The sequence below is a fragment of the Felis catus genome, chromosome B1 (assembly GCF_018350175.1).
Source record: "Felis catus isolate Fca126 chromosome B1, F.catus_Fca126_mat1.0, whole genome shotgun sequence".
In the NCBI taxonomy this organism is placed as follows: Eukaryota; Metazoa; Chordata; class Mammalia; order Carnivora; family Felidae; genus Felis; species Felis catus.
Window position 1 is genome coordinate 100624972 of NC_058371.1, and position 72089 is coordinate 100697060.

Consider the following 72089-nt stretch of genomic DNA (forward strand, 5'->3'; position numbering starts at 1 on the left):
GTTAGAATTCTTGCATCATTTTAGTTGGCCAGTGCCCGAAAGGACTGATAATCACAGCATTTGTAAAACTGAAAGCAGTTTGTAAAAAACTGAGGCTTTGGAAAGTTAGTTGCTGGTCTTGGAATTTGCTTTCAATCTCCGGCAACTATTTATGGTACCAACAGACAATAAAGCAAAAACTCTAAAACTTTTTTTTTCTCATTTGTCTTAACTAGCAACGTACAATGGATGTAGCCAGATAAGATACAATATAATGTCACTCTTAGCATAGTCTCAGGAGTGAGACAGTCACAAATGAAATAAAACAGGGTATTCTCATAGCAAGTGTGAGCACCCTCCTCCCAAACAACCATATGGATTCAGTGATGCAACTTTACAGTATCTCTTATGAGAAAGCATACATTTTTAAAGCATGAGGGACTCAAATGACAATGGTATTTTAAAACATAACACCAAGGATGCCTGAGTGGTTCAGTTGGTTAAACATCCAACTTCTGTTTCAGTTCAGATCATGATCTCATTGTCTGTGAGTTTGAGCCCCACATCAGGTTCTGCACTGACAGCAAGGAGCCTGCTTGGGATTCTCTCTCTCTCTGCCTCTCTCTGCCCCTCCCCTGCTATCTCTCTCTCTATATTTCTCTCTCTCAAAATAAATAAATAAACTTTAAAAAAATAAATAAATAAAAATGAAAACACAACATCAAACACCCACTAAACTACATCCTCTCAGCCACTAGAAGGCAGAGGCACCATACGCTGTCCCCTATATATAAAATAATCTTGTTTATACCTGAACAGGAAAACATATTTATTGCTCCCAGGCTAGTTGGAATGTTAAATATTTCATTATTTCACAGCTTTCTCTTACAGCTTCTCAAATGATGTTCAAAAACCTCACAAGACAGAAACAGTAGCTAGGTTACATAAGTGAGGAAGCAATGGCCCTTCAGCCAGGAGACCGGAATGAGACATTCAAGTGCTCGGGCCCTGTCCGGGTGAACTTAGTTATAGAATCTAAGGTCACTGGAAAAGGACCATTGTATTTTCAGTGCAAAAGAAATTGATGTGGATTCTGTTTAGTTTGTCCAAGGAAAAAGTGTCTTCCTCAAAAGCAGAAGGGCCCCCCAAATTTATTTTCTCCTAATGAGCATGAAGAATTGTAATTGTACCACAGTTTTGGTGTTTCTTTATAGCGACTCCCTCTACATAGATTATACCTACAGTGTGTTAAGGTAGGTTGTCATCAACTACGAAACTGTTATCCTTGTTTCTCTCCTTTTGGCCTCCCAAATAACTTAGTCCGGCCCAAACCTCCAGGATTACAACAATTTCTCTTTCGGGAATTCCAAAGCCTTTTTAAAACTATAGATTACTTTCCCCCCTCATTAATAGAGGAAATCCTGTCCTTTTGTCAAAGCCACAGAAAGTATTTGCTGAACTATCATAAAACACAAGAAAATATGGCATGACTTATCTTCAGAAATTACTTAGTACTTTGTGGTTCAACACATAGGGGATTATTTGCAGAAGAGAATAAGAACAAGAGGTATATTTTCTCAAGTTAACAGATGGGAGGCAGGGAGGGTACACACTGCTCGTGTGTGTGTGTGTGTGTGTGTGTGTGTGTGTTTAATTTGAAGGAAGTCTCCCTTTCACAGGAAAACCACCCGCAGTAGTAAAGACGATGGCTCTGACCCACCATGTTGGCAGTTGGGTGCAGATTCTTGGGAAACCAGTCTCTGTGGTTCACCTCACTGCCTGATAATGACAGGCCCCTGCCTTACCCTCAACCCTGAGAAAGAAAAAAATCAACACTAAAAATAAGAAGAAAAGGGGAATGATGTCCTTGCCAATGCTAGTAGCCAGGAGGCCTAGAAAGAGGCCACTGGATACCCTGCTATTTATTGCCCATTTCCACCCATAGGAAGCTGGGCTGAGAGCCTGCCAAAGGGAAAGAAAAAATAAAAATGTTCTCCATCCTTCCTGTTTACATTAATAGAACAGAGTCACGTACATCATTCCAGCCCTATTATTTTCCCCTTCTACACAGAGCAGTTTTTTTTAGGTCAAAGTTTTTAAGAGAAAGAATTTTAAATTATATCCTCAAGTTTTATAGCCCTACCTTTCATATGTCTTATGCTTTCTTTTATTACTCAACTGAATTTATAGAAATAAAAGACCATTTTAATCATCTTATCTAAAGGGCCTTGTTTTCTTATTTTAATGGCCATAAGTTAAACAATCAGAAGTTCCTCTAGTCTGATATTCCAGAGTAAACCAGCTATTTGTTGAGACTGAGTTTACACATTAAAAAAAAAAAAGTCACCACTTCTTCCCACAGGGAAAATAAGGTTAAATTCCTAGGATAAGAAACCATAATAAATTTAACTTTACTGCAGAAACCAGTGGTTTGAGGAAAGCTCAAACCCAACCCAACCCCCCCATCCCCTAAATCATTACATCTTAAAAACAAAGAAAGTAAACACTGTTATTGATACACAATTATTTGTGTACTTCTCTGAGAAGGAATTTTAACATATATAAGGGTTTCCCTAGAATCGAAAGAACCTGACTTATAGACTATAAAGCCTGCAAAGGGATGTGGTGCTGTCATAAGGGGCTTTTTTTTTTAAACTTTTGCATACACATTCTAACTAGCTCCCCACGCCGTTTCCTGGCCCCCCACCCCCCACCTCCTATCCCCCCAGTCTCGAGACTCAGCATCACAGCCTTCTCTCAGTTGCTACAAAACTTCCAGATCCCTGCTTCCTGGAGGCTCTCACAAATCTATTCCCTCCTGGTAGCCCTGATAGGCTTTTCCTCCTCCCTCACCCACTGCCTTTGCTTCTCCCACCCCATCGTGTTTTTCTCATCTTGGTGTAAATGTCACTTCCTCGGGAAATTCTTCTCGAACTCCCAGTCCACATTCAATCCCATCCTCTTGCTGCTCTCACCTCCACCATTATTTCCTCTCATGTCCTTATGTTTCATAGCCCTAAAGGCATTTGTGATAAATTAGTTCTCTGTGTAATCATATATTTAATGGCTATGTAATTTTTGTGTAATGCCTGCCTTCTGCACTTAATAAGCTCCAACACAGCAGGGGCCGTATCTTCCTTCGCTGCTGCTTGAGCATAATGTAAATACTCAATGAACTGTTCCAAATGAGTGACTACAGGCTGGCACAAAATAGTCATTATCATTCTATCCATATCATTTTCTATTTTCTGGGAACCCTAGAGAACAGGATTGGGAATATTTCATTAGAAATCATCCTATCTGAAGCAATAGTGTCAAAAAGGCAAAACAGTCCACGAATCTCTGACCTATGAAAATAGAATAGCAAATAAAATAAACCTTGCCTAACAGAGGGCCACTGACTGGCATGGGGGATAAAGATAGAAAGGCAACCAAGTTGGGGGTGCGAGCGCCAGATTTAAATTGAGGCTTTAATATATTATAAACAATCAAAACTATTTCTGTAATAAAGTGACATGATGAAGTTGTGGGATTACTTCAGAGGTGAAATGCAATATTGATTCAAAGGCTAGAAGCTGAAAGAGGTAACCAATCCAAAAACTAAAATAGTCTACTTTTGATGCAAATAAGATCTCAATTATTATGGCAGGAGTAGAAACAGGAAAGGCTAGATCATGAGATCAACAAAGAAGGTTTGAGAAAACTGGGTGTGGGAGGAGGGCTTAAAATGCCTAGAGACATCAAGCCTGGGTGGAATGGAGTGGGGTGCATCATAAAGAGGTCTTCCTTCTGTTCCTAACAGTTTGGGTGACCTTGAACAAACCACGTAACCTCTTCAGCCTCATCTTCTTCATCTACAAAATGGAAAAGACTGGACCAGATGATCAGCAACATTTAGCATTCTCTGAATTTAGCTATTCATGGAAACCAGGGAGTCAGCAAGGGTCATGGGTTGGGGAAACAAAAGAATTGTGTTTCCTGTTGGATATGTTGAGCTGGAGATAAAGTGAGACAACCAGAGAAAGATCTCCGGCAGGCACTGGAAATACAGGACAGTGGAGCCTCTAAGAAAGGCAGGCTGGAGGGGTGCCTGGGTGGCTCAGTCGGTTGAGCGTCCGACTTCGGCTCAGGTCATGATCTCACAGTTTGTGGGTTCAAGCCCTGCGTTGGGCTCTGTGCTGACTGCTTGCTCAGAGCCTGGAGCCTGCTTCAGATTCTGTGTCTCCTTCTCTCTCTGCCCCTCCCCTGCTCACGCTTTGTCTCACTCTGTTTCTCAAAAATAAATTAAAAATGTAAAAAAAAAATTTTTTTTAAATATAAAAAGAAAAGCAGGCTGGAGATGCAGATTTCAGAGTCGGAGAACCTCAAGGTTTAGTTGAAGCGATGGGAGTCAACAAAATAGCAGAAGAGGGAGACTATGAAGAGACAGGAAGGAGTGGCCATCTCAAATACTCTCTAGTCTAGGGAACCTCAACCTCAGGTCACTTGTGGCCATAAATCTCCCCTGAGGATAAAGGGATTCATTTCTGTTCCAGGACAGAGCTTCTGATCCCATTGTGCATTTTGCACCTTCTTTCATTCAGACTGGTAGTAAATTGTAACTGGTAAGCAAGGTGGGAATAGAAGGTGCTAAGAACTTGCATTTCTTATTTGTTCCAGCGGCAAGTGGAGCATCCCTGAAGGCATGCTGCAAATGCAAAAAGACACTATGGCCTCTAGTGGTCTCCACCAAAAAGCCATCTAGCCATTATGCCCTCCCTCCCCTGACACTCCCCTTCCTGGGCCACTGCAGAATTACCCAGAGGCAAAGCTGACTCGGTAGGACCACAGAGTACACAGCAGTTGTGTAATGCTTCAATGGAAGTCCTGGGAAGAGAATCCGGGTTCTCTTCCTTTCAATCCAATTCTCTTTTCCAGCAATCATCCCACCTATTAAAAGCATATGTGCTACACCTTTAAAGTTCCCTTTGCCCTTAACTGAATAGTGTTCCATTGTCCGTTGTCATCCTACCAGAGAGGGAGCTTTGTGCAGTTGGACAAAACTTGCACCCTTGAGCAGCTGAGAGCTCAGTTTCCTCCAGTGATCTGCAGGCAGGGGAGCACTGCCAAGGGCATGATTGTATATCGGCTCTCCTTGAATTGCATATAGGAATATTGTTGCTATGTGGCCTGAGCCAAACAATCCGAGTCACCTGACATCCTCCATCCAACATTTAGGAGTCATCAAACTTAATTTCCCCTTTGTGCAATAAAACACCAAGAGGAAGCTTTAATAGATTGTATTATGTAACGGTTCTATAAAAATAGCAGGCCAGCGCTGGAGCACTTCCTTCCTGGGGCCCAGTAACCTATGCTGAAAGGATACACACTGGTTGCCCAGGCAACCATGAGAGATGACACTAGGGAAAAAAACAGCAACAAAAGGACCATTTTTTGGCTCAGTCAAATGAGGTCTGGCTTCAAGCTTGTGATACAGTGAATACAGACAGCCCAGCAAAAGAGAGAGGAACCAGTTAGCAATTCTACTCAGGCACCAGTGGCCCTGCAAAGCTGCCCCTGCTTTTGGGTTTTTTTTCCCCCTTTTGTTTTTCTAAAGCGGGGGGAAAAAGGCTTTTCCCTCTTAATTTCATTTTTTATTTAAAAAAGCAAAATCTTTGCTGGGAGTTGAACTGTGGCAATCGGTAAACAATGTTTATTCTACTTTTTCTTTCTCTTCCCAGGAGCTCAAAAAATAATTTCAGTTACAAGCAGTTATCTTTTTGTCTTCTCCTAGTATGTTCGGGATCTGATTACACAGGAAGCAACTGGTTTAATGGCAATAACCTTTATAAACAACCTCTAAATAAAAAAATAAATCAGGGGCACTCAAGAAATAATACATTTTAAAAGTGAATAATAACATTTCTGGGATCCCTCCTCACAGCAGACATCAAAGGACTTTGTTTTAATAGACTATAATCTCCTCTCTCCTGCTGCACTGAATGAGAACCCCTACATTTTATTATCATCATTACCATCATCATTATTATTGCCTCACAAAAATAGACTGCCATTTTAATTTCAGAAAACTGGTTTCCCCAATATACTGAGAATAGTGACAGAAGGTTCGTAAGTTCCTGACTTGCACCTAAATGTTTTCCTTCTTAGAAGAGGAAATGGGCCCTCAAGGATTTACAAACATGGTTTGAAACCTCCGGAAAATAAAACCAAGGATGAATCAAATGGGATTAAGTTCAGATCGCTAATATACAGCAACATCAATAGTTCTTTCAAAGTGATTCTTGAAATCAGTGCTCATAAATATGTAATGCACTTTTCATCCAAAAGACTTGTTTAAATCCTCATATAGTAAATGATTTATTTCAAGATTAGGTCCTCTGCACAAAGCAGGCACCCTCTGATCAAGTGGGAATAAAATCTGTGAAAGCAAGTGGTAAAGCATTATGTAAATGTAAACTGTTGTGATTATGATCATCCTGTGAACTGGTATGTTTGAAGAAAGAAAGCCAAAAAAAAAAAAAATTTAACTATGTGTTCTTCAGAAAAATGTCATATCTGTCCCGTCTCTTCTGGCTCTGTTCCTACCTCTTACTTCCCTGCATCAGTTAATTCAAATCCTCACAGCATCTTTTAATCGTGTGTCTGCTTGGCAATTATCTAATATTAAAACTGTCTTCACAGACCAAAGGGAAATGGAGATTTAGAAATTATTCACTTATTTTTTATTAATGTATGTTGCCAAACTCAGGATTCTTGTCTCTGAAGAGTACCATTTAAGGCAAAATTCCAGTCTTTCCCCATAAAGTTGGTCAAATCATCTCTATATCCCACATCTGGGTCTCCTGCAGATGGATTTAGAGATAGATTAATCTTTAAACATCTGATGCTGTTGAAACACAAAAAAATCCTTTATTATCAAAGTTACAAACTTCAGGCTTAAGTCCTTTAAGACCTAGTACCCTGTATCTTTGGAGAAAACATATGCAGAATGCATGTGCCTTAAAGTTGCTCAGCCTTATTTGCCTTTTGTGCTAAGGGTTTTGAAATCAACAGGATTAAGTTGCAGATAGTTGGGTGTTATCCAGATCTTTATTTTGACTCTAAAAAAGGACTGAAGAAGGCTTTGATGAAATGGACATAGTATTAGCATTCAATAGGAGCTCAACTCCAGGGGAGAAGTCTGTCTTCAAGGAAATAGAACAGTGTATCTTGCTTGGGTTTCAGGTCTGTGATTTCAATTTGCTGATGCTTAAGCACATGTCACAAAATAAAGCACACAGGAGTCACAAAGTTTGGTATTTGTCATTAAAGCTATAAATCCTTTTCAGTTATTAAAGAAATACTAAATAAAAATTAAGCTACAATAAATATTTCCCAAGCTTCAAGTTCTCAATTTAGCATCTCCTCGGATTACTTCCTGTGTGGACTATGCCAGCATGAATAATGATGTTAATCATATGGCCATTCTGTTTAGAGGTCACAAAATATATAGTATTGCTACATATATTTCCAAAGGAAGAAAAGTATAATAAAGGATGAGATGATATACCAGTATTCACTGAAGCTTGCTATATGCAAGGCTGTTCTGCCCTGAAGGAACTCACAGTCTCGATTGGGGTTTAACACATACACTTATCCAAAGATAACCACCACTACTAGGGACTCAGTAAGCACTAAAGAAGTACCACAAGTAACAAATGCCAAGGGAGCTTTTCAGATAACAGAGATCTCCGTGGGCTAAACAGCCTAAGGAATGCTTCACAGAGGAGCAAGAACTCAGACTATCCTCAGGAAACAGATAGAATTTAAGCAAATAGAAGAGAGACTGAGAAAGGAGAAAGCAAAACCAAAGGGGTCCAGATGCTAACACCCACAGCATATTCAGAGCACTAGGGGTAAACCAAGTAAAGTTTACAGGTGAAAATAGTGGGCTTGAAGGAGAGAAAGGCTGGAAGAGAGAAAGCAATAAATGGTATTGCATGGATTTATAGGAAAGAAATTATAAATCATTCAGCACGTAATATTGAGCTACAAGGAAACCTAAGCAACATTTTCAAGTGATTTGGGGCAAGACTCAACCTCTGCTTGCCTCAGTTTCCTTGTCTATAAAATGGAGATAGTAATACAATAATAATAATACCAACTTACAATGCACTAAATGAATATAAGTGGTCATGTTATCCAGGGCCCTCAGTTTGCATTTTAATTTCATTTAATATACCATTTCTTTGTGGATTTACTCAGTCTCATGTTGTGACGTCCATTCGGTGAGACTAGATACCCCCAAACCAGCCATGGCCATGTCCTTTTTAAAAGGTCAACTGAAGAGTTGAAGCCAGTAAATTCTCCTCACCTGTCAGGAGGGAAGAGGCCCTGAGAGGGTAGGGCTATCTCCAAATTGAGTCAGTCCCTCAAAGAGATCTCACAGTTTACCCACTGACATTTTTATCCAAGGGTGGCCAAGAGGAGAAAAGGATCATGAAGTCAGATCACAGGGCATGCCTGCTGGAACCTTCTTCTCCCCGTGGCCAGACAGCATTCTGACTTACTGTTTGAGGCTCCTCATCAAATGCATCAAAGGTAGTGAGTGCCTGAAACATGGACTTCAGTTTCGTAGGCTCCTGGAACAGCTCTGACGGCAGCAGAAGTGACTCATTCTCCAACTTTGGCATTCTGTCAAGAGCCCCACAATAGAGAAGAGTTCCCTTGCCCATTTCTTTCAGAGCATCTTGATTTTTAGTAATGCCTCTCTCATCCCTGTTGCACATCAAGCCATAGACTCATGGAACTGCTTACTTGTGACCCACTTCATTTTGTTTACTTAAAGATTGTTTTTGTGACTTTTAGAAAGCCATGCTTGCATCTGGGATTTGTAATTCTAAGTCAGAGAAAGACAGTTGTTATGTATTGTTTACAATTTGTTTAATAAAAAGGAATTTCTTTGAAAACATCAGGCCAAGCTTATGATGTAAATTTACTGTCTGTAAATTTACAGTGTAGTGACAGAAACTATAACACAGTATGTTAATTGATCAATGTTGTAAGAAACATTCACTACAGCAATGAAAGAGTATATGGTGTTTTGTTTAAAAGACATTAATTCAAGATGAGAAATAAGATGTTTTTCATTTGGGTAATTTTCCCTTTTATGGTGTTTTTTTTTCTTTTTTATCCATTTATATTTACTAACTTTACTATAACAAATATGAATGTCTTACATGATAAGAAATGAAAAATTACATACTATAACTTCAGACTATCCAGCAGGTGATTTTCAACTGAAAATGTCATCTCTCAACACCAAAGATGTTTTCTAGCCCTTCCTGCAGATCTAGACAAGTTGATTTCAGGTATGTTCCTGAGGCTGAGCAAGCCCAAGTTCTGATATGATAATACTCACCTCTTTCTGATCCAGGTAACATATTGTTCCTTCAGACTAATCAGAAATTAATTCCAGCCTTTGACTATGGTCCTTTGGAAAGAAAAGGAAAGGTGAAGTTTTAAAGGAGTATTTTTCTTAATGCCACCAAGTTCACAGTTTACATTCCATACAGGCTCAAGTGAAAAGATAGCAGGTCCTTTCAAGACCTCACCTTGGTTTTGTGTTACGTAAATTCTACTTAAGTCTTTCCTTAGTACAAAGCAAATCCTGGGACTTGAAACCTATGTTGGTCCCTAGCATCAGGGGAAAAGCCACTTGGAGTAGTATTCTAATCACCTATTCAGTAAAACGTTACTGAGGGTCTATCCTGATCACTGTGGGACAGAGACAGCAGAGAATACACCCTCAGTCTGGCTCTAACAAGCCTAGGCTGTAGAAGAACAGATAAAACTTCAACTGTACCATAAGAAAATTGTCCAATAACACAAGAAAGTTATGGCTGTCATTAGTGCCATCCCCTGATGTTTCTGGGCTACGATCTTCTGAGCATTTGGTGAGATTATTCTTCCCTGTCCCTTTGAAGTTAGCCGTGGCCATGTGATTTGCTCTGGTGAATGAAATGTGAGGGGAAGTGATGAGCATCGCTTCCAACAAAAGCTTTGAGAATCAACACGCAACTCACTACATCCCCTTCCCCCTGCCACAGTGACCTGTATTATTCCAGTTAGTGAAGGTTCTGGGAACCTTGAATATGAACAGTGTAAAACAGAGTTCTGCCAGGCTGAGAAGGACATGTAGGGTGAGAAAGAAATAAAATGTTGTGGTTCTAAGGCAGTAAGATTTGGGGTTGACTTTTCCTGAAACATAACCTAACTCATCCTAATTAATACACAGTAAATTCTCACTCATTATATTCTATAATAATAGTTACTCTTATTACCTCCATTTTACAACTTAAGGCATTGAATCGTAAGAAGTTCATCCATGATAAGTCGAATGAGGAAATGAGGAAACACCTATATTTAAGGAAACTGAGTCTTAAATATAAAGTGACCTAAGGTCACATAGAGAGTAAGTAAAGGGATCAGTATTCAAACCTGTTCTCTTTTCATAATACCCTGCAGTAAGTGGTTGTGGCCAAACCCTGGGTTTAACAAGGGGTGGCCAAAGTGGGAAAGAGCTAATAGGGGCAGCTTTCAGAGAAGAACTAGGATGTGCTATGGGCTTAGAATGGTCAAGTTTGTTAAGAATGACCGGGCAAGAAAAACATTATGCACAGGTGGAGGTGGAGGAAGACCACTTGGCAACACTGGATCCAGGTCCACATAGAGGAGTAGAGGTAGGGGATTCGGAAAAGGCAGACTGGGGACAGTTTATATATATCCTTGAATGTCACCCTTAGGAGTTTTATCTGCAGGTAACTGGGAGATATTAGATGACTTAACGAAAATGGTGGTTCAGCATATTAATTTAGTCACATCTCTCAGTGTAGACCAGAGTCAACAGGGACAAGTTAACCATTCAAGTGATATGTTTTAAGGACCTGAATAGTATTTTAACCTTTGCAATAGACAGGAAAAGATCAGTGTAATGCATCACCTGAAGGAATAATCCTAGGACTAGATTAGCTGATGGGTAGAAGACAGGCAGATGGTAACGGGTATGCAAATATCTGTATTAGGCAGAATGCTGCTTTATAACTGTGCCCATGGGGAATTTGTGCAAAATATGATACTATAGATTTGGAAAATATTATCTATTTTATTAGCAGCCAAGACCCAGGAATTCTAGAAAAATTGACTACTGGTATAGTCAGAAGGGCATGGGTTTTCATAAAAGATTAGTTTGCACTTACTACCTGACTGACCTTGGGAAATTTGGTTTAACCTTTAAAAGTTTCAGTGACTTCATCTTTAAAATAGAGCTAGTGGTGTGCCTGAGTGGCTCAGTTGGTTGAGCATCCAACTCTTGATTTCAGCTCAGGCTGTGATCTCTTGGGTTCATGAGATCGAGCCCTGCGTCAGGCTCCGTGCTGATAGTGCAGTGTCTGTTTGGGATTCTCTCTCTGCCTCTATTTCTCCCTCTCTCTCTGCCTCTCCCCCACTTTCACATGTAGGTGTGTGTGAGATCTCTCTCTCAAAATAAATAAATAAACACTTAAAAAATTAAAAAAATACTAATAAAATAGAGCTAGTAATATCACCTCAAGGGATCAAATATGCTAGTGTATATAAGAACCTTGCAAGGTATCTAGTTCATAGCAGGTACCCAATAAATATCAGTTTCTTCCATTAGCATTCCAAACCAGATGGAGGCACATATCATTATGCAATGTTGTTTAATATTCCCTGAGAACCCACAATGTGCATTTATAAATCTTGAGTTGGCTAAAATACTTTGGAAATAGCTCTACTCATTTTTTGCAACATATTTTTTTTCTAAAATTGCTTACCACTCACCTACTGTTACTATCAGTACTTTAAAATTAAAAATTTTAGACAACACAGTAAAGTTGCTCCTTGGCAATGGAAAGAGCTGAATTAAGAACGTTGAAAGGTCATTAAGCCTTTCCTCAGTTTAGAAGACATCTCATAACAAATGTTAACCATGACAAGCAGAATGAGGATCAAAGAGAAGAAGCTAGATGTACCACAGCTCTCTTCAGCTACTCATCCAAGATAATAACAATACTCACTTGTGGAAAATAGATATCCTTGTTGCATTTATGATAACCTGTTACTGCTACCTCCTTACTCAACTTGAATACACATAAAGTGGGCGGAGAAGCATTTAAAAGCATGTATATCAAAAATGGCTCACATTCTGATCCAACAGCCATATAATCAACAAAGTCCCTTTCCAAAGAAGTATTATTTGGGGAAAACATTCTTTTTAATAAGAGAAACATATCCATCCTGGCAGATACTGAAGCTCATGTTCTAAAGACTGAGTCCAGGTTTATATATACCAAATACTAAGCAGATACGCACTGTAAATACGTTGTGTTCCTGTGCGTTTTATTATTTCTCACAATGACCTCAATAAATAGCCATAAATGTTTTAGACACTCATTTTAGTCCCTCAAAATAAACTTATTTTGAAATTCTTTGGCATTGTAGGAAGGAATTTCAGAGAGTATGATGATGCTGGAGCTGTATGTTGCTTTGTTGTATCAAGTATAACTTTCTTTTTTTAAAGAACCAATGAGAGAGAGAGACAGCAAAAATGGGGGAGTTGGAGAGAGGAAGAATCTCAAGCAGGATTTGCACTGTCAGTGCACAGCCTGACTTGGGGCTCAAACTCAGGAATTGTAGGATCATGACTTGAGCTGAAATCCAGCATCAGATGCTGAACTGACTGAGCCACCTAGGTGCCCCTCAATATAACTTTATTTCTTTTTTAAGTTTCTTTATTTTTGAGAGAGAGACACAGAGCGAGAGAGAGAGACACAGAGCGAGTGGGGGAGAGGTAGAGAGAGAGGGAGATACAGAATCCGAAGCAGCCTCCAGGCTCTGAGCTGTCAGCACAGAGCCCGATGCAGGGCTCAAACCCATGAACCGTGAGATCATGGCCTGAGCTGAAGTCAGATCCTTAACCAACTGAGCCACCCAGGCGCCCCAAGTATAACTTTCTTAGAGACTTGAGAAGTTTCCAGGGCAATGGCATAAAGTAGCTCCAAAAGTATTACAAGTTTAATTCATTTTTGAACCATCAATTGACATCAGGTAAATAATTTGGTAAATAAATATTATTTTATTAACATAAATTCCCAAGCCAGATAAATCAAATAAATTCCTCAAATAAAGTCCCATGCCAGAAGTGAAAAAAGGCAACCAATGGTTATGGTGCATTTACTTAAGAGATTCATTGTGTGCATTTTACATAGTAGAACTGAGCTATAATCTCATCTTTCCTAAGCAAAACAACCTTTCCTTCACTAGGCCTTGACATGATCCAGAATGGAGAATCAGGTCACCATATCTTCTGAATACCAAAATTTCACAGCCTAACCACTCTTGTTCACTGTGGCCCAAAGCACAGTCAGAAATATGAGGTACATTCTATCAGTGTTTTATTCAGACATTAGTCTCTTTACCACCTAAGAGAATTGAACAGTCCTAACCTGGAATTCAAATGACAAGAAAAACAAAATAGTTCTGAATAGCCAAGCAATTTATCCAATATCCTTATTAAAAAAAAAAAAAGGATATCTAGTAACTGAAGGAAAAGCATGTTCTTTAAATTGTAAGATTCTTTTGAATAAATCAGTTGCAGTTTAATGAGGTTTCCCTGTAATTCTTTTTCACTGAGCTTATTATTATAAAAGAACATCTACAAAACTCTGACTTCCAAGAATGCAACTGTTCTCATCTCTGTCATGTTAGTTGTTTGTTATCACAAGCTTAACATGTGTTTCATTAAAGGTAACTACAATAGAATTGATTATTCTATAATAAGTAAGAAAAGGAATAGGGAAATCCAAATCCTAGGAGGAAAAAAGATTTTATCCAACTAATAGCATTATTATTAATAAAGCATGCAAGAAGGAAACCAGAAAATACCTTGTTAATTAGAATTGCTTCCAAGTAAGAATTTTCCAAAGGATATCATAGGCTTCAGTCATGACTGCTTCTTAAATTATATATGTTTACAAGCACTGTGGTATTTTTTAAAGTTTACCAATAACCTAAAAAGCTCTGGGCACATATACAAAAAAATAATTTTTAAAATGCCACAACTAAATTAGATTCTGTGGTAAAAAGAAAATCTAAACCTTAAACTACCCCATAAAAGAGAAGGAAAGAAAATAACACAGCTGGATAGTCACAGAATGCCAAACCAAAACTATATACTTTTGTCCCGTGCCCTGAATGCCAAAGAATTTGGGATAAAAACAACCACAAGTAACCATCGTGCCACCTTCTACCTTACACACTGTTGGCATACAAACCCGATGCACAGTGTTCCAGCAATAATCATATGTATGAGCCCAGTCAACCACTTTTTCAAACATAGGAATGACCTATAGATTCTATCCCAGTTTTTCTGATGACAGAGTCAAGGTCTAGGTCTGAAACCACACCCTAGCCACTTCCTATCCTCAAACACACTGGCCAGCAAAACCTTTGGGAGATGGGCCAAATGGCTATGGAAACCCTGCAACTTCAATTTCCTCCACTTCAGGTCCAGTCGTTTACCAGAACTGTAACCAAGAAGCAAAATGCACTGGTTTCAATTCCAGCTTTTTTCATTTTCTTTTTTTTTTCCCCTTTCCCTCTCTCTACCCTCTGGTAGAGATGCTAATGAACAGTAAAATCTCCAAGGGGCAGGGAGCCAGATAATAACCGTAAGCCATGCTGGATGATCTCCCTTAGATAATCAAAGATAACTGTAGCTCCTGGATGAAACCAAAAACATAAACCACATAGGATTCTATAAGAACAGCTGAGCTACAGTCACAGCAGGATGTGAAACACTTTTTGGAGATCAGGTAACAGTACTGGATATCAAAGGCAATGACATGAATGCATTCTAAATGCCTAGAGTCCTTTTATTTATGTGGCTTTAAATGCCTACATTCTTTTTAAATATCAGATCATAAAGCATGGTGTGGCACATTTCATCAAAGTACCATGGTGCAGAGGATACAGGAAACTAGAGGGCTACAGAAGTACAACCAAAAAATTTGGTAGTGGACAACTTTCTATATCTACTCTTCCAAAGTATGTGAAGAAAATGGCCACTTGATTTGTTCTTGATTTCTATCATAATAAAAACAATAATGTAAATAAAGCTCTAACAGAGCCCCGAGCTTAGTTAGATGGTCAATAAATGATATCAACTGGATTTATTCATCCACCAGTCTGACTGAGAACCTACTATCTACCAGGCAATCAATTGGATACAGGGATCAAAGAGACTAAAAAAACTATTTCTGGCCTTCAAGGATCTCTTTAGCCCCATGATGATAAAGATATTCCATAGCAAAATCATACCAGAAACATACTAAGAGTATGAAAATGGCCAAACTCCAAGATTGTGTGAAATTTAATACGGAAATGCTTCTGAACAGGACAAAGGAGGCACCATCATAACACCATCTTACATTTGCACATCTTAGCATACACAAGTCATGTTTTTTTAATGTTTATTTATTTATTTATTTTGAGAGAGAGAGAGAGAGAGAGAGACAGAGAGCACAATCAGGGGAAGGGGCAGAGAGAGAGAGAGAGAGAGAGAGAGAGAGAGAGAGGAAGACAGAGAATCCCAAGCAAGCTCCACCTCACGACCATGGGATCATGACTTGAGCCAAAATCAAGAGTCAGCCATTTGACCGAGTGAGCCACCCAGGTGCCTCCAAAAACCATGTTTTTGTTGATTAACACACCCGATGGTTGACTATAAATATTTCCTTGTCATGATACTATACTACTTCAGAACCAGAGGGTACCTAGAAACACTAACTCCTCATTTTAAAAATGAGGCCCGGAGAAGGTAAGTGGCACAGCCAATCTCAAATGCCTATTAATACATCAAGTGCAAAGTAAGGAGAATGACAGAGAGGGAGACAGGAAGGGAAATAAATATTACTTGCTGAGGGCTATTTTGCCATTGTTAGTCTCCAGACATCTAATGTTTACAACAAAATACAGTAAGGTAGGTATTATTATCTCTATTTCACAGATGAGGAAATTGAGGCTTATATAGGTTAAGTGACTTGCCCAAAGCCACACGGCCAATAAAGAGGAAAGCGTGTTTATTCAATGCCTCACAGTGCTATCACAGTCCCCTTTACTGAGGCTGCTCTTTTTACAACCAACTGCCTCTCTGGAATAGAAGTTGGCTCACTGTCCTTGGTAAGCTCTTAATTGCTGCTGACTTTGAGTCTTGAGGACTGGTATGATGTGTAAAGGAAAACACATTCACTAAAAGGTTAGCGATCTTTCCTAATGTAGGAAAGCTGATATTGCTCAAAATACCCCCTTAGGATATTCTTCACAGGGTTTTCTGCATAGGTCTAATTTTTATTTTCACAACAAACCTCAATATTCACCATGTGCTAGTATTTAGCTTCAAAACCTCAAAATAATCGATCTCTATCATATTATTGTCCTTCGGTTGCCAGAAATCTCTTCAGAGGCCTTCTTAGAATTGTGAGTAATCCTTCAAAATGCCGACTAGCATAGTTCTCAAACTGTTCTGTAACATCATCTCTAGCCCTGTCTTCCACGAATACCTCCAGGAGGATTCCAGTCAATACTTGACTGAAAGTCTTCGCTCCTCATGTGAGATTGGCTACAGATGAGTGGCTGTAATAGATGCAAGACCTCACTGTAAATGCAGAAAGGAAATAGCCACATACTCTATTCCCTCAACACAGAGCCTGTTTACAGGAATTATTGATTAAAACCATTAAAACAACTCCTGTATCACTGAGTACCTTCCTTTCAATGATTACAGTCACCAGTAAAAGTTGTGGTTAAAATATATCTTATACATTGACATTTGAAAACACTTTCAGCAGAGCAGGAAATGTTGAATTGTTTCGAGAGGAGTTTTTAGAAATGGCAGTAAAAAAAACTAAATAAAAATAAAAAACATAGCACAGAGAGATTTCTTACCTTAACTGCCATAAATGAGACTGCATCACAAAAATGTTTTTTAATTTACCAAATTGTAGAAGGAATGGAGAAATTAGAACTCAATTATCCAGATTCTTAAACAACCAGTCCTGCAGTCACCAGTTAATTGTTTAAGCCTCCACTTCCTTTTGTCTGTGTGTTGGGTTAGAAGGGAGAAGGAAAAGAGAAAGGGAACACATAGAAAACAGATGTGGAAATAAATATTTATCAACACAGAATCTTGGCAAATCTTGATCTTTATATTGCCCTCCCACTGTATTTTCCATGTTTCCTAGTTTCCCCGATCCCCAAAGAATTAATAACTAGAAAAGAAGATAAAAACCTTTAATAGGTTTTCCACAGAGTTAGGGAAGCTTCTTTGGAGAATTCTGATGCCTCCCCTTTAATCTAATATTAATAAATGTTTTTGACCCACGGAATTTCTGCCAGAGAATGGGAGAAATAAAAGGTTCATTTAGCTGGTTTGTCCTGTCCTTGGACTTCCAGGCAGAATAAACAGCACCTTGTGACAAAGGCGGACCACAGGCTGGCCGAGCTCCAGGCAGACACTGGGGGATGCAGTCTGTTTATCAGACAGCACATTGTCTTAACCAGGATGTGGTCGGCCTTTGTAACAAGAAGTATGCAAATGAGTTTCCCAGAGACCCAACACCCTGCCCCCGCTCCACTGGTTCCTTCAGTAGACACAAGCTAATGGTGGCTGTCCTGAGAACAGAGCAGAGATCTGCAGAAAGACAAGGGCAAAAGGAAGCATCCAGAATTAACCAGATTAGCGCAACAGAACTCTTCAAGGAACACACCACAAAGAAGACAACTCCAAACCACACTGTTTCAAGAGGGAAAAAACAAAAACACACATTTTAAAATAGGATAGCATGTTTCTTAATGTTCAAGAACTAAAAGAATTTTTAATCTGGCTCATTTATTCACAGTACAAGCAAATGCAATGAGGCTTTAAAATGCTTCATTTTGTCAAAAGAATATTGATCAGACTCTTCAGCAAAATGCGGCCAAGAGCATCTCTATCAACTTCAGTTGCCTCATATAAAAAATGGTGCTTAGGCTTAGAAAATGCTAGCAGGTTTTACATTATGCACATTATTCAGTGGTGTATCATAAAAGCACAAAAAAAAAAAAAAAAAAAAGAAAAAGAGAGAGAGAAAAGCACCTAAGGAGAAAAGTAAGTGTGGTAAAGGCAATTATGGAGAAGGAAGAACATACACCACTTGCTAGTTTAAAGAGTTTAATGAATTACTAGTTTGTATAGACTTTGGAGTCAGGCAGTCCTGACCCTATGTAACCTTGGGAAAATTCCATCATCCCAAGTCTCAGTTATTTACCTGTTCAATGAGTACATTTACTTCACAGGGTTATGAGAAGTAAATGAGACCACACATTAAAGTGCCTAGCACAGTGCCAGGCAAATAGAAGCCACTCAATAGTGGCAATTATTTGCTTGTTTTATTTACACAACCCTATAGCTGGGTTCAAATTCACACTTTGTAGCTGTGGGATGTTAAGCAAACTGCTTAACTTTTCTGGGCCTCAATTTTCTTATCAGTAAACCAGAGATAATACCTTCCTCACCAGGTTTGCTGTGAAGATTAAATAAACTGCAACACCCTTAGATTAGCTCCTGGCACTAAAAGTAAACTAGCCATTACTGGTGGTAATCGTAGTCTAATTTATTACTTGATGGGTGCAGTTAATCTCATTTTACTGCTGAATTCAGCGAGGCATGGGATGGCTACTTGGCACACCCGTGATCAAACTGCCATTTCTGGCCATTAGGATTCCACTGGGTATCTTGGCAAACTTTCATATAATCATAAGCACTGACATTAATTATGCCTCATTATTTCAAAATGATTTCATCAAAGCAGGAAAATAATGGTTTTCTCTTGATGGTTGGGTTCACCTCCTTCTAGTCCCCTCACATCACCTTTCATCTGTGAAACAATCTCTTTCTTAGCCAGGATAAAGGAATAGAAAACCAATACCAGAATCATTTCAGAAAAAGAATCCAGCCTTACAGATTTCAGTTCCTCAGTATGTTTCATATCGACAATGTCTCATCTGGCTACCTCCACATTTCTACAAGAACGACTCCAGATAACCTACATAAGCAAAGGTGGATGGCCACCAAACACAGTCATTCCACTTATGTGCAGAGGGATACGTTCCAAAACTCCCAGTGGATGCCTGCAACTACATGTTATACCAAATCCTAGATGTACTATGTTTTTTCCTATACATACATACCTATGACAAAGTTTAATTTGTAAATTAGGCATAGCAAGATAGTAATAATAACTCATGACAAAATAGGACAACTATAACACTATACTGTAATAAAAGTATATGAATGTGGTCTCCATCTCTCTCAAAATATCTTATTGTACTGTACTCACCCTTCTTATGATGATGTGAGATGACGAAATGCCTACATGATGAGATGAAGTGAGGTGAACAATGGAGGTGTTGTGATGCAGTGTGAGGTTACCACTGACCTTTTTTTTGTTTTCAGATTTTATTTTTAAGTAATCTCTGTACCCAGCGTGGGGCTCGGACTTACAACCAAGGGATCAAGAGTTGCACACTCCATCAACTGAGCCAGCCAGACACCCCCTGAATTTCTGATAATAGGTCAGAGAAAGGATCATCTGCTTCTGACCTGGTTGACTGTGGGTAACTGAAACCACAGAAAGAAAACCCCGGGTAAGGTTTTGTTAATGAATATACTATGAATATTAGTGTATATATATATATATATATATATATATATATATATATACACTAATTAAGACATTTCAGGTTTTCCTGATATATTTTAATACAAAAACATTTTTACAATATAAATAAAATGTCTCATCTATATGCTTTCCTAGCTGCCCCCTATTTCTGTAATATAAAACTTCACATGGTTTGTTGTGATTTCTTTTATTCTCTGAAGTTCCTATTGAGAATTTGAGAGGAATGTCCCTGCCTTATTTGAATCTGTACTTCCTGTGACTAGCACATAGCAGTGTAGTGCCAGAAGCCACCTTGCCTGGGTTCAAATCCCGGCTTTACCATTTAATAGCCACGTGACCCTAAACAAGTCACAGAAATTCTCTATGTCTCAGTCCTTACAACTATAAATGAAGGTAATAATAGTATCAACCTCTGGAGATTGTAATGAAGATTAAAGATTTACTGATACGTGGAAAGGGCTTAGAACAGGACCAGACTGAAGAATCACAGTAGATGCTGTATTCTTTCACTATTACTATTATCATTATTAGCGATAACTGACAGACATGCTCTTACTCGTGTACAGCTCACATACTACCGCTCAAGACAGATAAACAAATATATCAGCGAGAGTAATCAGGTAGTAATGTGTGCTGTGTTGAATACAAAAAAGGGGAATGTGATAAAATGCCATTGGAAAACTACTTACATTGGATGGTCAGGAAAGGCCTCTATAAAGATGTGACAATTGAAAGTAACAACAGGAAGAAGCCAGATTTAAGGAGCCATGGAGAATGAGCATTCCACAGACAGAGGAGACTAGCCCCAAAGCCATAAGCAGGAAGGAGCTTGTCTAGTTCCAGAGCAGAAAGAATGTCAGTGTGGTTTGGCCAGAGCATAGTCAGCAAGGAAGAAAGGAGTAGATGATGTTATAGAGGTTAGCTAGAGAATATAGCCCATGTGGAATTGAGGAAAGACTTTGAATTCTATTTCAAGTGTGGCACGATGCCTTCGTCCAGTCTGGCAAACTTAAGATCTCATTCATATTTTTAAATAATCACTCTGGCTGCTGTGCGGATTGGAATCGGGGAGATCAATTTGGAGGCTCTTGCATTAATGCAGACCAAAACAGAACAACAAAAATAAGGGAGCTTATATTAGGATGGTAGTGGTGGAGACAAAGAGTAGATGGAGTTGAAGATAAAATTAACAGGATGTGCTGATGGATCAACAACATAAGTCACGGAGGTAAATATACTTATTAAAGGAACAAGATGTTCGGATTACATCATACTTTTCTAAAACTGTGCTTTAGGTTTATTTATAACTTAAAGCACACATATTTAAAGAAGGGTGGGGGGCACGTGGGGGGCTCGGTAGGTTGAGCATCCGACTTGGGCTCAGGTCATGATTTCACAGTTTGTGAGTTCAAGCCCCATGTCAGGCTCTGTGCTGAGAGCACAGGGCCTGCTTCAAATCCTCTGTCTCCCTCTCTCTCTGCCTCTTCCTTGCTTGCACTCTCTCTCTCTCAAAAACAAACATTTTTTAAAAAAAAATTTTTAATTAAAAAAAAATAAAGCACAAAGCAACTCAGATAAGTCAAAAGTTCTAAAAATGGACATAAAAAAGGATAAAGCTATAAAAACATTCTACTAAGTATTGAGGAAAGCTGAAAATATCAGGGCTAGTGGCTCTCCTCCCCCAGCATGACCTGCGGAAGCTGAAAGACCCTATAGGGAAAATCCTTCTTACTGCTTAGTGCCTTACCAACGTCATGTGGAAAAAATAGGCAATATGGATTAACAAAGGAAGAGGGCTGGGTCCCTGAACCTGGGGTAGTGGTGGTGGGCTCCTCAAAGTCTATGTATAGAAAATAGGAACCCAGAACATCTCATGTGCCTTAGGGCCCAGAAAAGCTAGACAGGCTGTGGCAGCCACAAAGACCCAGTGCCAGGAAAAGCAGAGGCCACAGAACATGAATATCACTCAACCCAATGCCCACTCACCCGAGAGCTCAGATAGCATCATTCCTGCCTCAACAGACCCTTGCAACAGAGACTAACAAAGACACAGAATGGCAACAAATCCTGTCGTGTTATGTTATGTAAAATACCTCATACTCCAAGATGCCATCTCAAGATGAAAAAAGAGGAAAGGGGCATTGAAAAACTGTGAGCATTTACCCAAAAGAGCATAAGTAATCCTAAGGAAACTGGAATATCATTATTTGGGAAGTTCCAGTTTTATTCCTTTCTAGAAGGGTAAAGGCTTATGAAGAAAATTAGCTCAGATATGAAAAATAAAAAAGCCATAACCTGAATAGACATCTTCCCAAAGAAGACATACAGATGGTCAACAAATACACGAAAAGATACTCAACATCACTTATCATCAGGGAAATGAAAATCAAAACCACCAGGAGATATCACCTCACACCACTCAGAATGGCTAGTATCACAAAGACAAGAAATAACAGGTGTTGGTGAGGATTTGGAGAAATGGGAAACCATGCACTGTTGGTAGGAATGCAAACTGATACACCCACTTTGGAAAACACTATGGAGGTTCCTCAAAAAATTAAAAATAGAACACTATATGATCCAGTAGTTCCACTATGGCACGTTTACTCAGAGAAAATGAAAACACTAATTCAAAAGGATATTGTCAGCCCTATGTTTGTGGCAGCATTATTTACAATAGCCAAGATATGGAAGCAATACAAGTGTCCAGTGATAGATAAGAAGATAAAGAAGATGAGTCATTATATATGTGTGTGTGTGTGTGTGTGCGCGCGCGCACACACACGTGCGCACCGGAATATTATTTAGCCATAAAAAAGAATGAGAGCTTGCCATTTGTGATAACATGGATGGACCTAGAGGGTATTATGCTAAGTGAAATAAATCAGACAGAGAAAGACAAATACCATATGATTTCACTTACATGTGGAAACTGAAAAACAAAACAAATAGACAAACAGATTCATAAATACAGAGAACTAATGGTTCCCAGAGGGGAAGTGGGTGGGGGAATGGGCAAGTAAAGGGGATTAAGAGGTACAAACTTCCAGTTAGATAACAATTAACTCACAGAGATGATAAATACAACATAGGAAATATAGCCAATAATATTATAATAATGTGGTATGGTGACACATGGTGACTACATTTATCATGGTGAGCATTGAGTAATCTATAGAATAGTTGGATGAATATGTTGTACAACTGAAGCTAATATAACATTGTATGTCAGTTATACTTCAACAATAAAAAAATAAAAAACTAATAAAATTAAAAAGCTACAATTTTCTGTGTTCATCTAATTTACAATTATTACATTTGTAAAATTATCATAAAATGTTGATCACAGTATTAACCTTAAAATTAATTTGCAAAATTAAATTCAAGAAAAAGTGTTAAAGGAAACTTTGTGACAAACAGTACATTCCACAATATGATTATAATAGCCTTGATGTGCAAAATAGTTATATTAAAATTCATAACACATATACTATAAGAAATGCAAAGAAAAGTAGACTAAAACATAAGACTTAATATCATCACAATATTAGTCCACAATAAATCAATTGAACAAAAAATAATTCAGAATGTTGCATTCAAGTACACAATTGGTAAATGTGAACATGATAGATATGTAGAACTTGCTCTCCTAATAAAAATAATGCACATGCTTTACAAGAATTCATGGAATATTTATAAAATTCTGAACATTAATCAAACAAAAAGAAACTAGATATCACACAGAACATATTATCTGACTGTGACCTCCAGTGATATTAAACTATAAATAAAGAGAAAGAAGAGGAGAGAAGGAAGAAAATCAATCTCTTGAAAATTAAGAAATTTACTTGTAATCAACACTTGCACCAAAGAGAAAATCAAAACTAAAATTTCAAAATATCTGCAAAATAATAATGAAATACATTATATATTTTAAAAATATGTGGCAAGCTAAACTCTTACAGTTAAATGCAAAATCATAAACACATTATTAAATAAGAAAGAATGAGAATAAATTGAGCATTCAAGTCAATACTTAGAAAAAGAATAACAAAATAAGATTAAGGGAGCATAAAAAGAAAGAAAAATATTACACATTAGAAAAGTAAAATTAGTTAATGATATTAGAATACCAAAATAAACTAAATAAGATTATTAGTGATAAAAAATTTCAAAAAATGATTCTTTGAAATAATTAATGAAATAACAAAGCATTGGCTGCCTTAACCTAGAAAAAACAGTTAACAAATTTACAAACAAGGAGAAATAGCCACAAATACAGAGGAATTCAAAGCAATTATAAGAGACAATTGAGATGACTATATTTTAACAACACTTTGGAGTTGGTCTGAAACACTTCATACATATTGCATTTTTTTTTTAATTCAAGTTAGTTAACATACAGTATAATATTGATTTCAGGAGTAGAACCCAGTGATTCATCACTTACATATAACACCCAGTGCTCATCCCAGAAGGTGCCCTCCTTAATGCCCATCACCAATCTAACCCATCCCCCACCCAACACCCCTTCAGCAACCCTGAGTTTGTTCTCTGAATTAAGAATCTCTTACAATTTGTCTCCCTCTCTGTTTTTATCTTATTTTTCCTTCTCTTCCCCTATGTTTATCTGTTGTGTTTCTTAAATTCCATATATGAATGAAATCATATGATATTTATCTTTCTCTGACTGACTTATTTCACTTACATTCTAGTTCCATCCATGTTGTTGCAAATGGCAAGATTTCATTCTTTTTGATCACCAAGCAGTATTCCATTGTACATATATACCACATATGTATACATGGAAACTTGAGCTCTTTCCATAATTTCGTTATTGTTGATAGTGCTGCTATAAACTTTGAGGTGTATATGCCCCTTTGAATCAGCGTTTTTGTATCCTTTGGGTAAATACTTAGTAATGGAATTGCTGGGTCATAGAGTAATTCTTTTTTTTTTTTTTTTGAGGAACCTCCATACTGTTCTCTACAGTGGCTGCACCAATTTGCATTCCCACCAACAGTGCAAGAGGGTTCCCCATTCTCCACATCCCTGCCAACATCTATTGTTTCCTGTGTTGTTAATTTTACACATTCTGACAGGTATGGGGTAGTTTTTTATTTCTATTTCCCTGATGATGAGTGATGTTGAACATCTTTTCATGCATCTGTTAGCTTTCTGGATGTCTTCTTTGGAAAAGTGTCCATTCATGTCTTCTGCCCATTTCTTCATTGGATTATTTGTTTTTTGGATGTTGAGTTTGATAAGTTATTTATAGGTTTTGGATACTAACCTTTTATCCAATATGTCATTTGCAACTATCTTCTCCCATCCCATTGGTTGCCTTTTAGTTTTGTTGACTGTTTCCTTCACTGTGTAGAAACCTTTTATCTTGATAAGGTCCCAGCATTTTTGTTTTTATTTCCAACTTGCCTCTGGAGACATGAAGTTGCTACAGCCAAGGTCAAAGAGGTTACTGCCTGTTTTCTCCCCTAGGATTTGGATGGTTTCCTGTCTCACATTTAGGTCTTTCATCCATTTTGAATTTATTTTTGTATATGGCATAAGAAAGTGGTCCAGTTTCATTCTTCTGCATGTTGCTGTCCAGTTTTCCCAGCACCATTTGTTAAAGAGACTGTCTTTGTTTCCATTGGATACTCTTCCTGCTTTGTGAAAGATTAGTTGGCCATACATTTGAGTCCATTTCTGGGTTCTCTTTTCTATTCCATTGATGTATGTGTCTATTTTTGTACCAGTACCATACTGTCCTGATGATTACAGTTTTGTAATACAGCTTGAAGTCTGGAATTGTGATGCCTTGGCTTTGGTTTTCTTTTTCAACATTATTTTGCCTATTTGGGGCCTTTTCTGGTCCCATACAAATTTTAGGATTGTTTTTTCTAGCTCTGTGAAGAATGCTGGTGTTATTTTGATAAGGTTTGCATTGCATGTGTAGATTGCTTTGGGTAGTATAGACATTTTAATAATATTTACTCTTCCAATCCATGAGCATGAAATGGTTTTCCATTTCTTTGTGTCTTCTTCAATTTCTTTCACAAACTTTCTATAGTTTTCAATGGACAGATAGTTTACCTCTTTGGTAAGGTTTATTCCTAGGTATCTTATGAGTTTGGCACAATTATAAATGGGATCAATCCCTTGATTTCTCTCTCTGCTGCTTCAGTCTTGGTGTATAGAAATGCAACCAATTTCTGTACATTGATTTTATATCCTACAACTTTGCTGAATTCACATATCAGCTCTAGTAGTTTTGGTGGAGTGTTTAGGGTTTGCCATGTAGAATATCATGTCATCTGCAAAGAGTAAAAGTTTTACTTCTTCTTTGCCGATTTGTATGAACTTTATTTCTTTTTGTTGTCTTATTGCTGAGGATAGGACTTCCAGTACTATGTTGAGCAACAGTAGTGAGAGTGGACATCCCTGTCTTATTCCTGACCTCAGGGGAAAAGCTGTCAGGTTTTCCCCATTGAGGATGATATTAGCTGTGGGCCTTTCATATATGGCCTTTATGATGTTGAGATATGTTCCTTCTATTCCTACTTTCTTGAGGGTTTTTATCAAGAAAGGATGCTATATTTTGCAAATGTGTTTTCTGCATCTATTGAAAGGGTCATTTGGTTCTTATCCATCCTTTTATTAATGTAGTATATCATGTTGTTTGATTTGAAAATATTGAACCAGCCCTGCAGCCCAGGAATAAATCCCATTTGATCATGGTGAGTAATTTTTTTAATGTACTATTGAATCAATTTACTAGTATCTTGTTGAGAATTTTTCCAGCCACGTTCATCAGGGATATTGGCCTGTAATTCTCCTTTTTAGTGGGGTCTGTGCTTGGTTTGGGAATCAAGGTAAAGCTGGCTTCATACAATGAGTTTGCAAGCTTTCCTTCCATTTCTATTTTTGGAACAGTTTGAGAAGAATAGGTATTAACTCTTCTTTAAATGTTTAGTAGAATTCCTCTGGGAAGCCATCCGGCCTAGGATTTTTGTTTGTTGGGAGATTTTTGATAACTGATTCAATTTATTTCCTGGTTATAGACCTGCTCAAATTTTCTATTTCTTCCTGTTTGAGTTTTGGTACTGTGTGAGTTTCTCAGAATTTGTCCATTTTTCCAGATTGCTCAGTTTGTTGGCATATAATTTTTCATAGTATTCTCTTACAATTATTTGTATTTCTGTGGTGTTGCTTGTGATCGCTCTTCTTTCATCTGTGATTTTATCTATTTGGGACCTCTCTCTTTTCTTTTTGATAAGTCTAGCTAGAGGTTAATCAATTTTGTTTATTCTTTCAAATAACCACCTTTTAGTTTCATTGATCTGTTCTACTAGCTTTTTTTGTTTCTGTATCATTTATTTCTCCTCTAACCTTTATTATTTACCTTCTTCTGCTGGCTTTTGGTTTTATTTGCTGCTCCTTTTCTTGCTCCTTTAGGTGTAAGATTAGGTTGTGTATTTGGGAACTTTCTTGTTTCTTGAGATAGACCTGAATTGCAATGCACATTCCTCTTAGGACTGCCTTTGCTGCATCCCAAAGGGTTTGGACTATCATGTGTTCATTTTCATTTGCTTCCATGTATATTTTTATTACTTCTTTAATTTCCTGGTTAACCTATTCATTCTTTAGTAGGATGTTCTTTAACCTCCATGTATTTTAGGGCTTTCTAAATTTTTTCTTATGGTTGATTTCAAGTTTCATAGTGTTGTGACCTGAAAATACGCATGATTTGATCTCAATCTTGCTCATCTCTGACCCAGTATGTGATCTATTCTGGAGAATGTTCCATGTGCACTTGAGAAGAATGTGTATTCTACTGCTTTAGGATGAAAAATTTTGAATATATCTGTTAAGTCCATCTCGTCCAGGGTGCCATTCAAAGCCATTGTTTCCGTGTTGATTTTCTGCTTAGATGATCTGTCTATTGTTGTAAGTAGGGCATTAAAATCTCCTACTATTATCAATGAGTTTGTGATTAGTTGATTTCTATATTTGGGTGTTTCCAAATTGGGGGCATAAGTATTTTTAATTGTTAGATCTTCTTAATGGGTAGAACCCTTAATTATGATATAATGCCCTTATTCATCTCTTGTTACAGTCTTTGTCCTAAAATCTAGTTTGTCTGATATCACTATGGCTACTCTGGATTTCTTTTGACCTCCATTAGCATGATAGATGGTTCCACCCCCTCAGTTTCAATCTGCAGGTGTCTTTAGATCTAAAATGAGCCTGTTGTAGGCAGCATATAAATGGGTCTTGTTTTTTAATCATTCTGATGCCCCTATGTCTTTTTTTATTGGAGAATTTAGTCCATTTACATTCAGAGTAATTATTGAAATATATAAATTTATTGCCACTGTGTTACCTGTAGAGTTGGTGTTTCTGGTGATGTTCTCTGGAATTTTATATTCTTGCAGGGCTGGTTTAGTGGTCACAAACTCCTTTACTGTTTGTTTGTCTGGGAAAGTCTTTACCTACCCTTCTATTCTGAATAGCAGCCTTGCTGGATAAAGTATTCTTGGCTGCATATTTTTCTCATTTAGCACATTGAATATTTCCTGCTACTCTATTCTGGCAGCCAAGTTTCAGTGGACAGGTCTGCTTCTAACCTTATGTGTCTACTCTTATAGATTAAGGACCTTTTGTCCCTAGCTGCTTTTATTTTTTTTAATATTTATTTATTTTTGAGAGAGAGACAGAGACAGAGACAGAGACAGAGACAGAGACAGAGACAGAATCTGAAGCAGAATCCAGGCTCTGAGCTGTCAGCACAAAGCCTGATGTGGGGGCTCAAACCCATGAACTGTGAGATCATGACCTGAGCTGAATCAAACACTTAATTGACTGAGCCAAACAGGCACCTCTCTCTAGCTGCTTTTAGAATTGTCTCTTTATCTTTGTATTTTGATTCACTATGATACGTCATGGTGTTGATCTGTTTTTGTTGATTTTGAGGGGAGTTCTCTGTGCCTCTTGGACTTGAATGCCTGTTTCCTTCCCCAGATTAGGGAAGTTCTCTAATTTGTTCAAATCAACCTTCTGCTCCTTTTTCCTGTACTTCTTCTGGGACTCCTATGATATAGATATTGTGTCATTTCATGGAACCACATAGTTCTCTAAGTCTCCCCTTGTGATATAGTAATTTTCTTTCCCTCTTTTTTCCAGATTCATTATTTTCCATAATTTTATCTTACCTATTCTTTCCTCTGCTTCTTTAATCCTCATTGTCATTGTGTCCAGTTTGTTTTGCATCACAGTTATAGCATTTTTTTTTATTTCATCTTGACTAGTTGTTAGGTCTTTGATCTCTGCACTAAGGGTTTCTCCGGTGTCTTCTATGTTTTTTCAAGCCCAGCTAATACTCTTATGACTGTTGTTCTAAATTCGTGTTCAGATATGTTGCTTATATCTGTTTAGAGCAAGTCCCTAGCTGTGATTTCTTCTTGACCCTTCTTTTGAGGGGAACTCCTCTGTCTTGTCATTTTGGCTACATTTCTGTCTTTTATGTGTTTTAAAAGCTTGTTATGTTTCTTGCACCTGAGAGTACTGCTATATTAAAAAGGGGTCATACACTGTCCAGGGCCTGGCACTTCAGGAAGTGTTTCTGGTGTATGCCCTGCGCACTCTGCTGTTGTGTTTTGCTGTTCTTTCCCACTGGTCAGTCCTCTGCAGCGCTCCTCTTTGCTTGGAGTAGTGGAGTATTTGGACCTTTACCTAGGTGTGCTTTGATTTGTTTGTTGATGTAACCTGGAAAAAAGGGGAAGGGGAAAAGCCTGATCCAAAAAAAAAGAGAGAGAGAGAGAAAAGGAAAGGGACAAAAAGAGAGAGAGAATCAAAAACTATAAAGCTGATTCCAAGGAAAAAGAAAGGGGAAAAAAAGAAAAAGAAGAAAGGAAAAACAAGAAAAAAGAAAAGAAAAAAAAAGCCTGATCCGAAAAAGGAGAACAGGAAATGAAAAAATGAATAAGAAACTATGAGCCTGATTCTGAAAGGAAGGAAGAGAGAGAGCGAGAGAGAGATAAAGGAAGGAAGAAAGAAAAGAAAGAGAAAGAAAGAAAGAAAGAAAGAAAGAAAGAAAGAAAGAAAGAAAGAAAGAAAGAAAGAGAGAGAAAGAGGGAGAGGAAGGAAGGAAGGAAGAAAAAAGAACTGTAGGTGCCAATTTGAAGCCCTGGACTTTCAGTGCACTTGGTGCATGAGGGGTATTGGCTATGCTAGTCTGGAGGAGAGGTCCACTGTTTTGGCTCAAAGTAAATAAGCAATTGCCAGGCATGAGGGGGCCGGGGGGGTCAGGGTTTGCTGTAAGTGAGTCCCATCTCCAGTGGGGGCAGCTGTGTTGCTCTCTGAAGTTCCACCCGTGTTGGTGTTGGGAGGGCGGAGGAAATGGCACCACCCCAATCTCTCATCCCCAGACCAGGGATCTTGCCCTCCCAGGTGTTCAGGCAGCCCTCACAGAATAGCAAGGTTAGTCAGCTCTCCCTGTGCCACAATTCCTGCATTTTCTCTTTGGGGCACAGTTATGATTCAAAACCCAAAGTCTTAAAGGACCCTGCACTGCACAGATTTGCTCCCGTCCTCCTGAGCAACGCATCTCCACAATGTGTAAAGTCCTCTGTCCCTGAAAAACAGTCCCACACATGCATAGTGCACAGAATCTATGGTGTAGCATTACTAAAAGCAGCAAAGTTTATATTCCCTCTGGATGCACCTCTGTCCTCTGCCAATGAAAGACCTTTGACTGGAAACTGCAAGGTCTTTTGTCCTTGGGGAGGCAATAAGCCTTCTTCCAAAACTACTCTAGGAAGGGGACTCTTTTCTCCTAGGGCAGCCCAGAGATTGCTACACCATACTATGTACTCTGGAGCCAGGACCCCCTTCCCAGGAGTGCATACCACAGCTCTACTCCAGAGAAATTCATGCACTACCAAAACCTCAGAGTTTGACCTCCAAAGCCGTTTGCAAAAAAAAGAACTGGGACATTCAGTACTTTTCGCTCCCCAGTCCATGGTCCAGAGAGGTTCTCCTCTTGTGCTAATTCGATGCCGCACTTTCTCAGATGCAGAAAGGGTTCCCTTCCTTCTGCAGCACCACCATTTGTCTCTCCCCCAATTCACCTCTATGCCCCTTGCACCTGCCAAGCTGTCTCCCTCCATACCTGGAGATCCTTCTGCCACTCTGCAGATCAATTTCCTGGGTGTTCCAAGAGATCCGACCTCAATACAGCTGCGTTTGAGGGACAAGGAAAGCCCAGGGTCCCCCTACTTCTCTGCTACCTTAACATTTCTTTACAGTGTCCATATTATCAATGTCAAAAAAATGTTATAGCAAAGCAAAAGAATTTAACATTCTTAAATCAAGAAAACCTTCAAGGGGCACCTGGGTGGCTCAGTCAGTTCAGCGTCCGACTTCAGCTGGGGTCATGATCTCATGGTTGACTAGTTCGAGCCCTGTGTGGGGCTCCAGGCTGACAGCTGAGAGCCTGGAGCCTGCTTCAGATTCTGTGTCTCCCTCTCTCTCTGCCCCTCCCCCGCTCGTGCTCTGCCTCTGTCTCAAAAATAAACATTAAAAAAAAATTTTTTTAAGAAAATCTTCAAGATTGTTTAAATAAAACTTCTGTGGATTTTTGGTTTCTGCTGTTGTCAGTGACTTTTTTTTCCCCCCTCAGAGCTTCTCTTGCTGACTGCGCTGATTACTTCATGGTCATAACAATCACTGGGCTACATTTCTTAAGTGATTTTATCCTAAATATAGAATTCTCTAATAGGAGCTAAATCTTAGCATCAGCAGGAAATGACATGCTAAGTATATTCTCATGCCTCTAACCATCCCCAAAACTACCGGTCAAATAAATTCTACCAATTTACTCTAATTAAGGCTAAAAAGTGTCGTGTGTGCTTTAAATGTCAGTCAATTTTGAGGTAATTATACCTGAAGGCAGGAATCCATCAGGGTCCCTTTTTTTAGAATTAAATTCAGATGGGAAGTAAAGGAGTCAGGGGATATTTGCAGATAATTAGTTCCATTCCTATCTTTCTTGGCTGTTTATTGACAGTAAAAAGATAGGTGCATTTTTTGAAAGATACAGAAGGATGCTTTTGCTTTTCTCATCCCCATTCCATTTTTTCAACTTGGTCAATTTTATCGTGAATTTCTAAGAAACTGACATTTCAATCTGAAGAAAGAAAATGCAGCCTAAAAATAAAAATGAATCCTTACATTTGTAGGATGCTTCATAGTTCCCAAAATGCTTTACCATCTGATTTCATTCTCATACTCGTTCTTAATGTAACATCAGCTTCATCACAGATAGAGAAATGGAATATTAGAGATTGAAGGGGATCAGAATATGCCACCCCAAAATATGTCACTTTAGCAAAAGGGTTATTTTGAGCTGAAGACAATTAGGAAACAGCAAACACAGGAGAAACTCCCTACTGTCCTCCTTTCTTCCTAAAAGCAAGGTATAAGTTTGCCTTTGTGAAGCACAGGCCTCCTTCCTTTCTCCAATACCAGGAAGAGAATGACTCTGAATCACCAGAGATGGCTTTTATCACTAGAGATGGCACCCTTGAGTCCGTATAACTGATATTACTAAATAACCTTCATCTTGTATTAGTTTCTCCCGTATATTTACCTTCCCATAATTCACGACCTCTAGAAACCCAAATCCCTTCTTTTGTCTCACCACTTCTTCACATTTTACTGCCCTTTGTTTAATGGCATATAAGTTCTCAAACCTAACTACTTCTTTGGGTTTTCATTTCTTTTCTGTGAAGTTCTCATGAGCATGCAGAGTAAGTCTTTTCTACTATTAAACTGTCAGTTTAATGCACAGGCCATACTCACTAAACTTAAGAGGATAGAGGAAAAAAATGTTTTCCTCCCCTGCAAGATCAAAAAACCTTGCTATAAGACTATACCTCAACCAGAACTAAGCAAATTTACTACATGCAGAATTACTTTCTCCTCACATACCTATAGCAGACATCACTAATTCTTCAAGGCGTTCTTTCTTCCGCAGGCCAAACATTCCCAGAATCCTTCTCAACACAGTTTCCATGAAACAACTTTGCTATGCCTGTGCTACAACTTGCTAATAATGTCCATAGTATATTGACAGTTTTCTCTCTTTGCTCCAGGGAGAATCCTCCCTGACAACAGAAGTCTTTCTGAAGCTCTTTCTTTGAGAATCTTTATCCACATCACTTTGTTCTGAAGAATTTTCTGAAAAATTTTTTAAATGCTTCCTAAAATTCTGGTGATACCTCCTACAGTCTCTCACCAAGAATCTGTAATAAACCCTTTTCCACAGGATTGGCATGAAGCAAATTCCTGAGATCCTTCTCTTTGAAAAATTACCCTTTTCTCTTGGCTGACCATTCTTGGTGTTAGCCAGAGTACGTTCTCTTGACTTCTGGGGAAAGCTAATGTGTTCCAACAAAGATTCTACTTAGATAGATTCACCAGTAAACCAATCTCAATATCCACCTCTCAGCTGTCACACCAATCTCCTCGGTACAGAAAAATGTAACAACTGAGAAAAAAAAATGAATCAGAACTAGAAACTGCTGACATGGTCTCTTACTGCAAAAATTGTTTATCTTTAAATGAACTACATCAAAAGGTCAAATAAAGTTCATATAACTTTTCTAATCATTTTTTATATGTTCTGATTGGCCATCAGAATACAGCTTTTATCCAATGAGTCCAAATAAAGTTGGCCATTCACATTGCTGAAGTTTCTTCAGCATCAAGATTACATATGCAAAACAAAATTTAAGAAAATGAGGCAGTTGATTATTATTTTTTACTGATCAACATGTTCCAAAGAGCACACATAGAGTTTGCTGCAAGTTCCAGAAAAGGATTGTATTTTCAGTGTTACTGAAATACAGGGAAAAAATGATGGAGTAAAAGGGAGAGCAAATCACTACTCTTTTCTTCTTTTTAAAAGTATCTATCTAGGGTGCCTGGATGGCTTAGTCAGTTAAACGTCTGACTTTGGCTTGGGTCGTGATCTGGTGATTCTGGTGTTCGAGACCTGCATTGGGCTCTGTGCTGACAGCCAGAGCCTGGAGCCTGCTTCAGATTCTGTGTCTCTCCTTCTCTTTCTGCTCCCCCAAACCCCCCCACCCCCGCTTACACTCTATCTCTGCCTCAAAAAACAAACAAACAAAAAAATAGTAAAAAAAATGTTTAAGTACCTATCTAGGGCTTCATTCACTTAAGACCCTATCTCTGTTAGTCAATGATACAAGCAAATTTGTAATCAATTACTGGCTGATAATATGTCTTTGCCATATAAAATACATGTATTTTAATAGGTCATCAGCCAAAGCAGCAAGTTTTTCAAACACTAAGGAAAAAATGTAATATTGCAAAACAGTTTCAGCACCTCTAGAATCTTGTCCTGTGTGTGGGTCTATCTATCCTAAAATTAAAGACTTGCTAGAAGTTAAAATGTAGATCAATAATCAAATTCATGAAATATATTTATTCAGCTTTCTACTATGAAGGATAATTGAAGCCAAAAACAAAGATAAAAATAAGCAGTCATAATAAGACTACAAGTCCACCCATGTTTTCAATTTTCTAAAACAATGAGATTTTTATTTGGGTGGCTCAGTTGGTTAAGCATCTGACTCCTGATTTCAGCTCAGGTCATGATCTCGAGTTTGGTGAGTTCAAGCCCCACATCGGGCTCTGGGCTGACAAGTTCAGAGCCTGAAGACTGCTGCACATTCTGTGTTTCCAGCCCTCTCTGCCCCTCCCCCACTTACGCTTTGTCTCTCCCATGTCTCTCTCTCTCAAAAATAAACATTTAAAAACTTAAAAAAAAAAAAAAAAAGAAAAAGAAAGTAGAAACAGCAAAAATAGGTCTGATAAAATTAATATTACTTTACCTTAGGTTGGGTCAATCCTGTGATGCTAAAGAAAAAAATAATAAGAATACAAAATAGAATAAATAAAATAAAATAAAAATTCAAAAACATGCCTTTCTTTTCAGAAGCATTTAGTCATTTAAACATACATAAATCATTAATAAAGTCATGGTTTAGCTTAGAATGTATTTGTCACCTGATATCATAGGATTTCTAAAAGATTCTATAGGACCAACTAAATGTCCCTAAAAGGAGGCTGAATATTCAGAAGTGCTCAGGAGTTTGATTTTTAAAAATTTTTTTCATTATTTTTTAATGTATATTTTTGAGAAAGAGAGAGTGTCAGAGCATGAGCTGAGGAGGGGCAAAGAGAGAGGGAGACAGAGAATCCAAAGCAGGCTCCAGGCTCTGAGCTGTCAGCACAGAGCCCGATGCGGGGCTCAAACTCATGAACCATGAGATCATGACCTGAGCTAAAATCAAGAGTCAGAGGCTTAACCAACTGAGCCACTCAGGTGCCCCAATAGGAGATTGATTTTAATTTCAGGATTTTAAAACTTATTCGTATTTATTTATTTACCTATTTGGTCATAGAGTAGTACAAAAAGGTACATAGTAACAAAAAAAGGAGTCAATCACTGTAGATGTTTAAATTTTTAGGTACAACTGAAGAGTACACTTATAGAATCCAAAGAGAATGTATCTTGACCTTCATTTCTATGTATTATTAGTTTCTTCTTTTAAAAACTGGTCTTTTTTGATGTGGGAGTTGACCCTGAGTTGTGAGCCTCCAGTGTTTAAGCTTCCTTTTCTTCTTCACCTAAGGGTTAACTTAACTTTAACCCTAACTCTACCATCAATTGCTTACCAGAGGTGCAATAAATGTTTGTTATTCATGTTGGTAATGATGTAGATGATCCCAATAATCTAGACCAGGATTCAAAAAACCATCGTCCCAAATCCAGCCCACTGCCTGCTTTTGTAAAAAAAAAAAAAAAAAAAAAAAAAAAAAAAAAATTATTAGGGGCACCTGGGTGGCTCAATCGGTTAAGCGTCCAACTATTGATCTTGGCTCAGGTCATGATCTCATGGTTCATGAGATCAAGCTCTGTGTTGGGCTCTATGCTTGGGATTCTCTCTCTCTCTCTCTCTCTCTCTCTCTCTGTCTTTCCTCTTCCCCTCCCCCACTCACACTTGCTCACACACACACTCTCTCTCTCTCTCTCAAAATAAATAAACTTAAAAAAAATTATTGCAACACAGAACACCCATCCATTCGCATGCTGTTCATGGCTGCCTTCATGCTACAAGAGCAGAGTTGAATAGTTGGGACAGTAATCGTATGGCCCACAAGGCACAGCACATTTGCCCTCTGGTTCTTTATAGAAAAAGTTCAACAACTCTTGATCTAAAAGATCCCTTAGGAGTCATTATATAAGTGATCATTGTTTCTGACAGTTTTCATGTTTAAGAGGTCACAACATAAAAATTGTCTTCAGAATGTGGTGTTTTCTTATAAATCTGTAAGTCTCAGCTTCAGCCTCCCCCTTGTGTCTGAGGCCTTGATGATCTTTTTCTTATCTGCTTCCTCTCCATATCTGTGATGATTCCCAAAATAACAAGGACATATGCCACCATAGAATTTTCTTCCTTAGTAACTACAATATAAAGAATATCAGGAAAAGACAATGGTGAAAAGATTCTAATAATGCATTAGAAGTAAACGTTGGGGATCATAAGCAAGGTTTTATTCTCATTTTAGATGAGATACTTGACATAACCCATTAAGCATCCCTCTGTGACATGCCTAAAGGCCGTTTCTTTAAAAACTGAACTAATAAGGGGCGCCTGGGTGGCGCAGTCGGTTAAGCGTCCGACTTCAGCCAGGTCACGATCTCGCGGTCCGGGAGTTCGAGCCCCGCGTCAGGCTCTGGGCTGATGGCTCAGAGCCTGGAGCCTGTTTCCGATTCTGTGTCTCCCTCTCTCTCTGCCCCTCCCCCGTTCATGCTCTGTTTCTCTCTGTCCCAAAAATAAATAAACGTTGAAAAAAAATTAAAAAAAAAAGAAGTAACTTAAAAAAAAACTGAAATAATAAAATAAAAGAAAAAATATGATATATGATACCACCTATGATAAAAAAAAATTTTTTTAAAGCTTGCACCTCTGTCTTAACTAACATGTCTGGTCCAAATGAATGATAGTAGAATCAGAATAACACAAAATGACCAAAAATGGATTGCTTAGAATTTCAAAGTCAAATGCTAGACAAGGTAAAGGACAATGTACATTGGCTCACAAGAAATCTTATCCCTAATGCATAGCATTTTCCACATGATATTCTGGAGTTGAAAAAAAAAACAAAATATTGATTTTATGGGGTTAATAAATTCAATCCTCTGAACTTATCAGATGAAATGGAAAGCCAAACCATACAACAAGCTAGAGACAGACACTAAAATTCAGATCTTCTGACTCTAGTCAAAAATTCTCTTGGATTAATTTATCTCCGCCTCTTGGGTAGGTCAATAGGTAAGTGACTTGGTGAAAAAACTCAGAGGAAGCTTTGTTACATGTATTTCCTTTGTGGTGATGTAAGTTAAACCTGGGCCCCCAAGCAAAACTTTTAGAAAAAGTACCATCCCTCTTGATTAACTGCAGAAGAGCTGAAGAGTAAACAGCTGTGCAATGAGAAGTCCTCCCCCACCCACACCCCCCAGCTGGGGCTGACCTCACTAAGATGCAGGAACCGCTCCACCGGTAGCTCTGACCATCTGCCTTTGGAGAAACGTTGAGTTATTTTTTTTGGTTACTGCCACTGCCCCTCCTGTTCCCTAGAGTGCACAGTAAAGACCAGATGCCTTCTGTATAATGACTGTGGTCAGCTATAAATATAAGGAAAATGAACATGCACTATCTTGATGTCAAGCTAATTTTAGCTTAACAGTTTCATTTTAAGTGTGCCCAACCTAGACTGGGCACATCATAGCTCAGTCTGAGGAGTTTTAAAAATGGAAATTACAAAACCACAGTGCGGAACCAAAATTGTTCAGATGGTAGTAACAGTGATTGAGATGCTCTTGGTGATGTTGCCAAGAGGAGGCCTTTCAATGCACAGTGGCGAGTTCTTAAACCACATGGATAAATAGATTCGGTCATTGCTAAGAGGTGAACAATAGACCCTATGTTGTGGCTTTGGCTTTGTTGTAATGAATGTAAATAGTTTCTCACCATTCAGATGCGGACAATGCTCTATGTGTTATAGAACACATGCTGTGGGCAGGTGTGAAAAAGGTTTCTTACCAAGTTTTACGTACTGTCTTCTCAATATTGTACCTTCGCTTTTAACGGCAGCAGAGTGTCTTTGACTACTGTTTTCAATCCACAGAACAGCTACAGAATATGTCTGAAGATTCCAGCCTGTTATTTTTCTTCAAATCTGGGTTTCAATCTTGGTTAATGTTTGCCCAGAAATATGTAATTGCGGACTTCCTCCTCATAAACTCTTCCAGAGTGTCGGCTGCCAGGCTTGCATACTATTATTATCTCTTTGCCTTGGGGCTACCATAGGGTGTGCCCTCAGAGTCACAGGATAGATAACCTGCTCTCTGCCAGGAAGCCTGTATGGTTTGCAGCTGTAGCTAAGAAAAAACACAGCGTGTATGTTTCCAACAATGTATGTTTTTCTTCTCCTTTAATTAAAATGAAAATTAAACAAATTTTAACTGGTGCTTTATTAAAAATTCACACTTGCCTTTTTCTTATATTTTTTAGAAAACTCCTCATTTACTCCGTTTACATTAGTCCTTATGATTTGGATGTACCTGCTTGCTCTCACTCACCCAAGTTACCTTACTGGGCAATTTTTCTTTGTCCATCAAATGTCACTTCCCCTGGTAGGACCTCCCTGCTTACACACCTACCCCCACCCCAACATAAGCACACAGAGGCACAATTAGAGTTTATTGAAATCTTCTGGATGCTACTCTAGCACTTTGTTACATTCTGCTTACAAAATATCATGGTCTAGCTTCACTTTTATTTAGCTGTGCCCCTTCAATTTACTTCTTCGGCCAGACTGATGCTCTTACTGATCTCTGTATTCTGTTATCTCAGTCCTGGGATGAACTAAGTTGTTTTTTTTGTTGTTTTTTTTTTGTTTTTGTATTAAGATATAATTTACTACGTAAACGTCTTCCTTTTTAGTGTACAGTTCCATGAGTTTTGACAAATGCATAGGCACATAGCCACCACCACCATCAAGGTATAGAACGGTTCTGTTGCCCCAAATACTCCCTAGCCTCCACACCCCATGTAGTTAACCTGCCCCCCCTCCTCAGGCCCTGGAAACCACCATTTTCTGTTCCCGTATGTTCTGCATGTCATATAAATGAAACCACACACTTTGTAGCCTTTAGAGTATGGCTTCTTTCACTTAGCATAATACACTTGAGTTTCTTCCATGTTATTACTGTGGCAGTTCATTCCTTTTTATTGCTGAGTAGTACTGCATTTATGAATATACCAGTTTGTCTACCTGTCTGCCACTTAAGGGACATTGGTTTTTTTCTGGCTTGGGGCAATTGTGAATGAAGTGGCTATAGAGATTCACATTCAGGTTTCTGTGTGAACACACATTTTTATTTTATTCAGATAAATAACTAGAAATGGGATTGCTGGGTCATTCAGTTAGTGTCTGTGTAACTTTATAAGAAACTACTCGATTGCCAAAGTGGCCATTTCATTTCACATTCCCACCAGCTATGAATTCCAGTTTCTCCACATCCTCACCAACACTTGATATTGTCAGTTTTTTCTTTTTTTAACCATTTTAATAAGTATGTAGTGGCATCTCAATGTGGTTTTAATTTGCATTTCCCTAGAGACTACTAATGTTGATCATCTTTTTTTCTTTTTTTTTAATGTTTTATTAATCCTTGAAAGAGAGAGGCAGAGCATGGGGCAGACAGAGATGGAGACACAGAATCCAAAGCAGGCTCCAGGCTCTGAGCTGTCAGCACAGAGCCCAATGCGGGGCTCGATCTCACAAGCTGTGAGATATTACCTGAGCCACAGTCAGGCACTCAACCGACTGAGCTACCCAGGTGCCCTGAGCATCTTTTAATGTGTTTCTTTGCCATCTGTACATCTTTGGTGGAAAGTCTATTCAAATATTTAGTTCATGTTTCAACGGCTGTTTGGAGTTTTGAGAGTTATTTTTATACGAGTCTTTTCTCAAATATGTGAATTGCAAATATTTTCCCCTACTCTGTTTAATAAATACTCTTAATATTGAATTGAGCAGCACCTGCCTGGCTCAGTTGGTAAAGCATCTGACTCTTGATTTTGGCTCAGATCATGACCTCATAGCTCGGGAGATCAACCTTAGCATAGGGCTCTGGATTGACATCACAGAGCCTGCTTGGGATTCTCTGTCTCCCTCTCTCTTTGTCCCTCCCCCCCATTCATTCTCACTCGCTCGCTCGCTCTCTCTTTCTCTCTCTCAAAAATAGTAAAGAAACATTTAAGAAAATATATCCTTAATATTGAATTGAAAAATTTCAATGAGTTGAAATCCCAAATACAAAAAAGGATAACAGTTCTTTCAAAAAGAACTTATGAAATTTAAATCTACAAATGATATGGCTATATATATATCTTTACCTCTTCAGAGGCGTCAACAAGATACTTAGAATAATGTCATGAAAAAGTTGGTAGTAGTAAATCTAAATTTCTACTTGGGAACTATTTAAGTCAGCACACAGGGAGATGTGATATAAGGGATATGCACATTCCCCAAATAACAACAACAACAACAACAAATATATATATATATGTATATATACATATAATTGAAGTACTGTTTTCTTTGAAAGAAAACCATAATGGAAAATATACATGCATTTTTGTTGAGCAATCAGATATTATTCTTTCAAATAATTTCTATCATAGATATCAATAATTATTATAATAGATATATTTCTCTACTAAAATAAGTCTGATGGATAAACTACTCAGGACTGAAAACCTGCTCCTCATTCCCACTGCAATCAGTCTGTTAAAAAGCATGTTGGAGGATTATGCAGTCAACTTTTTGTGTGTAGACATGTATAAGAGATACTTTACTATGAGGGCTATGAACCTGACATTCCTAAGAGGATCTTCAGTTCTATAATCAAGTGTTCCATCGTTAATCCCTACTTGAAGGGAAGGTTTTACAGGAAGAAGGGGAAGTTTTATTGCTGTTTCTACAAATGAGGTATTCTTACACTGAGTGATCAAAAGACCCACATACGCCATAAAATGCTGCATTTTTCAGGCATATTTATTTTTAACCAATTAATAAGCACAGATTGTTTGCAAATATTATGGACATCACAGAAGAACTACTAGATATGGGAATGGAATTCCTTCTAGTTAAGGAGGCCAGAAAATATCACAGAATATGAGCAACAACAGTGTCGATTATTAGGTAAAGACCAAAGACAGAACAAGGGGAGTAGGTTGTTGAAAGGAAAGGAAGCTAGCAACCAAGACTCATTTCTACCTTTCAGACTAGCTGTTTCTCCTTGAACTATTAAAAAGTGCCACCAAATATCATTCCAGTTACAACAGTTCCTTGGCACAATGAGGTTCTGGTCTCATGATATGAAGTCAATGTTTTAATGTTATGTTTTCACAACTTGTTCTGGCTGTGAGTAATACAGAGATTCAGGAGAGGAATAAACCCACACTAGAAGAGTCAGAGAAAATTTCACAGAGGATGTGGGACATAAACTGAACCCTGAAGCATGGATAGATTTTGCTTAACAGAAGAGAGAGGAAAACAGTGTGAAGGAACCGAAAGAACCAGAAGGACAGTTGTGGAGATTTGTCATTCTTTGGTCTCCAGCATCTGATGCCCCTGTCCATCACAGAAGCCCAAAGTGCCAGCTGTTTGCTCTCCATCCTTCCTGACCAAGTACATGGCTCAGGCTCTGCCAGTTGGAATCACCTGTGCCAGTCTTGGACTCGCCATCTGGTGCTGTGTCGGGGAGCAGCAGGGAGGGGACAGCATGCATGTGTAGGTAGGTGAATCTTTGTCCCAGAAGCAGCCAAAGCAGAAGCTCAAGTAGCAGGACCCGTGTGAGGGGGGCCAGTAGTGTGGTGAGAAGCACAGAAGGGTCATCACTGGTTCTATCTCACAGTGTGACTTGGGGCACTGTTCCTGGTTACATGTCCCCAAATTCTATGAGTCATCTAGTATCTTTTTAGTAAGTTCCTTTTATGCTTAAATCAGCTAAAATCAGTTTTTGAGTAGTAATGGGCATTAAATTGTAAGAGCTTCTTTATCAATCCCCATCTCCCTACATAAAGCATCAATCAGCATTCTGTCCTCATTTTCTTTTTTTTTTCTTCGGCAGACAGCATAGCGCAGGAGTCAAGGGCATGGCTCTGGAGTCTGATGGCCCTGTGCTCACACCCCAACTCCATGTGAAAGCAAAACTAAGGGGAAATCCAGGGCCCTGAGCAATCTGTATGACCATACCATACACTTTCATACCTTTCTGGTTATTTCCAATAAATAGGTGCTTGCTGAATACGCATTTAAGGATCCAAGATCTTTCCCATACATAAGTCTCTTTGGAACCAATGTAGATTTTCTGCCTGTGAGTTACAGCATTATAAGATAATAAAGAACAAACTCAGTGATCTTTGGTGTCACCCATGCTTCTAAGCTCATTAAAACATGGCCTGGGTTTAGCACCCATTAACACATTGCATTTCTTCTAATGGTATTTAACTTCTTGTTTGCTATTTAACTTTTCACCAGTTGCCTCACAAATAAACGTGTCTCCTGGAGGACAAAGACTGTCTGTATCCTTGTATCCTACAATATTCCCAACACAGAGCTGGGCATGTAGAAGTTACACAATACATATTTCTTGAATGAAATAAAGCCTGTGGAAGTGCCTCAGTCACCGTGAATAAACTGAGTTGCATTCAACATGCTGAAAAAAGTATTTATTCCTATACTTGGGCCACTTAAGCCTAAATATGCAGCAAGCAGTAGAGGACTTGTTCCATGCACTGTGGCAGCCACATAATGGGATGTTTTGCAGAAAGTGGTAATGATACATTAAGTTTAAAAGACAGAATATAACAATATGTGTGCATACACATGAGCACTGCACCAAATTTCCACCTCCTGGCTAGAGGACACAGGGAGATGAAAGCTTAAGGTAAAATGATTTGATGGGATTTTTTCATTATTCCAACTTTCTTTTCAGGTCTGAAAAACAAGCCAATACCTTCAAAATAAGGACCTTGTGTATATTTCCTTTAATTCTATAACCATACTTGATCCAAAACATAAAAATTAAGAGGAAAATGCATTTCTGAGGCATCTTTCTGTACGATATGGGCAAGTATAATGCATTGGATACTGTTTGTGCCCTAGCCATCTCCTGTCTCCCTAATCCTCACCAGGCTTCCAACTGCCAGCACCTGCATTATCTTTGCCTAAGAGCTTTCTGTCACCACATGAGCCCACTTTGTTCACATGTTTGGCTTCCCAGAAATACTGGGAATTACCCCCAAAAGCAGCCTTTTGCCAGTGACTGTGTATGTATCACAGCTCTCCCATCACTCAGGTGGAATAACGTTGAAATATATGCTCTAAATCATTTTCCAGAGGCCCCTGGCGATTAAGGTCTGGTTGTTCAGAATGGTCACTGGCTCAGTACTGCACCCTATATGTCCCCTTCCTTCTACTTCACTTCCTTACACTCCTGCAGGAGTCGCTTGGGATTACCTTCCAAATAAATGATACTTGAATCCTGGTGGGTGGTTGTGTGCAGGCTTTGCAAACAGGCAGGCCTGGGTCTCACTCCTGTCACTGGTGCTCACCAGCTGTGCAACTTTGCACAAATTCCTTGAAGTCTCCAATCCTCAGTTTCTTCATATATATACAGAAATGATAACATCTATGCTGCAGTGTTATTCTAGGAATGAAATTCACATGCAACAATGTATATATGTCATTAGCATGTGGTTCAAAAAGTGATGCTCTCCTTTGTGTTTTAGTGGGACTGACAATAACAGAAACAGTGGCAATAATAGTGTACAGCAATGTTTAAGCCAGAGTTCCTTCTACTTTAATGTGTATTGAAATCTTCCCAGGATCTTGCTAAATGCAGGTTCTGATTCAGAATCTGGGGTAGAGGCTGAGATTCTGCTTTTCTAACAAACTCCCAAGTAATACCAATGTCGCTGGTCCTCAGACCACACCACACGACAAGTAGCAAGAATTTAGGATATCATCTTGTAGGGGGCAGAGAATGAGGAAGAGAAATCATCTGTATAATGATTCACTCCAGGACTGGTCTTCACTATATCACTACAGACACACACACACACACACACACACACACACACACACACGCTTTCAGGTATTTTCAGAAAAACAGAAGAATTTCCTTTTGCACCTGATATCATACATATAACCAAAAAAACCACTTAATTCTTAAAGAATTCTTTGGGCAAGTAGCCTTTTTCTCAATTCTTTCCACTCCTGACACCAAATTGTCTCACTTATCCGTTTCTGCACAACAAACTACCTCAAAGCTTAGTGACTCACAACAACCATTTCACCATTTGTCACAATTTTGTGGGTCTCTAGCTTGGGCAGGGCTCAGCTGAGTGATTCTTCTGTTTCATGTGGTATCAACACAGGTAATTTGCTGGTATTCAACTAGGGCTGGGCTCATCTGAAAGGTCCACCACAGCTTCACTTCCATGTCTAGCACGTTGGCAGGGATGGCTGAAGGATGAACTCAGTAAAAATTGTCAACTGGAGCACTGACAAGAGACCTCTCCAGGATGATGGCCACAGAGTGGCCACCTCTCACTTGGCAATTCAGAGTTCGAGAGCAAGTGTCACAGTGAACAAAGCATACCATCTGATCTTATATCAGCTAGCCTGGGAAGTCACATAGCATCATTTCTGATATACTCTGTTTTTCTAAGTACGTCCAGATTCAAAGGCATAGTACAAGCCCCCATCCCTCAATGAATTTGCAGCTATGATTTTAAATTGTCACAATTTCCCCTCTGGCCACAAATGCTAACATGCCTCCTGCATGAAAAATGCACTCACTCCCTCCCAAGCCCCTCTGTGACAGCTTCAGGCTCTGGCCAACCCTCAGGCTAAAAGTATAGAATCTCATCATCAAAAGATGGTCCTCATCAGGTGTTTCCTAAGGTGACTCATTGATAAACGTTAAGTCTAGTTTCTGTGGGCTCAGCTGAAAGTCAAGAATTAATCTGTAAATTAAACAGGGAATGATATTTTGAGTAAAAAGATGGTAGAGACTAGAAAGAAGCATTTCAAGGAATGCTTTCAATTTATTTCAAATAACATATCAAATATTACAAACAATAAAACTCAAGGAGCTAAGGTCTCCCCCGAGCCTTGCCATAAATGAGGCACTTAGAAAAGCACAGTGAATCTCAAGCCACTAGGGGACCATTTAATGTTCCATTTAAGGCACATTCCTAAGCATCCTTCTTATTCCCAGGAACGTGCTCATCAGCTAACATTTATTCAGCACTTAAAGGTTCTGACCTGCTGTTGGAAGTGTTATAGGGGTTTGTTCAAATATGTTTAATCCAAACATGCCTACATTCTCTCTTTCACTCAGTGCCAACGACAACGAGCGAGTGATTCATGAGGCAATTCTCATATTGCCCTTAGAAGCTTAAATAGAAAACACAGAGGTCTGGGGCTTTTTAACATTCCCTTGATGAAAATGATGAAAAGGCCACATTAGCAAACAAATTCATTAAGTTGCAAATTAATGGGTCACAGAGTACAGCTGAGGCAAGAGAAAAAATGGCAGGAAATGGACATGAGCCCTGGAAACATGGCTCCAGGGTCTGCTTTCTGCCACCTTTCTACTCTGAACAAGGTACTTACCCTATTTATTGCTCAGTTTCTACAAAAAACCTCTAGGAGATAACTTTCAGTACTATTATAAAGACACAATAAGGTTAAAAAAAAAAACGAATATATGTTAAAAGCTCTGAATTGCTGAAGAAAGTGTCAGTAGACTCTGACGTCAATGAGTATTTGTTGAACAAATGCTATTCCTTATCTAACCTTGGACTTACTGTCAGGCCTCTGTTATTTCTATTAACAGGTCCGTGATCTGATCCATTAGTGACGTATATCACATTGTCATACAAGTGCTTTGAGCGTAATGTGACAGAATTAAGGCAATCTGTCTCAGTGTGCTTCCTGTCATCACCTCCACCCGATTCAAACCTCATCACCTCTCCTCCAGAGCACTGGCCTCCTTAGGAGTTTCTCCAACATGTGTTTCATCGGATTAAAATTGATCCACATTGCCAAAAAATTAATGAAATTAAGTACCAGTTCCTTATTCTGGCACTCAAACCTTCCAGATATGTCCCCAAAACACTGTTCCAGCATTATTGCTCAGAAAATCCCTACATATGACCTATACCCTAATGAAACTAATCATCTTGTTTTTCCTAGGACACGTTCTGCATCATTTTCTTCTTGCCTGAGCTATCTTCTCCACTCGAAAACCTCTGAGCCAATCCAATCGTTCTTTAAGGCCACTTTCAAACTTGCAAAAAATAAAAGGAAGCCGTGTCAACAAAGATAACACATTGCACAGAAAGTCACAGGAACTGATGTGGTGTGCCAGGCAAGACCACAACGTCTAGATATCTACAGAACTGGAAAGATAATGTCAGCCTCTATTAGAGCAAAAGTTTGCATTGTTACTGGCATAAGAATTTTGGAAAAGCTCCTCACCCCTGGAACTTTACTATACTGAATAAGCAGACAGTACCCAAAAATCTGTCAACTATGACGATAGCTGGCTGTCTTTTATGTACAGTTCTCATCACATAAGCTCAACCCAAATGGTGCCAAAACAATCCATCATTTTGTTTTATTTGGTATTTTAATGCAAAACAGGTCTCCCAAAAATCTATCCAAAAGTTGTATTTTCCAGACCTTTAACAAAGAAACTGCTTAGTTGTTCTGTTTTGTTTTTATTTCTTCTGAAACCTTGGTAAAGCAATTGCAAGCCCATATTATCTTGTATATTTTACCTTCATAGGGGCTTTAAAAAAAACTTAAAACCCCTTAGCTTTATAAAGTTTGGGCAAAGAGTCCACAGGCAAGAAAGAGTAAAGTTAAATCAGATATTAAACCATCTACTACTCACAACGAAGTTGCCATATACTGCCCCAGACAGATTTATTTCAAAAAGCTTTCATTGGCTCCAACCATGTAAAAGCATGCAAGCACTGAGTGGTGAAGTCAATGCATAAAGTACTACAAGACCATAAAAATAACCCTCAAACAGAGGCTACATGAGGAAGGGCCATCCTCTGAGGTTAAGTAACCAAATTCCACACAAGATGGTTGGAATTAGTGATCCACGGCTGAGCCATTCAACTGCTGAGAAGGCAAAGGGAGTCCCAGTAAGGACTACTACAATTTTTATGTCCATAAAACTTGCCAACAATGACAATATAACAACCACAGCCTTTCTCAGAAAAATAAATAACCTTTTTTTTCCCCTCTCATGGTAGCTATTACATACAAAATATTGACAGACACTACTTCATAAGAGGATTTCCCAAAAGCAAACCATCCTACGATGTGATATGGAAATAATCTGCCACCAACATGAAGGGGTCTCACTCTCATAGTTAGGAAAGAGGGCACCTAAAAGGAAATAAAGTACCCAGTACATACTGAGTTCCTATTATGTACTATGCCTTACAAAGGGAATGGAAGCCAAGGCAGAGAAGTCAACCACTATTCAGCACCCGGTACCAGGCACTCAGACGAAAGTGCTTTCACACCTACCTCACTCAGAGTTAGGTATTATTATTCACATTTCTACAGATTAACAAACTGAAGTCAGAGCAATTAAGCAATTCTCCCAGGTCACAGAGACACAAATTGTAGTCAAAAGTGTCACAGTTTGAACCCAGGCCTCATGCCTCCTTCAGTGTACCTTGCTTCTTAAAAGCACAACTCGTACCCTCAAGGAATGTACCATCTGGTAAATCTGGAAGCTTTGACAATAATAACATGTAAGATGTACTGTAATGAAATGGCTTGATGGCAAAGTGCCATAAACAGAGGAACAGTACCTTAAGTATAAAAGAAGGAGAAGAAGATAAAAACAAGTAGTGTTTCAATCACACTGTCCATTAAAGAGGGTGGCCCCCTAGGGGCGCCTCGGTGGCTCAGTCAGTTGAGTGTCCGACCTCGGCTCAGGTCATGATCTCGCCCAGAAAGTAGCAAAGCTGGAAGAATATATACTTTTAAAACAATCCGTTGAAACTTACTCAAACCATATTTACCATATTTGCGTTTTAAGTCACATCCTCAAAGGGGACCGCACTGGCCAGCTAATGCAAGCATCTAATCCATCGAAAAGTTAAGATTTTTGTATAGTAAAGTCATAAATTGGCCTATTAAAAAGTAATGTCTAATCTCTTAAAAATTATAAAAATAAGACTCATAAGCTCCTGCCCCATCATCTCTGGATGAAACAATAAAATCAAATATCCCAATCTGTTCAATGGTGGCCCCCGACCAAGGCTCAGAACTGTAAGTGCCACCACCAAAGGGCCAGCCTTCACTTTCATGCCTCCCTCAGCATTTTCTTTTTTTTTTTTTTTTTAATTTTTTTTTCAACGTTTTTTATTTATTTTGGGGACAGAGAGAGACAGAGCATGAACGGGGGAGGGGCAGAGAGAGTGGGAGACACAGAATCGGAAACAAGCTCCAGGCTCTGAGCCATCAGCCCAGAGCCTGACGCGGGGCTCGAACTCCCGGACCGCGAGATGGTGACCTGGCTGAAGTCGGACGCTTAACCGACTGCGCCACCTAGGCGCCCCCTCCCTCAGCATTTTCAAGGTACTCTGTGGAATCTAATTCTCCTCCTGGTTATAGGAACACACATTTATGCACAAAAGGACAAGATCACTTTCCAATTAATATCCTAAGAAATTTGAGGAATGGATATGCTTTGCACAACACTCTCAATGAAGGAAGAAGCTCGAGATCTTAGGGTTGTGATTTTTTAAAGCTTATTTATTTTTTTTTTTTTAGTAATTTCTCCACCCAACATGGAGACCGAACTCACAATGCTGAGATCAAGAGTGCATGTCCTCCAACTGAGCAAGCCAGGCACCCTGGGTTGGGGTTTATATCCGTATATTCTAATTTTCTTTTCTAATCCAGTACATTTCCTCATCTGCTTGTAACAGCTTTATGCAACTGCATTTCCTCTTAGTTTCACACCCATAAGAGCTTGGATCCATTAATGCTAAGGATGGTTGCTGAACATATCTTTAAATTACAGAGGTTGAACCATATGATATGGCCATTAGTGAGCCATTTTTTACGTATTAAAATAACAATTTCATATATAAAAACTAATAGAATGAAAAATCCCAAGTTTTTGGTGTGCTAAGATGTCTCTAAGCTGAACATCTGCTTCCTCTGGGGGCCTTCAGTGTTTCTCTACAAGATGCCTCTAGGTTCCTTTCCACCCCATGGACAGCAAACGTCAATCCCCCAACTGCCTTGGGAAGCTTTGTTTCGGAGAAACTGTAAGGCAGAAAAATCCAGGCTTCTTTCAGGGGATAATGCCAAAACCATAGGAAATAATAAGAAAAAAAAAATAGGACCTTTTAACTTGTGGAGGTACTAAAAGCGAGTTCCAAAGTGTAAACAGTTTAAGACACTCTAATACCTGCTCCTCTGCCTCAGCAAAGGAGTTTCTTCCATCTCTGCTGAAGAAAATCTCTGGGAAGACATTATAGGTGATTTAGCTTCCAAACTAGTTTGGTCCTGTACGATCTGCACCAAATTGTATTTATGGACTTCCATAAAGTGAAAGCTTCAAAGACGCTTCACCTAGGTCCCCAGGCTGGGCTGGCACTGGGGCCAATGAAAGCAATGCCTGATCCCTTAATTCGCAGGGCTGCGCAGCTCCCCGGTCCCCCCTTTCTGCCGCCTCTCCCTGCCTCGTTGGGAAGTGTAAATGGAAGGATTTGGTTTTATCCCCCAGGAGGCACAGTACAAAAACACAGTATGAAAATAAAGTATACAGGATAATATGCTTACTCTCTAGGGGTGTAAATGTTTAACATACACGCCTGCTGCAGATCCTGCTTTTCCTCTTCGGGCTAGCGTCCAATGGTGCTGATTAAGGTCACCTAGGCCTTCTTTCTCCATAGCACAGAAATAACTCATCTTGACAAGGATATGGATGTGGGGATGCATGTATATGTAGACAGACATGTTCATAGGAATGTGTGCACATAATCCTTTTTCTCTAGGCCACACCCATTCTGGCCAAGATTATGAAGGTTTAGTTACTGTTCATAGAAGAGATAACAGCAAAGGGGGTAAGAGGTCTGGCTTTCTGCAAATAAAGGACTGATCATCAGCGGCCACTAACATCACAAAAAGAGAGACCATAGTTACTAGTCATATCTTTTGAATTATTCTTGCTAAAAAATCTGATAATCTAGACTGAATTAGACCAATCTCTAAATCTAACTACCAGTTCACAGAAAATGGAAAGGGACAAAGGAACAAAAAGTAGAGTGCACAGGTCCAGATGTAGGTAAGTGAGTAGATTTGATGGTGGCAGTATATGGAAGTTCCTTTTAGCCTCTGGGCAAACTAAATACCCAGCACTTGGACCCATCTACAATATCCCTGCCACGTGGGCATTCCTTTACTATCTCTAGAAGTATTTCACACTTGGGCAGATTTAAAACCATCCCTGTATTTCTTCTTTTTTATTGAGCAAAAGCCTGCCTCTATTTGTGCCGGGCGTGTCACAGAAAACATGGTTGGTCTGGCAAGTATGCTTCCCAGAATTCCCTTCCCCCTAGGATTCGGGTTAGAGTTGCCAGAAGAGAACCTTGAGCAAGATTTCAGAGGCAGAGTGAAGTCTCCAGTCAGACGTGGTGGCAGAAAGACACACAGGAGCCTGGACGGTCCTGGTTGTCCTCACTCTCCTCTACTCTACATTTAGCTCTTCTTCCCAGATGTGAGCCCCAATGACCAAAAGTGTCTCACTACTCAGTCACAGACCCTCTGTAGCTATCCAGAGGCAACAGCTTCCCAAAGACAGTCCACTGGCTCCCCCTTCACAGTCCGGCTTTAGTAGCTCTATGGGCTTGTCTTCTCAGATCTCCCTGCAAGCTCTGACTTGCCCACCTAGGTCAGTGCTTCACTCATTTCTTAAAGGAATGACTCCTTCTCTGATCCTCCAACTCCCTTTTCTGGACCTTTCTTTCCCCTGATCCTCCCACAATTGTGTCAACTTTAATTTCTATAATAAATACCTCAGCCCACACTCAAACTGGCACTGCTTCCGTGTGGAACACTGTATGATACACCTTTCTCATCTACTGGACCAGGTTCTGCATCCCAGAGCCTTTCACAATTGATAGGTCTAATCCTGCTAAGGAAAGCCTGCCCAAGACTGGAGGGTTGCCATGATTTTTCACTGTCGACCTCATTCCTTCCGGCTACCACACCTGGCACTTCAGTGTTCCTGCTGGGATACAGTTTCAACCCCTCACATTGGGTCACTCTCCTAAGACTGTGTGAAGCATTTAATCAGTGTCTATTGTTTAACTGGAGCTCATTTATTCCAGCTTCTTGAGTCATTATACTTAGTGCTTTATTCGACACATGCAGTCCTATTTGTAGAATATAGAAATAGTCACATTTGACCAATATACTGTCATATATTTATCTAACCCACTGATCCACAGGTAGGGGCCAAGGACAAATTTCTTCTGATACAGATTTCTCTTCAGGAGTCTCTTTTGGATATGACTGTCATGTCCAAGTTTTCATATGACCCCAGGTAAATCAATACCTAATCCAGGAGACTTGGTCAAAGTAGATAGTACAATGTTTAAATAAATAGAGGTATGCCACCAGTAGATTTAAATCTATGAGAATAGTGCATCACTGAAAATAGGGACAGACAGTAGGGCACATGTTCTCACATTGTACGCAAGATATCCAAGATGATACATTTTATTTTGGAAAGACAGCCAAGCAGAAAATAGATATTTGCAAAGAAGCGATATATGAATACACAAGGGTAAATTTACTCTTTAAAAGACAATAGACAAATAGGTAGAGATAAAACAAGGGGAAGCCAAGAATAGTACATTAGTAAAGTCAGTGTCATATGAGCATATGATCTCCTAAAAGTTAGTAGCTGCTTCTAGCACATTACCATTTACATGTGAAAAGTTAAGATAGGAGAACTATCCCAATTTAGATCTCCATTACCAGGAACCACCTGGATAGTTAAACCACATGACTCTGATGATTCTCCTACTATTATTTCCCTAAGCCCACTACTGAACAGAAAGTTTCTCTTACCTTTTATAGTAAAACCTTGGTTTGTGAGCATAATTCATTTTGGAAACATGCTTATAATCCAAAGCACTTGTATATCAAAGCAAATTTCCCCCATAAGAAATCATGGAAACTCAGATGATTCATTCCATAACCCAAAAATATTCATATAAAAGTGATTACAATACTGTAATATAATACAAAATAATAAAGAAAATACAAAATATAAAGAAAAAAACCAAATTAACCTGCACTTACCTTTAGAAACCTTTGTAGCTGGTGTGAAGGAGACAAGAGAGAAGAGGGTTATTGTGTAGGACAACTTTCACTATCACTATCAGAATCATTGTTATCTGTAGACTCAACCTTTTTCTGCATGGGGACCACTGTATATGCTCACATGGATGTTGTCTACAGTAGAGTATTAATAAACTCTTGTCATGTATTGTATTTAATGCAACTGGCAATAAGGCAGCAGAAGGAAGGGTCTATATTTGCAGGCAGGCTGACCTAAAATGAAGCAAAGCATTCCTAAGCTTACTCTTGTATGGAAAAGCAAAGGACTGTCTATAGCTGCTTTGAAGTGACAAAAAATACACTAGTGCCAGTTGTGGGCACCTTCCAACTTGTTGAAAAACCACTGGTTTCTGCCAAACACAGCAGCCTGAGACTGAGCATCTGAGCATGGAAGAAGATCACCCACAATCTTGCAGCAAGACAGAAAGAGAAGAACCATTGGCTCAGTTGTGATCATGTGACATTCAGCATTACATACTAGTCGTATTGCAAGACATCACTCGTTTATCAAGTTTAAACTTATTAGAAATGTTTGCTCATCTTGTGAAAACATTCACAAACCAAGTTATTCGCAATCCAAGGTTTTACTGTATATACTATGATAAATAGGAGAGTAACCCAAATTATACAATACATTTCATCTAATTTTTCCCCTCTGGTTGAATAAGACTTACCCCCCCCCCCCGCCCCTGCCAACATAAATGTCTTTAGATTTTGACCAACATATGGACAGACCTTTAAGTGAGATAGGAAACAATTCAAATGTCCCTCACTTGGGAACTGGTTGAATAAACGATGCAGCTTTCAAGGGGATGAGAAATAGCCACATATTCTGCTAAGGAGTAACTGCTGAGATAAGGGGTATAAAATTGTTTTTAAAAAAAAGTAGAGGAAAATGCATATATTAAACAAACATATATCTAAGAAAGTGGGGGTGGGGGAGATACCAAGACCTACATACACTTGCTTCTATAAAAAAATAGAAAGATAATGGGGTGCGTGGGTGGCTCAGTTGGTTAAACATCTGACTCTTGGTTTCAGCTCAGGTCAGGATCCCAGGGTCATGGAATCGAGCCCTGCACTGGGCTCCACACTCAGTGTGGAGCCTGATTGAGGTTCTCTCTCTTTCACCCTCTGCCCCTCTCCCGTGCTCATGCTTTCTCCCTCTCTCTAAAAACAAAAAACAAAACAAAATAAATAACAACAACAAACAATTCCTTTTTAAAAAGTAAAAAGATAAGCAATGAAGTTTTTTAAAAAATTACTTATGGAGGAGGGGAAGACAGCAATGGAGGCCAGACTTCTCTGAATACACATTGTTTTACATGACCTCCAAACAAAATTAAATACAATTTAAGATACCTACACTACAACTCTAAAGCAAAATGAAACAAGTACATTTAAATATGTAGGAAGTTGGTAGATTGTACAGAGAAGAATTTACTTCAAGTGATTAACAGACAAGTTTGACTATATATCCTAGTATCATATACTCTAAAGATGAAAAGGTGAAAAATAAATTTAAACTGTGTTTGATAATCATATTTTAATAATACTTTATATTGTTATTCTGAAATACTATTATTATAAATTTATCTAGAAAGACAAAAACAAGTATCAGTAAAAATTCATTATTTAGTTTCTCTTTTAAAAGAAAGAAAATAAGGGGTGTCTGGGTGGCTTGGTTGGTTAAGCATCTGACTCTTGATTTTGGCTCAGGTCATGATCTCATGGCTCATGGGTTTGAGCCCCACATCAGGCTCTGTGCTGACAGTGCAAAGAATATCTTGTCGTACCAGAAAATAAGAAAGCTGTTTATAACAATTGAAGAACTCATCAGCCCAACGAAAGAGGCTCCCGTTGGCCAAAATGGGACAATTTGAGCATTGATAAGAAAATGCATCAAATAAATAACAAATATGTTTAAGCATCCATAAGTTCATTATGATACTTTAAACAAATTAAGTGACCAAGTTTGGCTGATGTTAAGAAACCAAGTCATTGAAACTAGTAAAAAAAAAAAAAAAAAAAAAAAAAAAAATAGCATCTATCTGGCCTTCCTTATGCAAACTATACATCAGGATAATCAAATTGTTGGTATAGGGAAAGAATTCTGGCAAATAAATTAAGAAGAAATTATAGAATTAGAATATCACAGAATATCACAGATCTAGACAATGTTGTTCAAAGCTGTCAATGTCACCAAAAAAAAAAAAGAAAAAAGAAGACAACAGGTACTATGCCCATCTTAAGAAAAAGAGTGTGTTTTTTAGGCCTTTTTTTTTTTTTTAGCAAAACTTAAATATTTATGGATGATATAATGGGACATCCATGCTTTCTTGAAAATAATCTAGAAAGGGGCCTGGGAGACCACTAAGCAGAGATACAGATAGAACAATATTGGCCATAAATTAATGATTGTTGTAGCTGGGAGATAGTAAATCGAGGTTCCCTGCACTATTCTCTCTACTTTTATGAGTGTTTGATATTTTCAATAATAAAATTTTGTTAATTGATAAGATTTTGAAGCCAAACTGCCTGTGTTTGAATCCCAATTCAACTACTTAATAGCAATGTAATCTTGGGCAAACTATAGCAAGTTGTGTAATCTCTCCACAACTTGGCTTCCCCATCTGTAAAATAGGAGTGATACAAACAGTCACCATCTCAATGGCTTTTGGGAGAATTCAATGAGATAACATATGTAAAGTGCCTAGAATAATTCCTAATATATAGTAAACGCTTAAATGCTAGCTATTATAATTTTTAGGGTCCACAAGATTTGATGAAGACCTGGCTTAGATCTGAGTCTTTAAACCCTTAAGATTGGCTTATGGGAGCTCCTGGGTGGCTCAGTCGGTTAAGCGTCTGACTTCGGCTCAGGTCATGATCTCGCGGTCTGTGAGTTCGAGCCCCGTGTCGGGCTCTGGGCTGACAGCTCAGAGCCTGGAGCCTGTTTCAGATTCTGTGTCTCCGTCTCTCTCTGACCCTCCCCCGTTCATGCTCTGTCTCTCTCTGTCTCAAAAATAAATAAACGTTAAAAAAAAAAATTTGTTTAAAAAAAAAAAAAAAGATTGGCTTATGAGAAATTGTTTTTCTTTCTTCTTAGTGAGGACCACAACATAAATCCAACAATCTCCTTACCCCCCCACCACCACCCACAACAGCTAAATCAATGACAAAAATTGACCAATCCTTGGCACAAAAACAGACACATAGACCAATGGAATAGAATAGAAACCCCAGAACTGGACCCACAAACGTATGGCCAACTCATCTTTGACAAAGCAGGAAAGAACATCCAATGGAAAAAAGACAGCCTCTTTAACAAATGGTGCTGGGAGAACTGGACAGCAACATGCAGAAGGTTGAAACTAGACCACTTTCTCACACCATTCACAAAAATAAACTCCAAATGGATAAAGGACCTAAATGTGAGACAGGAAACCATCAAAACCCTAGAGGAGAAAGGAGGAAAAGACCTCTCTGACCTCAGCCGTAGCAATCTCTTACTCGACACATCCCCAAAGGCAAGGGAATTAAAAGCAAAAGTGAATTACTGGGACCTTATGAAGATAAAAAGCTTCTGCACAGCAAAGGAAACAACCAACAAAACTAAAAGGCAACCAACGGAATGGGAAAAGATATTCGCAAATGACATATCGGACAAAGGGCTAGTATCCAAAATCTATAAAGAGCTCACCAAACTCCACACCCGAAAAACAAATAACCCAGTGAAGAAATGGGCAGAAAACATGAATAGACATTTCTCTAAAGAAGACATCCGGATGGCCAACAGGCACATGAAAAGATGTTCAGCGTCGCTCCTTATCAGGGAAATACAAATCAAAACCACACTCAGGTATCACCTCACGCCAGTCAGAGTGGCCAAAATGAACAAATCAGGAGACTCTAGATGCTGGAGAGGATGTGGAGAAACGGGAACCCTCTTGCACTGTTGGTGGGAATGCAAATTGGTGCAGCCACTCTGGAAAGCAGTGTGGAGGTTCCTCAGAAAATTAAAAATAGACCTACCCTATGACCCAGCAATAGCACTGCTAGGAATTTATCCAAGGGATACAGGAGTACTGATGCATAGGGCCACTTGTACCCCAATGTTCATAGCAGCACTCTCAACAATAGCCAAATTGTGGAAAGAGCCTAAATGTCCATCAACTGATGAATGGATAAAGAAATTGTGGTTTATATACACAATGGAATATTACGTGGCAATGAGAAAAAATGAAATATGGCCTTTTGTAGCAACGTGGATGGAACTGGAGAGTGTGATGCTAAGTGAAATAAGCCATACAGAGAAAGACAGATACCATATGGTTTCACTCTTATGTGGACCCTGAGAAATTAACAGGAACCCATGGGGGAGGGGAAGGAAAAAAAAAAAAACAGGTTAGAGTGGGAGAGAGCCAAAGCATAAGAGACTGTTAAAAACTGAGAACAAACTGAGGGTTGATGGGGGGTGGGAGGGAGGAGAGGGTGGGTGATGGGTATTGAGGAGGGCACCTTTTGGGATGAGCACTGGGTGTTGTATGGAAACCAATTTGTCAATAAATTTCAAAAAAAAAAATAAATAAAATAAAGATAAAAAAGGAAAAAAAAAAAATTGACCAATCTTTCAGTTTTCACCATTTTGATACTCAATCTGGTGCTCCCAAAGGAAAGGCTTCAATGCCACATCCTTATCTCAACTCCCCAAGGGACTCCTCTCTCTCTCTCTCTCTCTCTCTCTCTCTCTCTCTCTCTCTCCCAACACCACCTCCAGGGCCAGCCCAGAAGTCATCACTGAGACAGCTAGTGGTAGTGTAGTTCACCAGAAAACACAGTGGAGTAGAGTCAAAAGCCATGGATCTTCATCAGCCTCTGCCCCTGAATAGCTGTCCAACCTTGGAATCTGGGTAACAAAATGTTGCCAGCATCTTTGGAATTCTTGTCTTAAAATACCCTTTGAAGGCTCTTAGAGAGGTCTTTTGAGTATCTCTTGTTAACAGCAAATCTTCAGCCTTTGGGGGTAAAATCATAATCATACACAGTGAAGTAGATAATAAAGCTGTCTTTGGTGTAAAAACAGACATAACTATTAATAAAGGAGATTAAATTTCTTTTAGGAAGTATATACTGACTTTTAAAAACATTCCTTCCCCGAAGTGGCAGGGAGAGAATTTTCAGGTTAAATGTAAATAGCTTCTTCACAACATGTCTGCCTTAGAAAATCTTCCCTGAGGTATGTTTGCTAATTTGTCTTTAAACCAACTTAGGGTGCGCCTGGGTGGCTCAGTCGGTTGAGCGGCCGACTATGGCTCAGGTCATGATCTCGCAGTCTGTGAGTTCAAGCCCTGCGTCTGGCTCTGTGCTGACAGCTCAGAGCCTGGAGCCTGTTTCAGATTCTGTGTCTCCCTCTCTCTGACCCTCCCCCGTTCATGCTCTGTCTCTCTCTGTCTCAAAAATAAATAAACATTAAAAAAAATTTTTTTTAAAAACCAACTTATTTCTTTCAAATCTCATCTTCAAAGGAATCATAGGAATAACGTCTACAAAGTACTTGAGTGTGTGAATATTGTCTTTTGTGCAGATATAGCCATATAGGTAAATTTACAAGTCAAAAATCATTAAATTCATATTTCAATTAAACAGTTTAAAGAAATTCAATACGAATAGGAACCAGATCAGCTGTGTCTGAGCCTCTGTAAAATAGCACTAATGACAGTATTGTAAGGATTAAATGAGTAAATGTATGTTAAGTATTTGGACAGACTAGTTTATAATAAAAGCCATTAAAGTGTTAGCTACTAACGTCCTTATTAATGTTTCAGGTTCCAGTTTTCAAAAATTAAATGTCTCTCGTTTAGTTTCATTCTTCATTCATCCTGCTTATGGCAAATGCAGATTCCTGTCACTGATTGCACACACATTTCTGAGTATATGAAAGGCTCTTAAAGTTGTTTTCTATGTTTGGGTAGGAATTTTGATCTAGATAGGCAAGCTTATATGTAAATAAATTACACATATCAATCAGCAAAAATTGTCTGCATGCCAATAATAGCCAAGTCAATGAATTAGGAACTGTGGAAATACAAGAAAGGAAAAGGCAAAAGCCTCATCCACAAGGAGTTTCTCATTTGAATAAAGGAGAAAAATTAAAATATGAGGTTGGATGATTGTTTAAGGAAGTATGCTATGAGCACTACATGACCAGAGTGGTGAAAGTAATGACATGATATATTCTGTGGAAGAACAAGGCAGAGAAGTCCCTGAGAACCAAAATAATTCAAAATTCTTTCAGGGAAGATGGACTTGAGCCACGGTTTAAGGGCTAAGATTCAAAAAAGGGAAAAGTGGGGAGAAGCATGAACAAGAGAAGGACACATTTTAAGTGGGCATTGGAAGTGATGAGAGCAGAGAGACAAATGTAAAGAAATAGTGGAAGAGAAAGTTAGCAAAGAGATCGAGACTTTGAAGATCAGACTTAAGAATTTCAACCATACCTTATAAGTAGTACAAAGGTAATAGGCTTTTGAAACAAAGCTTTCATATGACTAAGGCAGTATTTTAAGAAAATTTCTAGATTTAGGGTCCATAGAGCCTGCTATGGTTGAATTATTTGCAGATATGGGCATTTGTGATTCCCTTCTCTCCTGTTTTCAAGAATTTTGTGGTCCATTTGCCTGTGTTTATAACACCTTTGGTTCACATAATCCCTCAGATTTGAGTTCACCTTTCCAAAACAGGAGAAGATTGAGGTAGCAGGCATGTAATTTGCCAAAAACTAAATCCATCTTGTACTCAGACCACGTGGCCAAGTACTCTTTCCAAACAGGGTACCGACAACTCCCTGGGCTCTGAAACCTCCAGAAGAGAGACCCATCCAACCAAACACTGTCCCTCTTCTTTTTGTAGAGAGTTATAGAAATAAAGAAATATTGCTTTTTTCTTTTCCCCTTATAGTAAAAAAGTTTTTGCTGCTTATATAAATAATGCATGCTTATTATCAAAAATGCAAATATATCCAGGGCACCTGGGTGGCTCAGTTGGTTGGGCGTCCAACTTCAGCTCAGGTCATGATCTCAGGGTTCGTGAGTTCAAGCCCTGTGTCAGGCTCTGTGCTGACCACTCGGAGCCTGGAGCCTGCTTCGGATTCTGTGTCTTCCTCTCTCTGCTCCTCCCCCACACTCTCTCTCTCTGTCTCTCTCTCTCTCAAAAATAAATAAAGCTTAAAAAAAATTTTAATAAAAAAATGCAAATATATCCAAGTATAAAGGAAGAAATTACCTGGAGTCTTTGAGACAACCACCATTAATATTTAGAGACTCACTTTTTAAGCATCTCATCACATATACATTCATACATACATCTATTGCATATATTCTGTAATTTTAATCATGGTATTGGCAATGCATTGGTAATATGAATATATTATTACTTAGACATTTTGTTTTCTTTCAACTTTCCCTTCTCCTCTTTTCCATCCCTTAATCCTGCTCTTCCCAAACCCAGCTTTATATACCTAGTATATACATATTCTGTGCTTTTACACTCTTACAAGCATATGAAACATACATATATACCTATATATATATATATATGATTTTATCATTATTGTTAGACTTACAAAAACAGTGTCCATTACATATACTTCTTTGCATCATATTTTGCCCACTACACAGTACATCATGGAACTTCCTCCAAGTTAAATGACATTTAATTCATTGTCTTTAATATGTCATGAAATAAGAGCAATTCATATTTATTGAGCTCTTAGTATGTACCAGGCACTGTTGCCATATAAATTACCTGTATTACTTCTCACAAAAACCTTATGAGATTGGTATTGCTGTTGTCCTCATTTTATGCATAAGAAAACTGAGTCACAGAAATGTAACACCCTTCCCAAGGCTGATCATCACACATTTCAGATGAACATAGGGATTAAAGCCCAGGCAGCCTGATGCTAAAGCCATGCCATTAACTTCTACATGATATGGCTTAGCCAGGCGTGTTGGGGCTCCCAACCAGTCCCTCACTAATGGGCATTCTCTTGATGTCAGTTTTTTGCCACTACAATAATACTTCAATAAATATCATTCAATATATGTTGTGATCTATGGGTATTTTATTCCTTTAATTCAACAGATTTTAATGAGGGCCTACTCTATGCCAGGGAATATTCCATTTGCTAGAGTTCCAGGAGTGAGGGAAACAGACACAGTCTTTGTTTTCATATAGTTCATATTGCAACGGGAGAAGAGAATGAATGAATGAATGAATGACAACAAAAATAGGAAATAATGACATGAAGTCATAAACAAAGAATTAAAAGAGAGTGATACAATAGAGAGCCACTTGATGATGATATTTTTTATATGATACAGATCTTCATGTGTGAGATTGCTGGGTCAAAGGATATGTTGTCATTTTTTTTAACTTTGATTATTTATTGCTCCTTTGCTTCCCAAAAAGTATATTTACAATAATTCTCATTTCCACCAATAACAGTATACGTTTAAAAAATAAACTTTTGGGGCGTCTGGGTGGCTCAGTCGGCTCAGGTCATGATCTCGTGGTCCGTGAGTTCAAGCCCCGCATCGGGCTCTGTGCTGACAGCTCAGAGCCTAGAGCCTGTTTCAGACTCTGTGTCTCCCTCTCTGTGACCCTCCCCATTCATGCTCTGTCTCTCTCTGTCTCAAAAATAAATAAACGCTAAAAAAAAAAAAAAAATTTTAAATAAACTTTTCTTGTCTTCCTTTTTAACTAGAAGTACTTTAAAAGATTTTTCCTTCTCTGCTATTTCAAATTATATATATGTACATCAGCTATAAGGTAAACATCAAAGATTACTTCATATCACCTTGTGTATTTTTTAAAACATATATATGGCTATTCCTATGAAATCCAGAATGTGCATCTCACAGACTCTCTCAAAGGACACATGTGCATGTTGGTGAGGTGGGGGTAGATAGTATCTTGTCTCATGTTCTTAAGACAGACAGTAGAAGAATTAATGCTTTAGGAAATACTTGAACACAACTGAGTTTTTTAATTTTTTTTAATGTTTTTATTTATTTTTGAAAGAGAGAGAGACAGAGCGTGAGCAGAGAAGTGACAGAATCTGAAGCAGGCTCCAGGCTCTGAGCTGTCATCACAGAGCCCCACGCGGGGCTCGAACCCATGAACCGCAAGATCATGACCTGAACTGAAGTCTTATACTTAACCGAGGCACCCAGGTGCCCCGAACACAGCTGAGTTTTTAAAGATAGCAAGAAGGCAAGTTTAATAGGTTGAAAAGAGATCTCTATAAAGAAAAATCTTGATAAACATTAAAAAGCCATCCACCCTTGAGGGGCTGAGGTATTTTTGGAGTAGCAATCAAAAGAATACCACTGAATCTACCATCCATAGCATATGGAGCTAGACTTTCTCCCCACATCCCAGTTCCTCATTTATAGGCCTGCCTGGTTATCACAAGTTCTCCGTGGACTGTCATTGTGTGGAGGACGCATCCATATGCAACAGGTATTTCATGGGAGAAAATGCAACCCAGTAACTTCCAACCACCCTAAGATACAGAAAGGAGGAGAACCTGTCTTACTGGCTCTCACCAGTCCCAGGACCCCTTCCACCATGCGGAGGGAAAGTGGGCGGGCACTCCTATACAGGCTCTCTGCAAAATGCTCCGCCAAATCAGAGCGATACCTAAATCTAACCTCTCACTTAAAAAGAGTGCACGCTTTATGTGTGCAGGAAAGCAGGGTTTTATTTTAACCGTGTTTCACAAGCAAAAGCAATGGAAAGAATTCCATGTCTAATCTTTTTTTTTTCCTTCCCTTGAAATTTGATCGTACTCCTAACTTTAGTCATACTGCCTGGTTTCCTTTCCTTAATGGAGTGAAATTTATGTCTGTGATTAGAGAATTGGCTTGGGAAAACCATTTGAGTTTTAAAAGTTGTATGTTTTAACAATAACAGATATGGGAACCCTGGAAGAAAACCAGTGTGTTTTGGATGTTAATTCAGACATCATAATGACTTGCTATTTCAATCCACAGTTAGTAGGTAATGGTGGTATGAGACGTATTTGAGGGGGAAAAAGTTGACTTGAAGGTTTTCACAAGGATAGCATAGTGATAAATTTAAAATTATCGCCTAGATGTATAGCTTTTTGGCTAAGATGTCTAGGATTGTTTTGAAAATAAAGAATAAGGTGACATGCATTAAAAGAGTAGCTTTTCTGGGAGTGCATTCACCACAGGCATGACCTTGTGCTCTAGCATTCACTGACACAGAAAAAAAGAAATCAGATGCTCCTTGCTTTATACAATAGATATGTTCTTTAATTGAACCATATTTTTCAGTGTATCAGGGAAATTCACTGAGACCTTGAGGAGAAGAGGAGGAAGGCTATGAAATCCCCTTCACCCAACCACAAACAGGCCAATTCCTCCTTGTGGGAGGCTAGGGATGGGGATCCCAGGAGTTCAGTCCTCACAGCTGCACAGATCTGGATGGAAGTCACTCTACCTTCTTGCTGTGACACTTAGAGGAAGTTAATCTTTCTGAGTGTCATCTGCAAATGGGGTGTGATCAGTACCGCACTTCAGAGGGTGTTGTGTGAATTAAATGAGATAATGTACATAAAACAGTGAAGACTTTTATTACATTTTTAGTTCCTTCCTCCTCCGCACCCACTTGTTATGCTGGCTTTGGAATAATTGAATTGGAAGAAAGGAGTCCAAAAGAAAAGAGGAGGCGGGTATGGGGGTGGAAAGGAAGAAGATGCTTGGGAGTGGTCTGTACTTAACTGGCAGAACAACCTCAATTAAAGAACCAAAGAAACACCACCCATACCTGACGCATAACCTGTAGCCAACCCTCTCTTACAGAGAGGAATTCTTTTGCAATATGAATAATTGCCTCCGAATGCTTTTTAATTTCTACGTTTTTCTAATCAAGGCTTATCCATTTATCTATGTAGCTGCTCCATGGCTTAGCGATGCTATGAATCTATTGTTTGTGTCATTCATCTCAATACCGTTCATTTAAATGTTATGGGCCTATGTCAGCGCTTGTCCCCAAACAAGTAATAAAAAATAACTTTAACAGCGTGATAATCTAGAAAATATTTTCCAGGATATCTTAAGCATAGCAAAAATGAAAAACCAAATCCATGACCCCAAAAAGGTTTTAACATACAAATTCTCTCATTCTTTTTTTTTTTTAATTTTAGAGAGAGAAATAAAGAGCACACAAGAGCAGTGGAGAGAGGTTGAGGGAGAGAGAGAGAGAGAGAGAGAATAAACAAGCAGGCTGCATGCTCAGCACAGAGCTTGATGAAGGGCTCAATCCCACAACCCTGGGGATCATGAGTTGGACATTCAACCCACTGAGCAACTGAGGCACCCCTCAAATTCTCAAATATCACTATAGCATTTAACATCCATCATGACATGTAGGAAAGCACATTTGAGAAGTCTAAGTAACTCTTTTGGCTTCTTAATAAGTTAATGAAGTTAAAAATATAGGACTACAAGTTCTGTGAAAATACTTCCTGGCTAACAACTTTCATTTCCTGGGGTGCCTGGGTGGCTCAGTCGGCCAAGCGTCCAACTCTTGATTTCAGCTCAGGTCTTGATCTCATGGTTTGCGAGTTGAGCCCAGCATCAGGCTCTGCACTGACAGTGTGGAGCCTGTTTGGGATTCTCTCTCTCTCCCTCTCTCTGCCCCTCCCCCACTCTCTCTCTTTCTCTCTCTCTCAAATAAATAAACTTAAAAAAAAAAGAACTTTCATTTCCTTAAAACTTTACTTATCATTTCCATCAAACTATGACTTCCTCTACGGATCCATTTTCTCACAAGGAACAAAATGTTGAGCAGTTGACAAGCGTCATGGACTGTATCAACTGAGATCTGTGAAGAACAACAGAATCACACTGAGGTAGGTGGGCAGTTCATTCACTGCATAAGGAGCTTGCTCCCACACACAAGACAAAATTTCAGAGACCTGGGACTGATGGAGACACAAATTATACATATCACGGGCTTTTAAGGACACCTCGTGAATAGATGAAACTGGCAACGTTCTCTCCATAAATGCCAAAGGCCTAACATTATAGATATAGGAAGGATGATGCAGCTTATCAAAAGCCCCAATCATTAGCACAAGCAGGAACTGAGAGGAAGCAATAATACAGCTTGAAATCACCTTTAAAGCTCGTGTCTTCTGCAGATGTCTGTCTTCTTTTAAACAGAGATGTGTAATCGTCAGATACATGTTAGGAAATCCATGACCTTCCTTAAGAGAGCTGTTGGATGATGACAAAGCTGTCTTTACTTCATTCAAGAATAAATTACTCAATCTCATGACACCATAGTGTGAGAAGTCGCTTGGCAAGAAGGTTTAAGTTCATCTCTTTCTTTGCTCTCCATCTCCCTGAGACTTACCTTCAGAGCTAGCTGGTGCCTGGTTTTATACACAATTTGCCACAAGGTTCGGGGGTTTTTTTTTAATGATAACTAAAGACTGCTGAAATATATTCAAATAAGATTTCATACGAGCATGGCTTTCTGCTAGCTAGTTTCTTAAACGAATACAGAAAAAAATCCATTGTAGTAAATTCTCTGCTCCCCACTTCCACCAACATCCACTCCATCACCACTGCCAGCCCTAAATTGCTTTATTGCAGTGGAATTATGTTATAATGTTAAATTGCTATAATTCAAGTTTCCAGGCTAGAGGAAAAGCAGCACATGTAGTCAGTCTTTCTGAGGCGAATTAGCAAATGAAAAGAAGTGCATTGTAGGAGAACTAAGGAAGTAGGGGAAGGAACTTTGTGGGGGAAAGAAGGAAGTAACTCCCTTTTGTGTATTCTGGGTTCTAGTCCAGTTTTGTTTTGTGGCTTTCATGATGTCAGAGGCAGTGACAGGATGCTCCAAAGGTGATTGCCACTTGATGCTAGGGCTAAAAAATCTCGAAGAGCTTGACCCTGGCCCCACTATGTCTCTCTCCTCTGTTCCATTGCCTTCCAGGCTCAGCTGAGTCCTGTCAAGCAAAGAGTGGCTGGTACAGGCAGGCACTAGTGCAAACATTTTTGGAAGACAATTCCTCTTGTAGAAAATAAGTTGTAATAAAATCAATCAAGCACCATTCCTAGGAGCTTCTACCTGACATAGAAGTTACATTGTTCTACCAGATACTTCTTTGAAAGGAGATTCCACTGCTACCCACACCTTCGCTGAATAAGGATTCATTCAGAATTATGTGCCAAGTCTTCTGACCAACCCAGGGGGAAGACACAAAGATGAACCAACAAGAAGATGGGCTCTGCCCTCCCCATTCTGGGAAAGGGGTGGTGGAACGAATGAGAGGATGTAAAGCCTAACTTCTCTCTGTAGCCCTTTCTCCCCTTTAATCAAGGCCACATGTTTAACACCAGAGAACCAAGTGTGGTGAGGAGAGAAGGATTATAAAAATGTTCACTTTCATCTCACAGATATGAGAAAACAAGAACATATTGCCATTACTCGACAACTTTACAGCTCCAAATAATGCTGGCATGCAGTAAATCAACGGAGGGTTCACTGGCTGCACCTCACATTTGCTGTGGGGTCGGGGGAGCTTGTGCCATTCCAGCCTGGTGCCAGGCTGCCCATGGCCATGGATGAGACAAGGACAAAGGGGAGGGGAAGACAGGAGGCAGGGAAGGCCCATCTGATCTCAGATCGAACAAGAGCCCTCCACCCCCCCTCCCAAGTCCCTCTGCAACCTTCCCTCCCTTCTTAAGAAATGACAGAAATCAGGAAATATTACTTCGGCTTGCAGGCTTCTGTCCTGGCCTATCAAACCCACAGAGAAGTCCCAGCAAATTACTGGAAACTGCACTTTGAACTTAGCCTCTGGCAAAGAGCCCAGTCAAACAGAAATGTAAAAGTTCCTTTCCTCAGAGGGGCCCCTGCACCAGGGTGTCCCTATAGACACTCTAGAGCTGATTGCAACAGGTTGGAATGAGGCCCTGAGCCAGGAAAACAAGCCCTGACCAGTATGATTTCCTACTGCCTGTGTTGTTTCTTAAAAAGGTTTTTTTTGGCTTGTTCTCCCTCGTTTTGTTGGACTGGGTTACAGGCTCAGGTCCCATCGAGGAAAAGACTGGCACCATTTTCACAAAATGTTTAATCCTTGTTTAGTTCAAAAACTGCTCCATCAGCCCCACCAGTAAGTGCAGTAATGTTGGGGGGCGGCAGGGGAAGGGGACTGGTCAGGCCAGTTGCTAAGCAAATTCTCTGAACTCCCAGGGAATCAAGAAGTAATTAGCTTGTAAAGCCTGCAGATATTTCTACCTCCGACAAGGGAGACGATATTTCTCTGCCCACCAGATTTAACTACGCCGTCTTAAAATAAACCAACCACAGGGACTGTCATAGCATGAACAGCCTCTGCAGTGCCTGGTCCCAGGGCGTTTCTCCTTCGTAAGAGGAAACAATCAAAACATTGGCCTCTTTCTAGCTCTGTTCTATTTCTCTCTAAGAAAACTCAATTTGCACAAGCAAATAAACTGACTCATTATAAAACCGAGAGGTCAACAAGAGACAGATAAAACTGAAGGTTAGACAGCTGGAGAAACAAACCCCGATTCCGATTCCAGCTGTAGTGGGGAGCTCCATGGAGGAAGTGGCAACCCCCCTGGGATCTATCAGCAACCTGTGCGGCGGAGGGGGCACACTCAAAGTCCACTTTCTGTGGGTCAAGCATTCCTTTCGCAAGCACTAAAATGGATTCGAATCACCGCCCGATCTGGCCAGCAGTGACCTAATTCTTCTAACGTGCAATTATTCTAACTGCCTTCCCATAATGGGATTTTTTTCCTATGACGTTTGTATTGTTTCATATGCAGAGTGTGAACAGTGCAGTGATCTGCTCTTCAGATAATTTTATACAGAAAATTCCCCAAATGAGATTTTTAAACCCTGTGTTCTTTCTAGAGATCTTGCGCGGGTTGGTGGAACTGCATGTTCCATCTCTAAGCCCACAGCTTCCCCCTTCCCTGCCTTCCTGACCTCTGACTGACCCAGTTCTGCAATAATCAACAGTCAATGAGCACCATAAAAAAAAAAAAATTCCACCCAAAAAAAAAATGTTATTGGATAAAGTCTCATTTTAGGACACTCCTAGCTAGCCCTGTCATATTCTCGGGAGGTTCCCACAGCTTTTCCACTTTGATTGCTAGTGCTGAATTCTTGCACATAACTTACCATTTATTTCCCCCTCTCCTACCTCCCAGTGGTCCTAGTAGAAGTAACGCAAGAAAGAACAACAAATCCAGACTTTATTGAAAGTCTACAAAGATAGTGTGTACAAGGTGAATCATTCTCTCATCCGTGATTTCAATATGCATTTATTATGATTCTAACAAAACAAGTCCTACCATATATATCCCTCCCAGGCTGCGTGGCCTCACCTAGAAAATAACCTAGGAGAAAAATACCTAACTCCTGGGGATGTTGTGCCAATAGATGGCAAGTGTGAATGGTCACGCCCAGCACAGAGAAGAGTCCCTATGAATAGATGGAAATAGAAGATTCAAGGCTAAATAAATGGTCAGAGCTAGAGTGGAGCCTCCGGTGCTCTGCAGGAGAGCAAAGCCCACCAGTGTATGAACTCCCCAAGAGAAAGGGCCAAAGACATGAAGCAGAGTCAGGAACTGAGCATGGTGGATATTGGGAATTTGAGTATCTTGAACTCCAGTGTGCAAGAGAATCCCCAGGAGTGCCTGACCAACAAGCAGCTCCCTCAGCCACCCTCACCCTACCCCTGGAGGTTCTGATCCAGGAGATCTGGTCAGGCCCCAGGTGCTTCTAAACCTGGATATCCACAAACCACTCTTTCAAAAACACCAACTTAGAGAATGAGAGGAAGAAGAATCAAAAAGAGTAAAACAGAGAGGTGTGCAAGGCATCAAGAGATGGCCTGAAAATGGAAGAACCAAGATGGTGTAGCAGTATTATAGAATGTAAACAGAAAAGAGTTTGCTACAGGGCTGGAGAGGGGGCGGGGCAGGACATTGACAACTCTGGCAAGGCCTCGACTTCCTCCTATACGACAGGTAGGTTCAATAGAGGGCAGAAGTAAAAGAGTAGTTTCATTTATTCTGCTAAAGTACTCAAATGCTATTCAAAAAATACAAAAAACAAGCAAGCATTCTTAAATTTATATTATGCCAATATGATGTTCAAGTGAAGATTCTAAAACTAAGGTTAATCCAATTTGTCAGAAAAGCAGCTTCACTCAAGCAATACAGGTAGTTGGCTGCCTGAAGTCATTCGCCTAAATGACTAAAACCACTCTACGTATACTGATGACAATAGACTGTTCAATGTAATCATCCACTTCTTCAATTCCTTAGTTACATTACTAACCTGAAGCATGAACCTATGTGCTAAGAAAGCTGGAAGAACTGAGGTTGCAAAGAAGGTCTCCGCTTCCATCAAGAAATCCAAGGAACCAATGAACTTCAGCTGTGAGAGCCATGTGGGTGATGACTAGCAGCAAATGAGGGGAAACTTCAGAACACCTTCCCACCAAACAAAGTACCAGTGCCAAAAAGCCTTCCCCAGCCCATCTCCGTTCTGGACCATGATCACTCTTTGGACTATAATAGAAAAAGAACACTGTGTTCAATGTGCTATAAAGAAGGCAATACTGAGACCCACAGAATATAAAACAAAGAGATGAAAAATAAGAGAGAAAAGATGTTTAGGAGATCTGACATGTGACTAATAGGATTTCCACAAAGAAAAAACAGGATAATTTCATGGAAGAAGTGATCAAAGAAATAATATGAGAAAATTCCTCATACCTGAAGGACACAAGTGAGGGCTCATTAAGGGAACAGCACACTGACTAATAAAAGATTTACAGCAAAGCACGTCAATGTCAAATTGAAAAGATACTAAAAGCGTCTGGAAAAAGAAAAAGGTCACAAATAAAGGACTGGTAGTCAGAATTGCTATCCTCAACAGCAATATCCTCAGCCAGAAGACAGTAGAACAATGCCTTCAAAATTGTGAAGGAAAGGGACATCCAATCTAGGTTTATGTAACAGGCATACTGGTAACTAACACTGCACACTCCATGCATGCTGGGTGAAGACTACTCTCTCTTCTCTCACTGAGCGTGTCTTTTTTAAGGCCCCCCACTTGGAACTATCTCACCCAGGTTGCCTTTCAAGGAGTTGTTTTTATCCAGGTAAGATGAACATAATGCCTTTTGCTCAGGGGATTTAAGTTCTGCTAACTGAGTTCACAACCCCTTGCCTTAAACTGTAATCTCTCGATCACCTTTTCTATTAAAGTTGGGTTTTTTATATTAAATATAATTTATTATCAAATCGGTTTCCATACAACACCCAGTGCTCATCCCAACAGGTGCCCTCTTCAATGCCCATCACCCACTTTCCCCTCTCCCCCACCCCCCATCAACCCTCAGTTTGTTCTCAGTATTTAAGAGTCTCTTACGGTTTGCCTCCCTCCCTCTCTGTAGTTTTTCCCCCTTACCCCTCCCCCATGGTCTTCTGTTAAGTTTCTCAGGATCCACATATGAGTGAAAACTCTATTAAACTCGTTGACTATTCCCACTCCCCATCCAACTTGGGCCCTCACCTCCACATTTTCATTTTCAGTTTTTCTCCTGGACTCCAGAGGTGGGATATGGCTCCTTATGTATATCCCTCCTGAATACAGGGGCGGCACCACTTAGTCTGTGCCCCCCCCAACAATGAGCCTAAGACGGGGAAGGTCAAGTGAGGCCAGGTGAAGCCAGGCGGAAGCTGAGAGCAAAATGGAAATAAGGAAATCTGCTACTAAGAAATGCCTCTGGACTAAAATGGAAGGATTTTGTGTTTTGTCCAAATCTGAGCTCACTAGGGTTGAAGAACACATAGGGATTCTGAGCAGAGCCTTTTTAAGAAATGTGCATTTCCCTGGAATAACATCCCTGTCATAACTCTCAGGATCCTTAAGCCCAACAGTGGGAGAGAATCGCTATGGATCTTCGGTTCAGCAGAGAAATAACCCCATTGCCTTACTCCATCACGATTTACAGAATGTCCTTAAGTAACAACTTATGAAGCCCAAAAGTGCATCTGAAACATTAGGCCATCCTAGATATTAGGAATTTAAAAAGTAGGTAGGTGTAATATTTACTTGGAAACACACAGGGCCAACCCCCCCTACCCCACCCAAATTCCAGTCCTGGTGTACCACCACCAGCACAAACTCAACATGTCCAAAATCTAATTCATGACCTCCTTTCCTAAAATTCCTCCTCCTCCAACTTCCTTATTTTGGGCACTGGCATCCCCAGCATCCCTTTCACATGGTTCCAAACCTGGGCATCTCCTTTGCATCCTCCCACTCGCTCCCTCCCAGCTGACAAAATCGCTGTAGGTCTTCTGCATTAGCTCCCCCTGCTTTCCCTACCAGTCTTCCTAGTTCAGCCCTCATTCCCTCGACCTGGTCCCAATTCTCCCATCTACTGCTGCCACATAAATGAATCCAGGGCACAATTCGTATCATTTGCTATAGCAGAGACTACACACAAGCTGCCTCCCGATATCTATTTTCTCTTCTCTCTTAGTAACAGAAGCCTGACGTTTAGCTAGTCACACTGCTGCCCAGAATAAATGGTACATTTCTCAGCCTCCCTTGAAACGAGGCGTGGCAATGAGACCAAGTTCTGACCAATGAGATGTAAAAAAATGGGTTATGAGGGACTGCTGAGAAGGCTGATTATAGCAAGCGAGCTGACTCAGCAGGGATGCACACCCCATGCACCATTCGCTCTTCTTCCTTCTAGCCTGCAAGGCAAGCATGGTGGGTGGAGTCCAGCAGCCAGCTCAGACCCTGAATGGACGATGAGGATGAAAGCCTGCTTCGCTAGAACTGAAGAGCAGAAAACTAGCAAGGACCTGGATCCCTAAAGACTGCATGGAGCTCACACATCTGCCCTAGACTGCCAATCTCCAGAGGCTTTTATATAAGGAAGCACAGCGGCTCTCTCACATAGTGGCTTGAGCCACTCTTTTTTAAGTCTCTGTTACTCACAGCTGCATGCAAATCATAACTGACAAAATTTTGCTCTCAAAAACCACTGGTGGCTCCTGACTTTCAACTAAGCAGTGCCCAGCCTCCTTGGCCCAGCACCCATGGCAATCCCAAATCTGGACTGAAACTTCACTTCCAGCCTTGTCTTCCACTCCTTTCCTTTACGCAATTTATAATCCAGCCAAAGGACACAACTATGATTCCCAAGGAGCACAGCCATCACCAAATGCCTTTAAGAGAATTGTAGAACATTACAGCTAACAACCTCAGTGGGCCTCTGGAACAGTGAGTTTATAACAATTGTTATCAGTGAATCTCTCTTTCCATTTCTTAAATAAATATCTTACACAAAACTCCAATGCAGAAAAGACAAAAGCAGAGATGCTCTGATTTGAAAAACACTGGCCTGGTCCAAATTTTTATTTTGTGTTCCTTAAAGTTGAGGAAACTGAGACCCTATGGGTGGGAATTAGTATGCATTGGCCCAAGGCTGGTTAGTAGCAGGTCCAGAATTAGAACCTAGGTTTCCCTACACCTACTCACTCTTTCCATTACTTTTACCAATAAATGATGCAAATAGAAGTGCTCAATAAAAGC

The 72089-nt window shown here is 39.4% G+C and overlaps 1 long non-coding RNA gene across 2 annotated transcripts; it reads left to right on the forward strand.

Annotated features, from left to right (window-relative positions):
* The first annotated feature begins 19542 nt into the window (after nt 1–19542).
* LOC123384954 lies at nt 19543–48341 on the forward strand. Of its 2 annotated transcripts, none has more exons than XR_006596786.1 (3): nt 19543–19722; nt 41544–41718; nt 46191–48341. It is a non-coding gene; the product is annotated as an uncharacterized LOC123384954 (long non-coding RNA). The 2 variants fall into 2 exon arrangements; XR_006596787.1 differs by lacking the exon at nt 46191–48341 and adding an exon at nt 42055–43410.
* The last annotated feature ends 23748 nt before the right edge of the window (nt 48342–72089 follow it).